Consider the following 67,132-nt stretch of genomic DNA (forward strand, 5'->3'; position numbering starts at 1 on the left):
TTTTCTGTGGGGAAATTTTGATGACGCATTTCACACCCTCCCCCTCCTTGTCAAATTTTCGCCAGGTGAGTGGGGAAAAACAGGCCATCTCTAGTTAGAGCAGCCCGGAGGCTGCTCTGTGATACATGGGGCCCAGAATACAGGCAGCGCAAAGAAGTCTGTAATTCAGCTTTGCCCTGCCAAAGGGTTGAAAAGCTCTGAGTGACGTCCCAGGTGACTGCTTGGAAAAGGGGGAGCTTGCGGCGCTCCCAGACGAACGGCCAAGTCTCCCCCTGGGAGCATAGCTCGGTTGGACTCGCTGGGCCGAGCTCATGACGGGAAGCAGTGGGGGCTGGAGCCCAGAGGCTCGGTCTCAACAGCGCGGAGGCCACGTGGCCACCCCCGAAGGGTGGGCGGGACCCCCCGAGGGGCTGGCATGGAAGGGGGATCCCCAAGGGACGGTTTCAGCGTTGGGGGCGCAGCAGCGCTCCTGTGGCCTCGCTGACGTTGGGCGCGATGGGGCTTTGCCCTGCTCAGCCCTTCAAGAAAACCCACCGAGGGGGCTGCGAGTGGGTGAAAGGGAGGTCACTTTATTGGGGCGCGAAGGTGGGGAGCAGCTGGGCTGGGGCTGGGAGGCAGGGCTCAGCGGGGAAGGAGGCAGAACTCGTAGGGCCGTGGGATGCTCCCCAAGCCGCTGGACTCGGGCGAGATGTCGATCTCCGCGGGCGCTGCCAGGGCCCGGAGGGTGAAGTTCTGCAGGATGGCGGTGAGGAAGATGAACAGCTCCATGAGGGCCAGGCTCTCGCCCAAGCAGAGCCGCTTCCCTGCGGGGGAGAGAGGCCGAGGCGCTCGTCAGACGGAGCCTGGCTCGCCCCAGCCCCAGCCGCCCACCTCCCCTTTCCTTGGCCACAGCCGCGAGCCCTGCCACGGGGGAGCGTCCACCGGGGGCGTATCATGGGGAAACGTTCGGGGGGGGGCCCCAGGACGGGGCCGCAGCGAGTCCCTGGGAGTTGCCGGGGGGGGCGAGATCCTGCGCGGTGACAGGTGGCTGCTCCTCAGGACTACGGGAAAGGGGCTGTTTTCTACAGGTGAACAGAGTCACGGGTGGAACTGGGGAGAGAACCCAGGAGTCCTGGCTCCCAGCACCAATCCACCAGATCCCACTCCCCTCCCAGAATGGGGGAAAGGACCCAGGCGTCCTGGCTCCCAGCCCCCCCCTTCTCTAACCACCAGCCCCCACTCCCCTCCCAGAGCTGGGGAGAGGACCCAGGCATCCCGGCTGGGGGGCGCACTCTGCCCACAGCAATGGGAGAGGCTCCTGCTCTGCAGCGTCCCGGCGGCGCCCCCAGCCCGGATGTGCCCCAGCGGCGCTACCTGCCGAGAAGGCCATGAAGGCGTCGTTTCTCCGGAAGCGCCCGTTCTCGTCCAGGAAGTGGGTGGGGTCGAAGCAGGTGGGGTTCTTGAACTGGGTGGGGTCGGCCTGGGCCGTGCACAGCAGCGGGATGATGTTCAAGTCCTGCGGAGCCAGCAGGCGGTGCAGCCATGAGACCCCGACATCCCGACATTACGGGGCCCGTCCCGGTATTAGGGACTTTGTCTGGGAGAGGCAACTGTCCCCCCCCCGCCCCCGGCCCAAACCGCCGCCAAACACAAGTGTCCAGACTTTTCACACTTGCTGGCTGATCGCTCTAGGCCGGGGCGGTGGCCTGGAGACGCCAGGTGCCCTGCAATCTGGCTGTGGGGCGGGAGCCATTGCCCCCGGTCAGCTCGCGCCAGCACCCGGCGCATCCTGCCTGCCACCAAGCCTACTGCAGGTGGGGCGGTGAGACGGGGGGTGTGGCTAGAAATGGGTGTGTCTGGAAAAGGGGGGGTGTGGTTTCAGAAGGAAAGAGGGCGTGGCTGTGGGAAAAGGAGGTGTGGCCAGTCAGGAGGCCAGTGATGGGGAGAAAGAGGTTGTGGCTGGAAAAGCTCACATGAGGGGTGAGGGAAGGGGTGTGATTAGAGAAGGGGGGGGCATGGTTAGTGAAAATGGGTGTGGTTTGAGAAGGGGCGTGGCTAGTGAAAGGGGTGTGGTCAGATAAGGGGCGTGGATATTGAAAGGGGCGTGGTCGGATAAGGGGCATGGCTAGTGAAGAGGGGTGTGGTTGGGGGAAGGGGTGGGCCTGGGATGCCCTCCCAGTCTGTGATTTCAGCCCGTGCAGCCATCCTGCCCCAGTGTAAGTCAGAGCAGCCCCCAGGCTCCCCTGGGCTCGGGGCGGAGCACCCTCCCGCGCTGGGCCCACCGACCTTGGGCAGCGTGTAGCCGCGGAACTGAATGTCCCGGGTGACGGTGTGGGGCACGCCCATGGGGACGATGTCCGTGAAGCGCTGGATCTCATGGATCACGGCGTCTGTGTAGGGCATCTGGCTCCGGTCCTCCATGCAGGGGCTGCGGTGGGGGCCGATCACCCGGTCAATCTCCTCGTGCAGCTTCTCTGGAGGGAAGGGGACAAGGTGAGGCTGGCGCAAGGGCGGCACCAGCCATAAAGCCCCCAGGGCCAGGAGCCTCACTGGTGTTGATCCACATCCCTTCATTGCAGTCTGCAGAGATGCCAGCGGGGGAGCCAGCCTCCCCTGGACGCCAGCTCACATCCGGCCCCATTGACTGCCATGGAGCTATGGCTGGGGAAATTTGACAAGCAGCTCTCTTTGGGTGAGTTACAAACGTGAGCCCCTCCTGCCCCCCTTCTCGCCCCCCACCCCCGCCTACGTTGGGATAATCCCGGCATGTGGGAATTCTTCATCCCCCTGCCCCGGGGCTACCTTCGATCTCAGGGTGTCGGAGCAAGATGCGGAGCCCGTATCTCAAGGTGGAACTGACGGTCTCCGTCCCAGCAAAGAACAGGTTCACGGTGGTTTTAGACATCGTCTCGTCGTTGAAGTGTGTGTTGGGGTTGTTCTTTTCCTGCGAAGGAAGGGTGCAAGAATGCTGTGTGTGTGTGTGTGTGTGTGTGTGTGTGCGTGCGCGAGACACCACCACGTAATAGAATTCTCTCTGGGGGGGTGTGACCCCCGGAGAGTCGGACCGTTGTGGGAGATTTCCTACGGCTAGGTGAAACTTTTCAGCTGAAACTTTTATCTGGCAAACAAGCCACACGGAAACACCCGGCCACTTTGCGTCGATTTCGCCACGTTGGGCGTTCAAAGAACTTTGGAGGGGGAAAAGTCACAGCGTGTCATTCGTTTTGGCTTGAAACGACTAGGTTTCAAAATGTCCTTTAATTTTATGAAGGAAAAAAATTAAACCTGTTTGAGGACGGTTGAAATCCAACTGAAAGGAAAATGTTCCCGACTTTTCTGGCATGCGGTTGGCTTAGCGGGAGGCGCTCTCCCTCGGCGTCACAGCTGACCGGCTCAGTGGCGCTGTTGACTGGATCAGTCGTAAAAACTTGACTAGAGATGGACAAGTCCCCTCCCCCCAGGCAAATAGTCGACTTTTCAGGGCACCAGAACTGTTTGCAAATTTAGGTTGAATCCAGCAAATGGTTTCAGCCAGAAACAATACGTTTTCTCCCCCCAGAAACGGTTCCTTCCAGCCCATCTCCCTTCGATTTTTCATTTCAAAATGGACTTTCATTTAAAAAAAAAAAAAAGGCAAAAGATGTCCTGAAACTACACGAATAATAATAATAGGGACGGTGGGGGGTTGAAGGAACAATTTAAAAAATATCAGTTTTGGTTTGACCCAAACCACGTTTTTTCCCTGGGTGTTTTTGTGGTTCGGGCCTGGAACCAGCCATCAGCTCTGCTCTTCATGGCTTGTGCAAGTGAGAGAGCAGCTGGTGTTTTCCTTGCAAGTAGTTTGCGACCACAGCGGCTTGTCAGATTCCAACTCGGGCGATTCCGTTCAGCCTGCCGCCAATCCCCAGGGGCATGGACATTGTCTCTTTCCTCCCACCCCCCCAGATCCCCTTCTAAATCTGCCAGTTCTTTCAAATTAAGGGGAAAAGGGCCAGCCAATCCCAAAGTGCTTTTAATCCCCCACCCAGCCCACCCAAAAAACGTGTGAGCTTCATAACTCATCTCCCACTGCGACTCCACTAAATGAGGACAAGAAGGAACAATTAGGGACATGAGTCCCCTGCTGTCAAATTCACCCGCCTCTACTTAAATCCAACACACGGGAAATGCATCCGGGCACCCTCTTTTGGCTGACCCAGCGAGCGGGTAACGGCTTACGACTGCTGCCAAAGAACGGGATTGCCCCTGGAGCTCAGGTGGTGGAATTCTGGGCTTTGGGGCCGGGCTCAAGGTGTGTGTCTCGTTCTCCGGGAGCAGCCCCCTTTTTGCTATTGTTCGGGGGGTGGCCAGCTTGGGGGGCTCTCCTGCTGGCCAGGACGGGCTACCTGCTGGATTTTGATGAGGAAGCAGTCGATGAAATCCATCGGGTTGTTGGGATCCAGGATCTCTTTATGCATCTTCAGCTGCTCGCCGACGAAAGCGGCCAGCTTCAGGTAGTTCTTGGTGATTTGCCTGTGAGGCCCGGGGACGTGTCTCATGATCTTGGGGAACGTGAACAGCAACTGGAAAGAAACGTTGGGGAGGGGGTGATAGAACTGTTAGTGGCTCTGTTCTCCAGATACACAGCCGGGGACCGTGTTCCCCTCTGGGGACAGCAGCGGTGTCTAGATCTAAGACCGGCCGTCGGCTTCAGGACGCATGATCATGGCTGTTCTGGCCAAATCTTGATCAAGGGCTTCTGGGCAGAATGGGATGGGGTCCCTGGCTGGAGACACAGAGGAATGTCGAGTAGGGGGAGGGTGTAGTGCGACCGTGCTATGGGGCAGGAATGAGACCGGAATCCTGTATCCAGTCTGGAGACAAGACGTCGAGAAATTGGAGAGGGGTTCAGGGGAAGACGACTCGCGGTCTGGAAAACCTGCCTCGCAGCAAGAGGAAGAGCCATCTCTGTTTAGCTTCTCCAAGAGAAGGTTAGGAGGCGACAGCTGCATGGTCCATACGTACCTCCAACGGGAGGAGATTTCGGACAGTGGAGGGGTCTCTAATCTAGCAGACAAAGACTGAGTGAGATCAAAAGGCTGGAGGCTGAAGGTAGAAAAATTCAGACAGAAAATAACGAGCAAACATTTAATTGTGAGGGCGGTTAGCCACTGCAACACCTGACCTGGGGAGGGGCTGGTGTTTCTTTCATGTGGAGTCTAAAAGACATGGGCTAGCTCGCCCACCAGATATGGGCTGGAGGCAGGAATTGTCCAATGAGGTTCTCAAGGCTGTATGGTGGTCTAGGAGAGGCGGGCCCCCCCATCCCGAATCCTCTCTCACCTGCCCCCAGGTGGAACTCATGAGTTTCCAGTTGCTGTTGATCAAGTTGAGCAGGGTGAGGAATTTCTTGTCGGTGTATTCGAAACGCTTCCCGAAGACCAGGGTGCAGATGATGTTGGAGCCGGCGCAGCTCAGGAAGAAGGTGGGGTCAAAGGGTTTGCCTAGAGGGGAGAGTCAGGGGCTGCTGTTACCCCCAGGCCTTGTGCCCTCAGCCTTCCCCAGGGATCTCAAAGCACCGTACAGTAATTTAGCCACACTTTTCCCTGGCAAGCAGGGGTTCTCACTGTCTGTCAGATGGGGAAACTGAGGCACAGAGTGGGGCACTGACCCAGCCCAGGTCACAGAATCAGTGGAATGGAATCCGGCATTCCTGACTCCCAGCTCAACCCACTAGACAACATGCTGTACCCAGACGCAGAACCCAGGAGTCCTAGGCCCCTCCCCCTGCTCTAACCACTAGACCCCATGCCCTTCCCAGAGCCAGGATAGAACCCAGGCATCCTGGCTCCCACCTCTGCTCACCCACCAGAGAACCTAATTGGGTTTGTGCAGACTGGGGGCAGAGCCCCAGTGTTTGGATCAGGACACAATGTTTGGATCCCAGATCTCTGGGTTTCCGGGTCACTGCCCCTCTCCTGCCCCTGCCCCCGGCTCATCCGTGAATGGAACGGAACCTTCGGTTTTCCGGAACTCAGACACCAGGAACTGGGCCTCCTCCTTGATGCGCTCCTCCATGCTCCTCTTCCCCATGCCAAAGTTCTTGAAGGTGGTGATGGCAAATCGGCGCAGCTGACGCCACCGCTCCCCGGTGCCGTAGACGATCCCTGGGCAAAGGAAATTCAATGCTGATCAATGCAAAAGTAACGCACAGTGGACAACATAATCCCAGCTCTCCATACACAACCATCGGGTCTCAACGAGCTGTTACCACTCAAGACAGAGATCTTGGCGTCATTGTGGATAGTTCTCTGCAAACAGCCACTCCATGGCAGTGGCCGTCAAACAGTGAACAAACTGTTGGGAACCATTAAGAAAGGGACAGATAATAGGACAGAAAATATCACGTTGCCTCTGTATCCATCCATGGGACACCCACAGCTTGAATCCTGCGTGCGGATGTGGTCGCCCCATCTCAAAAAAGATAGATTGGAACTGGAAAAGGTTCAGAGAAGGGCAAGAGAAATGCTTAGGGGGCTGGAACAGCTTCCGTATGGGGAGAGATGAATAAAACGGACTTTTCAGCTTGGAAAAGCGACGGCTAAGGGGAGATATGATAGAGGTCTGTAAAATCATGACTGGTGTGGAGAAAGTGAGTAGGGGAGTGTTGTTTACCCCTTCGCTTAACAAGAAACTGGGGTGAAATAATTAATAATCATCAGGTTTAAAACAAACAAAAGGAAGGACTTCTGCACCCAACATATCAACCTGTGGATCTCCTTGCCAGGGGATGCTGTGAAGTATTACTGGGCTCAAAAAAAGAACTAGATCAGTTCCTGGAGGATGGGTCCATCAATGGCTGTTAGCCAAGATGGGCAGGGACATAACCCCACGCTCTGGGTGTCCCTAAACCTCTGACGGCCAGAAGCTGGGAGTGGACGACAGGGAACAGATCACTTGATAACTGCCCTGTTCTGTTCATTACCTCTGAAGCAGCTGGCTGTCAAGGACAGGATACTATGCTAGATGGACCATTGGTCTGATCTAGCCTGTTTGTATGCCCCACACACTAGATACCACTCCTCCCTGTGACCTGGGGATAGAACCCAGGAGTCCTGATTCCCGACTCCAACACACTGGACGCCACTCCCCTTCCTGACCTGTGTAGAGAACCCAGGCGTCCTGACTCCCAGCCTCCCCAGCTTTAACCACTAACCACTCTCCCAGGAAGGGGAAATGGTTGGGAATCGACCGTGATCCCTGCCCCGGGGTTTCACACCAGTCTGTGCTATGATTCCAGACCCTGCAATACAGCCAGGGGGTCAGGAGACTGAGCTGTGTGTCCGTCCGTCTGTGCCTCACCATTTCCATTACTCCACATCTGCACTGCCGGGAAGTCCCCCCTGCCGCTGAACTCCTCGGCCTTATCAATCAGGGCTTCCTTCAGCACCTTGTACCCAGAGAGCACCACGCAGGGCCGGGAGCCCAGGTAAAAGGTGTAGATCGGGCCGTAAGTTTCGCTGAGCTGGAAGGAATAAAGGAAGGCGGCTGTTAACCCCGGGCTGCAAGGGTCAGTGGTCAGGGCGCGCAGCGGGGAGTCAGGACACCTGGGTTCTTGCCTTAACTCTGCCACTTCCCTGCGGTCTGACCTTCGATTAGTCACTTCCCCCTTGTGTTTCTCCTCCTACCCTTTGTCTGAGCAGGTTGTGAACTCGCTGGGAGCCGGGCCTGTCTCTGATGCTGTATCTGTGCAGTACCTGGTATAGCTGGGGGGCTGGGAGCCAGGACTCCTGGGTTCTATCCCCAGCTCTGGGAGAGGTGGGGGCTAAAGCAGCGGGGGCTGGGAGCAGGACTCCTGGGTTCTATTCTGGTTCTGGGAGGGGAGCGGGGTCTAGTGGTTAGAACGGGGGGGCTGGGAGCCAGGACTCCTGGGTTCTCTCCCTGGCTCTGGGAGAAGAGTGGGGTCTAGTGGGTGGAGCAGTGTGGGGCATTCTCAGAGTCTAGGCTCCGGGGTTCTCCTGTGATGCTAATAATAATTCGAGCTGCGTGACAAAGACCATTCTGTTTTGGAGCCCAGGTGACAAACGGTTTGTGTTTCGCAGAGCTCCACCAGGGTTCGGCCCCCAGATGCCTGTGAGGTTCTGGGCCTAGGTGCCCCCCGAGGTCGCGTCCGGCTGCCCATTTCTAAGACTCTATGAAAAGCCACGTTTCTGACGCAAAACTTTCCTGCCACTCAAACCACAATAACGAGCAAACTGAGGCACGACTCACCTTCCGCAGAGACTTTATCAGCTCCTTCACCTCCACCTGCAGCATGTTCCCCAGGAACGGGATGGGGGTGGGCCCGGGCGGCAGGTTGTGCCAGTTTTTCTTCTTCCGGGTCAAGAGGAGGAAGATGCACATGACGCATATCGCCAGGAGGATGCTGAGGGTCCCACTGAAATCCATCCTGGAGCCGGCCTCTCTCCTCCGCTGCACTTTGCGTTAGACCCTGGGTGACGCTGGCACAACCCTGTCTATATAGCCCCCCCAGGGGGCCTTGCTGATAACGCCCCTCTTTGCATCACAGCTCTGGGTAAATAATTGCAAACTCTGCTGGATGGTGAAATTTGGAATTTACCCACTTGTGCCATCCATGGTGACCACCTGGGACAACTCCTCAGCGGGGGCTTGAACCCACCACCTCGCTCGCAAGCCGCCACTGGAGCTGAAGGAGCATGACCCGCTGTGTCTTCTCCATGGTGGACTCGTTTGCCTCGTCTCCGGGCTAGGGAAGGACTCAGAGTGGGCTGACGGGTGTTTATGTGGTGGGTGTCCGTGGGCTGGGGCATTATTCACCAATAAGGAATTCCGCCACGCGAGCAGTTTAGTCACTATGGGAGGACCAAGGACCACCAACTCCTTCGGAGCGTCACTGGCTTGGCCTGTGCCTCAGTTTCCCCACCTGTAAAATGGCAAGCAACGGGAAGCCAATGGGGAGTCAACAGGAAGTGAAGCAGGAAGCCAATGGGAAGTCTGCCTGGAAGTCGGTGAGACCTGGGCTGGGTAAGGGCCACAATATACAGCGCAATGAGACCCTCAGTCTTAGCGGGGTCCTCCAGGCGCTACCGTAATACATATAATAGCAGTAATGCAATTAATACGGCTCTCATTCTTGAATGACGTTTCCCTACTGAACCGCTGTCAGGGAGCGAGCTGGCATCGCTGACACTGGCAGGAGACGCCTGCTGCAGCCGAGGCAGGAAGATAAAGGGATCCAGCGGGCGAAGCCGTAACCACGAGAGTCTGGGCGAGCGGCACAGCGGTTAATTATTACCTGTCCTGCCACTGTGCAGATCGGGCAGCTCAACCGGTCTGGGGAGAGCCAGTCCACCCCAGAACTTCATATGCACGAACGATAATCGTGTTTCGATAGAACAGTGACTTTCAGCCGGTCAGAGCCTTTCCCCTGATGCTGCACACCCCCTGCTTTATATGCAAATCGGTTAGATAGACATGCGGAATAATGGGGGTTACAGCATGCTCCCCCAAGGTACAGAATGTCACACCGGGGTTCAGAGGCCACGTGGGACCCAGCGCGGCTCGTTAGCTCCTCCTCATGGCTGGGCCTAGGATGGACCTTTCTGAGTCTGCTGCTGATTCTTTGCAGAGGTGGTTGTTTGGCTCAAGCAGTGGAAGTTCAGGCTTTCGGACCCCAAGGCTCCCCCTTCAGCCCCCCCAGGGGTGACCTGGGGGGGGGTGTTATCGCCTGATTGTGGACCTGACCCGCCCCTCCATGGCCATTCAAAGGGATTGTCTCTTACAACAACTCCATGGGGCCGGTGACCTCTGTGTTACTGTAATACACCTAATGGTGCGAATCCGTGCGAGGAACTGGCAGCTCTCCGTGCGACCCGTCCAATTCTCCCCACCAGGCCCCTGGAGGAAAGGAGCCGAGGCCTTTCCAGCCGGAAACGAAGGGGAAGAATGGGCGAGTGTGGCAAATGCAGCATGAGGTGGACCGAACCCCTCCAATAAGTGGCATGGGCCGGGCACTGGGACGGTCGCTGCTGGCAGGGGACTGCCTTGGGGCCAGTGAAGGCTGGAGGTTTGCTTTGCCTCCGGGACTTCACCCCCAGAGAGAGGCAGGCCCTGCTGCCAGGAGCTCACAGTCTGAACAGCCAGAGGAAGGAGTCGTAGATTCCAAGGGACCCCATCTTGTCCGGCCCCCGATAGCACAGGGCAGAGACCTGCCCCCCTTTCCCCCCCAAATTCCTAGGGCAGATCTTTTAGAAAAGCAGCCCATCTTGATGTAAAGCCATCAGGGCTGGAGAACACGCTGTGCCCCTTGGCAAAGGGTTCCCCTGGTGAATTGCTTTCATGCTTCAAAATTTACGCCTTATTTCCAGTCTGAATTTGTCCAGCTTCAGCATCCAGCCCGCGGGTTGTGTCAGCCCTTCCTCGGCTCGCTCGTTGTTAAATACTTGCTCCCCGTGTCGGTACCGATAGACCGGGATCTCCTGCTCTTCGCTGCGTTTTCGAATCCTTTGATCATTCTTTGCTGAGCCCCTCCAACTGATCAGCGTCTTTCTTGAATCGTGGGCACCAGAACCTGACACAAGATCCCGGCTGCCGTCGCACCGGGGCCAAACACAGAGGGGAAATCACCTCCCTGCATGTGGGTCCTGCTTCACCCTCCCTCCTCCCCCACCCCCCAGGGCTTATCTTCACCAACGGGGAGCGGTGGCGGCAGCTGCACCGGTTCTCCCTCGGCACGCGGTGGAACCTCGGCACGGGGCAGCGGAGCGTGGCGGGGCGGATCCGGGAGGAGGCCCAGCGCCTGGCAGAGGAGCTTGGGAACACAAAGGGTAGGTGCTTCCTGTCTCACCTGCTGTCGCCGGAGCCCCCGTTCCAAGTGCCTCAGCCTGTTTACTATCTGCTCAGCTCTCTGCTCAGATTTCTCCCCGTGAACTGGTGGAACTCACTGCCACAGGCTCAGAGGCTCGTGTGGAGAAGGAGACCAGCCACCGGTCCATCAGCCAGGATTAGAGACAGCCAAGTTTAGAGCAAGTCCAAGGGAGGACGGATGGGCTCTGGGCTGGGAGTCAGAATGCCGCGGTCGGTTCCTGCCTTGGCCACAGGTTCCTGGTCTCTGCATCTCTCTTGGCCTCGTATCCTCACTCTGTGCAATGCGGATAAGAACCCCGTCCTTTGTCTGTTCACACTAGGAGCTCTTTGGGGCAGGAACTATCTTTCACTGTGTGCCTGGGCAGTGCCTGAAGTGCCAAGGACCCCTGTTCTCCGTCATGTTCTGGGCAGCGCCTGGAACAATGGGGTCTGGGCAGCGCCTGGCACAACAGGGCCCTGATCTCAGCCGGGGTCCGGGTAGCGCCCGGTGCCACAGGGCCCTGATCTCAGCCGGGGTCTGGGTAGCACCTCGCACGATGGGGCCCTGTTCTCGGTTGGGGTCTGGGCAGCGCCCAGCACGACGGGGCCCTGATCTCGGTCGGGGTCTGGGCAGCGCCCAGCACGACGGGGCCCTGATCTCGATTTGGGTCTGGGCAGCGCCCAGCGCGACGGGGCCCTGATCTCGGTCGGGGTCTGGGCAGCGCCTGGAGCGACGGGGCCCTGATCTCGGTCGGGGTCTGGGCAGCGCCCGGCACGACGGGGCCCTGATCTCGGTTTGGGTCTGGGCAGCGCCCGGCGCGACGGGGCCCTGATCTCGGTTTGGGTCTGGGCAGCGCCCGGCACGACGGGGCCCTGATCTGGGTTGGGGTCTGGCCAGCGCCCAGCGCGACGGGGCCCTGATCTGGGTCGGGGTCTGGGCAGCGCCCGGCGTGATGGATCCCCAGTCTGTGATGGGGCCACTAGGTGCTACTGTAATACACCTAATAATAACGATTAATCTTTGGGCCATAGGCCAACTGGATAGTAACCATGGGGTGGAAGAAGAAACCTCTGCAAGTTATTCCTGAATTGCCCACCAGGGCACCTTCCACTCTTCCACCTTCCTCTAGCCCAGAGATGCTCTGACCTCCGCGGCTCAGGAGTCAAATTAGCGATCCACTTACCCAAGAGAGTCACAGCCGTGTGAATTAAGTGCACTATCGAATCAGATTTCAACAGCCTGACAGGCAAAAGGCTTTGTTTATAGCTCTGTGTATTATTCCTACAGAAAATGAGTTAAGAACTTCATGCAAGTTCATCACATAATTGGTGAGTAACACAGTAAAAGTCTCCTGGTTGGTCAGTAACGTAGATCGGTTACTAATTCACTCACACTGCGTGGTAACGTCCCGGGCTGCAAAGAGACCCATTACGGCGCCACTTGCGGCCTGCACGCCTGGGTCGGGGTCTCGCAGCCCTACAGCAGCTGGCGAAGGCTGCGGGGGGAGGAATTTCTGGGCTGGGTGGGCCCTGAGCCTCCCAGGCTAGTCCATTGCCCTGGCTCCTGGGGCTCCCCGCCCTCTCCATGGTGCTGAAAGTCCCAGCACCATTTGCACCATGAATCCGCTTTCCCTGGGACCTGCGGAGCTCTCTTCCCTTTCCCCCAGGCTCGCCCTTCGACCCACCTTCCTCCTGGGCTCCGCCGTCTCCAACATCGTCTGCTGCCTCGTCTTCGGCAGCCGCTTTGGCTACAAGGACCAGGAGTTCCTCACCCTGCTGAGCTGCATCAACCAGAACTTTCTCCTGCTGAGCTCCCGCTGGGGCCAGGTGGGGCAGGTGCCGGGGTGGGACCGAGTGAAAGTCACCCCCGTGATGGATGGACAGAGAGCTGGGGGTGTCAGGGCAGGGATAGATGGATGGACAGATAGAGGGGTGTGTAGGGGGGTGGATGGATGGATGGACAGAGGGGTATTCATGGGGAAGGTGGGATGGATGGATGGATAGAGAGGTATTCATGGGGAAGGCGGGAGGGGCGGATGGACGGAGGGGTGTGTGGGGGGAAGGGGGTGGGGCGGATGGACGGAGGGGTGTGTGGGGGGAAGGGGGTGGGGCGGATGGACAGAGGGGTATTCATGGGGAAGGCGGAAGGGGCGGATGGACGGAGGGGTGTGTGGGGGGAAGGGGGTGGGGCGGATGGACAGAGGGGTATTCATGGGGAAGGCAGGAGGGGCGGATGGACGGAGGGGTGTGTGGGGGGAAGGCGGGATGGGTGGATGGATAGAGGGGTGTGGGGGGAGGCGGGATGGATGAATAGACACACAGACAGATTCTCTTTGTTCTGGACTTGGACACGTGACCCCCCGTTTCGGTGTCCGGACCCACTGAGATCCCGGCTGCTCCTGGCTATTTTGCTGGCCACCCCCTGGGTGCTGGGCATGTGCCCTCGCCAGCTCCCCCATGCCCGTCTCTTGCAGCCCTACAGCGCGCTCCCGCCCCTCCTGGCCGCTCTGCCGGGCGGCCCCACGCCATGTTCCACAACGCGGACGCCCTCAAGCGCCTTGTCTCGGAGAGAGCGAAGCGGTCCCAGGACTCGCTGGGTCCCAGCTCTCCCGACAGCTACATCGACTGCTTCCTGCTCCAGACGGACCAGGTTTTGGAGCAGCCCCAGGGATGGCCCTGGGCGAGGGGGTGGGAGATCTGAGTTCAGTGCCCCCCTCTCACAGGCCCCCTGGGTAACCCTGGGGAAATCCCAGCACGCCGGGGCCCTAATCTCGGCCGGGGTCTGGGCAGCGCCTGGCATGACAGGGCCCTGCTCTTTGCCTTGGATGATGCTGTTTTGTATCGTCACCCCTGGTTCCTGTCGGTCCCTCTTGCTTCTGATGGAGCCTCTGTTCTTCCTTAAATCCACCGTCTTGTGTTTTATTGTAAGTGCTCCCCAGTGGCCTGTTTTCTGGGTGCTTTAAGGGAAAAGCGGTGAATGGTTGCTGCTTTGGGGGCAGAGCGGCTGCGATTTCCATGAGAAGCCGGCATCAGGGGCTGGCTAGCACAGGGGACTTGGGGCTTGGGGGCCACCTCTTGGGGCCCAGCCCGGAGGAGAGGCCTTGGATGGACCCCAGGCTGGTGCTGTTTGGGCACTCATGCCTAGCTGGCACCAGCAAGATCCCTGTCACTCAAGGCTGGGGGGTCACAGTCCTGGGTACCCCAAGAACCATCCCAGTCTCTGTTTAGCCCTGTGCTCCTTGCCCACCCCCCAGGAAAAGCAGAACCCCGACACCGAGTTCACCACCGAGAACTTGGTCATGACGACGCTGGAGTTGTTCTTTGCCGGGACGGAGACGGTCAGCACCACCCTGAGATGCAGGATCCTGCTTCTCATGAAGTATCCTGAGATAAAAGGTAGGGCGGGGGGAGGTGCTAAGGTGCTGGCCTGGGACTTGGGGGCCCTGGGTTCAAGTCTTGGCCTTGCTCGGTGCCTCTGTGACACAGAGATCACACTTCTCCCCTGTGCTGTGAAGGGGAAACCCATGGGTGTTTCTGACAGGGCTCAGGTCTGATAAGAATATGGGGCACGGGCCCCAGCTGGCGTGATTCGGTGCTGCAGTAAGTGATGCCAGCTGAATAGCAGGCTGTGATGGGGTGAGCTGCCCCTTTCAGGGTAGCGGTATCCAGGGTTAGCTCACCCCTGTTGTGTGCTGGGGCCCTTTAAGAGTTCAGGGCGCTGTGATAGGCAAAGGACGACAGGAGAAAGGCTCCCGTCGGGTCAGCGACAGGCTGCGTATCCCGAAACGGGACTGGAGGCAGAAGCTGCTGGGTTGGCAACACACAGCAGCCCCACGACAGGAGGAGCCAGAGCAGCCCTGGTGCCGCTGGGGAAGACCCTGGCGCAAGCTGTCCGGAGAGCAGGAGCTGCCCTGGGGGAGAGCAGAGACGTGCCCCTGGGAGCAGAGCGCTTGGTGCTGCTCCAGAGCCCAGGGCAAGGTGAAGAGCAAGAGACGCATGAGGACGCGGCAGCCCCAGCTGGAGGGAGCTGGAGAGGAGGCAGCCAGGCTACTGGGGCCGTGGCTCGGCGGGACACCCGAGGCACAGCGGCCGGCTGAGGCCAAGGGATGTTGTGACGGTGGTCGCAGAAACACCAGGTCCCCGAGAATCAGCGGGTGGAAAAGTGAGAGGAACGGGACCGCTGTCGCTGAGCGGAGAGCCAGCCGGGACACAATGGAGAGGACGGGGTCTCCCGCCATGAAGAAGAGAAACGAGACTCTCCCATTCAGAGAGCAGGAGCAGCACAAAGAGGGCAAACCTGGGGGTCAGGGTGAGCTAGGGTGACCAGACAGCAAGTGTGAGAAATCGGGACGGGGGTGGAGGGTATGTGTACGTACTGGGGTGGGGCGTGGTGGGCTCCTGAGCAGGAGGCAGCCCTAACGAAGCTTAAACAGGGTCCCAGGCCTGTTTCAATAGGGTGAAAGGGCCAGACTGTCTAGTGGCCCCACAGATTTCTGGCCCCATGGAGGCCAGTGGAGCAATGCCAGATTACACCCCCTGGGAACTTGGCCCAACGGTACCAATCCGAACCTGCAATGTTGCCTGCAGAAATACAGGTTGGGTTCCCTCTCCCTCACACCAGTTTGAATCTGGAGTCACTCCATTTGCTGGTAGCAATAGTAGGCTGTTATCTTCTACGTCACTGGGGTTTTGTCGGTGTGGGAGCTAGTGCGAGTGGAGGATTCAGGCCGTCATTCCCGCCACCCCAGCCTTTGGGCTCAGTCTTGTTTCTCTCGGTGCAGAGAAAGTTCACAAGGAGATTGACCGGGTGATTGGGCGGTCCCGCCTGCCGGCGACTGAGGACCGGAGCTGCATGCCCTACACCGACGCCGTGATCCACGAGGTACACAGATTCGCTGACGTCATCCCCATGAGCCTCCCGCACGTCACGACCCAGGACGTCCAGTTCAGAGCATACGTGATCCCCAAGGTCGGGCTCCCGGTGCCAGGGTGAGGGCAGGGCCAAGGTGCTGGGGAACGCTGAGATCTCTTGCTGTCTCAGGACCAACTCTGTCCCCTCCAGCTCCTGGTCCATTGAAGTCCATGGAAAGACCCTCCGTGGGCTTTGGATGACTCTGCCAGACCATTTCACCCAGGCTTTCTCGGTCACCCACCGTGCGATGCACTGGATTGGCAGCCTTGGTCCCTTCAAGCCATGTGCTGAGTCCAGCCAGCTGCCCACTCCCCCCGAACCTCTGACATGGGAGGCGGGCACGTCAGGCGTGAGGTAGGGAAGGTTCTGGCCAGAGGTAAAGCAGAGCTAATTGAAATGGGGATGGGGGGACTGGGTTTTTTTGTGTGTGGAAAATTTTGATGAAAACTGGGGAACATTTCAATTTTGGGGCAAAAATTTGAAACCTGAAAATTTTGGGCTGAGAAGTGAAACATTTCAATCCCAAAAGGCTGCTGCAAAGCTTCATGGGAGATGTAGTTTGCGTGCCGCATGTCCCATTCTCCTCTACAGGCCAGGCTTCCTGATCAGACTACACCTCCCATGGTGCACCACAGCATCCCCTCTTGGACAAGGGGAGGCACTGCCTCATGGGAGTCCTTGGCCATGGTGCACCATGGGAGATGTAGTTTGGGTTCCTTATGCTCCCTTTCTCCTTTATAAGCCAGGTTTGCTGGTCAGACTACATCTCCCATGTTGCACCGCAGTGTCCCCGCTTGGACGAGGAGAGCTGGTGCATCCTGGGTGTCCCTAGCCATGGTGCATCATGGGAGATGTAGTCCATCTGGAAAGCCTGGCCCATAGGGGAGAATGGGGACACGAAACAACCAAACTACAATTACCATGGCTGGCGACCCACACGATGCTCTGGCTGTCCCCAGCTGGCGTCCATCCTCTGCACAGGCGGGCGCTTGCTCTGCTTCACCGGATGTGTGCCGGGTGAAGGCCAACCACTTAGCAAAAGGGGATGGGCCGTGGGATGGAAATGATGGGAAGACGACCCTGGGCTCGGCTGGTGCCCCCCCCGCCCACGTCAAGGGGTAGGATGTGTTGGCCCTGTCTGCGTCCCGTCATCTCCCAGGTGGTTTTCTCTGTTACCAGGGCACCACCGTCATCCCCTTGCTGAGCTCAGTCCTCCGGGATACAAGTTGGTTCAAAAACACGGATGTCTTTGACCCCGGGCATTTCCTGGATGGGAGCGGGCACTTCCAGAAGAGCAATGCCTTCATGCCGTTCTCTGCAGGTAAGAGGTGTGTATTCATATTCAAGAGTGGGTGAGGCCTAGTGGTTAGAGCAGGGAGGCTGGGAGCCAGGACTCCTGGGTTCTCTCCTGGCTCTGGGAGGAGAGTGGGGTTCAGTGGTTAGAGCAGGGGGGCCGGAGCCCAGACATCCTGTTTCCCTGCTCTGACTGTGTCCTGGTCTCGCTCAGAGCTGGGGCTGGAACCTGCCGCTCTGGCCCAGCTACGCCACGTCCATCAGTACTTACTCCTCAGTACTTTCCCTCTAACCCTGCTTGCCATCCTGTCTCCTCTCCCAGGCAAGCATGTGTGCGTGGGTGAGAGCCTGGCACACATGGAAGTCTTCCTCTTCCTCACCGCCATCCTGCAGTGCTACACCTTGGAGCCGCTCGGTGACCTGGGCACCCTCAACACCAGCCCTGTGGAGAGCGGGCTAGGGAACATCCCCCACCCCTACGAACTCAGGCTGCTCCCGCGCTAGAGTGCGCCCCGCGTCAAAAGCCCCCCATAAAGCCGAGGACCATGTGTGGTGCAGTCACCCCTACTTCAGAGAGGCTAGACCCCTGCCCCCCCTTCCAGCCGAGGCCCCACCCCTTCTGCCTAAGGTCCCACCCCTCACTGCCCCTTCTGCCTCCCCACTCTCGCTGGCCAGCCTGCCAGTGCAGCCCCGAACCCCAGCCAGCCCGTCGCAGTCCAGAGGAGTCTCAAGTCCCCGCCAGCCGGCCAGGGTTGAGCTCTGAGCCCGGACCATCCAGAGGAGCTCTGAGCCCTGCCGATGAGCCCCTGGAAGAAACACAGGGTAGAAAACAAGCCCTCGTTAAGCAAACTGCTGACTTGTGTCACGTTCCTTCCTTGGGGTTCTCTGGGCGGGAAAGGACGAGGAAGTTGAATTTGATGTTTGCAGAGTTCTAGGAACCAACCTCAACAACCCCGACTAGCAGCATAAGCGAGACGAAGGGGCAGCATGGTGAGATTTTTATTGGCACGTGTCATTAAACGTCCATTTCACCGCCCATGCAAACCGATGTAAAAACCTGCACATCCAAATTCCCAGCTAGGCAAAGTCAGCAAGAGGCTGCGTGAGAACGTCTCGGAGCGTGAGCTGGGCCCAGGTATCCGCCGGGCTCTAGTTATAAAACCTTAGAGCTTTGAATCTCATCATCTATTGTCATTAAGTAATCGTTGTCTGCTTCCCCCCACTCTCTGACCTCCCCACCCCCTTATTTCCCACAACTGTGAAAATTTAAATTGATACAACTAGGGGACAATGCTTAAAGCCCCGCATTTTGAGCAACTGGGAACATTTACATTAAAAAAATGCTTAAAAAGAAACACCAATATAATCCATTAGAAGTCTAAGAAAAATTCTGCTAAGCCTAGATCTAAGAAGGCAAAGATAGCTTTGGAGGTTGGAGGGTTGGGGGTTTGGCGAACATAAACGGGCGAATTGGTCAGTACAACGACCAGCTGGGTTTTCGGAAGCCAGTAACATGAGCGCAAGAGGAAATGACACGTCTCCTCGCCCACTAGCCTGGGAAAGTGACTTCGTTTCGGGTTTTGACTGAGTCCCTAACAACCAGGCCTCATGTGGGCTAATTGGTTCTTGGCTCTGGCTTTTGCTAACGTCACAGAGGAAAAACCACCCGAAGCTAAAGCGTTAAGACAATTTTGTCACTGGCTTACCCTAGGGCTCCTTCTCCAGGCAGCTACGGTGATCAGCCTTTTAACCTACCTCTCCATCAGCCCAGGAGCCAGGAGGTTGGTACCTGGGTCAGTGGTTAGACACTGAATAAACTGGACTTTAGATTGATCTATTACCCGGTGCAGTGACATATTAACCCAGGGCTTTCTAGCCCGGCCAGCTGGATCATAACACCCCTTGGAAGCTGGAGGGAGTAGGGCAAAGATCTGGGAGCTGGATGGAAGGGGGAGACTGAGGCAAACCCAGGGGGGTGTGGTGTGAGAGGAGGGTCTGCAGAACTGCAGGAGACATGGGAACAGGCCAGCAGGGTGTGTAGCAGGAGAGATGGTGGGAGGGATGAATGGATGGAGGGAGGGATGGATGGCCAGCAGGATGTGTAGTAGGAGGGATGGATGGATGGAGGGATGGTGAGAAGGATGGATGGCCAGCAGGGTGTGTAGCAGGAAAGATAGGTGGGAGGGATGGATGGATGGAGGGAGGGAGGGAAGGAGGGATGGATGGCCAGCTGGGTGCGTAGCAGGTGAGATGGGTGGGAGGGAGGGATGGATGGATGGAGGGATGGATGGCCAGCAGGACACGTAGCAGGAGAGATGGGTGGGTGGTCCCATGTATCTCTAGCATATGGAGGTTTAGCCATAGTTCCATGCTCCGGTCCAGCAGGGAAGGCGATGGAGCCAAGGCCACCATGGCCAAGCCCCCCTCCGCTGACGGATGCTCAGAAACTCACCCTCTTGCCCCCATCCCCATCTGTGCAGATGCGGGATAAGTACGGCCCGGTGTTCATGGTGCACCTGGGCTCCCGGCGGGTGGTGGTGCTGTGGGGCTACAAGGGGGTGAAGGAGGCCCTGGTGGACCAGGCCGAGGAGTTCAGAGGGCGCGGGGAGATGCCGGTGTTCTCTAAGGATTTCAACGGGCATGGTGAGCTGTCACGGAGTGTGGGGGAGTCCAGGCCCTGCACCCCTCTTCCTGGGATTCACTGAGACTCTCAGCCAGCCAGTAAAACAGAAGGTTTATTGGACAACAGGAACACAGTCCAAAACAGAGCTTGTGGGGACACCCAGGACCCCTCAGTGAACTCCTTCTGGGGGAGCAGGGAGCTTAGACCCCAGCCCTGGGGTTCCCTGTGTTCCTCCACCCAGCCCCAAACTGAAACTAAACCCACCCAGCAGGTTCCCTGCTGCAGCCTCCCTCCACATTCCTGGGCAGAGGTGTCACCTCCCCCTCCCCCTCCTGGCTCAGGTGACAGGCTCTCAGGTCTCCCGTCCCCAGGGCACATTCCCAGGTCAACACTCCCCCCTCCCTGCTGCGTCACATCGTCACATCTCTCCCCCCTTCGAGACTGAACTGAGCGGGGTCACTGTGACCAGTGACCTGGGGAAGTTCGGGGCCCCCTCTCCGGGACAGCGCATCCGCTATCAGGTTGGCACTTCCCTTCACGTGGACCACGTCCATGTCGTAATCCTGCAGGAGCAGGCTCCACCTCAGGAGCTTGGCGTTGGCTCCTTTCATCTGGTGCAGCCAGGTCAGGGGAGAGTGGTCGGTGTAGACGGTGAAGTGTCGCCCGAAGAGATAGGGCTCTAGTTTCTTGAGGGCCCACACCATGGCCAGGCACTCCTTCTCGATGGCCGCGTAGTGTTGCTCCCGGGGTAGCAACTTCTTGCTCAGGTACACGATGGGGTGTCTCTCCCCCTTTTCATCCTCCTGCATTAACACCGCCCCCAGTCCCGTGTCGGAGGCGTCGGTGAACACCACAAAGGGCTTGTCAAAGTCTGGGTTTGCTAGAACTGGGCCACTGACCAGAGCCTCCTTCAGCGCCCGGAAAGCCTCCTGGCACTGCTCGGTCCAGACCACCTTGTCTGGCTTCCCCTTCTTGCATAGCTCAGTGATGGGGGTGGCTATGGCGCTAAAGTGGGGCACAAATCTTTGGTAGTATCCTGCCATCCCAATAAAGGCTTGGACCTGCTTTTTGGTGTGGGGAGCGGGCCAGTCTCTGATCACCTCCACCTTGGCCGGGTCCGGCTTTAGGCGGCCGCTCCCCACCCGATGGCCCAGGTAAGATACTTCAGCCATCCCCACCTTGCACTTCTCCGCTTTGACAGTCAGCCCAGCCCCCTGGAGTCGGTCCAGCACTTGTCTAACCTGGGACACGTGGTCCTCCCAGGTCTGGCTAAAGACACAGATGTCGTCAATATACGCCACGGCAAAACTCTCCATCCCCCTCAGGAGCTGGTCCACCAGGCGCTGGAAGGTGGCCGGCGCTCCCTTGAGGCCGAAAGGCAGGGTCAGAAACTCATAGAGCCCCAGAGGGGTGATAAAGGCCGATTTCAGCCGGGCATCTGCATCCAGCAGCACTTGCCAGTAGCCCTTTGTAAGGTCCATGGTGGTAAGGTACCGAGCTCCTCCCAGCTTGTCTAGGAGCTCGTCCGGCCTGGGCATGGGGTAGGCATCAGATACAGTGATGGCATTGAGCTTCCGATAGTCCACACAGAACCGGACTGACCCATCCTTTTTGGGGACCAGCACCACCGGCGAGGCCCAAGGGCTGGCCGATGGCTGGATCACCCCCAAAGCCAGCATGTCCCGGACCTCTCTTTCCAGGTCCTGAGCAGTTTTCCCTGTGACTCGGAAGGGGGAGCATCTTATCGGCGGGTGCGACCCTGTCTGCACCCGGTGGACAGTCAGATTAGTGCGTCCAGGCTGGTTGGAAAACAGCTGTCGGTACGGATGCAGCACCCCCCTGACCTCGGCTTGCTGGGCAGGGGTGAGCTGATCCGAGAGGGGGATTGTTTCCAGGGGGGAACCAGCTCTGGTCCCAGGGAATAGATCTACTAAAGGGTCATCTCCCTGCTCCTCCCACTGACCACACACAGCTAACACCACATTCCCCCTGGCATAATATGGCTTCATCATATTCACATGGTACACCCGGCGGTGGTGGGCCCGGTTCGACAGCTCCACCACATAGTTTACCTCATTGAGCTGCTTGACGACCTTGAACGGGCCCTCCCAGGCGGCCTGTAGTTTGTTCTTTCTCACGGGGATGAGAACCATCACCTGATCCCCGGTGGCGTAGGCACGGGCCCGCGCCGTGCGGTCATACCAGACCTTCTGCTTCCTCTGGGCTCTGGCCAGATTCTCCCTGGCCAGGCCCATGAGTTCAGCCAGTCTCTCTCGGAAGGTCAGGACATACTCCACCACTGACTCTCCATCGGGAGTGGCCTTCCCCTCCCACTCGTCTCTCATCAGGTCCAGGGGGCCCCTCACCCTCCTTCCATATAACAGTTCGAAAGGCGAAAATCCGGTAGACTCCTGGGGCACCTCCCTGTACGCGAACAGCAGGTGAGGTAAGTACTTGTCCCAATCCTGCGGGTGCTGGTTCATAAAGGTTTTCAGCATCATCTTTAGCGTCCCGTTAAACCTCTCCACCAGCCCATTGGACTGGGGGTGATACGCTGAGGCCCAGTCATGCCGGACCCCACATTTCTCCCACAAGCACCGGAGCAGGGCCGACATGAAGTTGGAGCCTTGGTCTGTCAAGACTTCCCTGGGGAACCCCACTCGGCTGAAAATGGTCAGGAGCGCATCTGCCACGGTGTCTGCTTCAATGGAAGCTAAGGGCACTGCCTCGGGGTAGCGGGTGGCGAAATCTACCACCACCAGAATGTATTTCTTCCCCGACCGGGTCGTCTTGCTGAGAGGCCCCACGATGTCCATGGCCACCTTCTGGAAAGGCTCCTCTATGATGGGCAAAGGTCTCAACGCCGCTTTCCCCTTGTCCCGGGCCTTCCCCACCCTCTGACAGGGGTCACAGGATCGGCAATACTGCCGGACGGTGGTAAAGACCCCGGGCCAGTAAAAGTTCTGTAGCAACCTCTGCCGGGTGCGCCGGATTCCCTGGTGCCCTGCGAGGGGGATGTCATGGGCCAGGGACAGGAGCTTGCGGCGGTACTTCTGGGGGACCACCAGCTGCCTCCTGATCCCACAGGACTCCCCTTCCCCTGGGGGAGCCCATTCTCGGTACAGGAACCCCTTCTCCCACAGGAACCTCTCCTGGCAGCCTCTCCTCATGGTCCGTCCCTCACTGAGGTCGGCCAGGTCCCTGAGCTTCTGCAAGGAGGGATCTTTCCTCAACTCGGCCTGGAACTCAGCGGCTGGGGAAGGGATGGGGCCCGGTTCCCCCTCCGTGGCCAGGTCTGAGGCCGCAGCCTCTCTGAGCCGTGCCCCTCGGCGCTCCCTCCCCACCCGAGTAGGGTCTCGCGCCTCCAGTGTGGTACCCTCCCCAGGGTCAGGTCGCAGTGCCCCTCGCTGGCTCTGGCTACGGGTCACAACCAGGGCGGTCTGGGGGTCGCTTGGCCAGTCCTCTAGGTCTCCCCCCATCAAAACTTCAGTGGGCAAATGGTGGTGTACCCCCACATCCTTGGGGCCCTCCTTGGTCCCCCATTTCAGGTGTACCCTTGCCACGGGCACCTTAAATGGGGTCCCGCCCACCCCCGTCAGGGTCAGGTAGGTGTTGGGCACCACCCGATCTGGGGCCACCACCTCGGGCCGGGCCAGCGTCACCTCCGCGCCCGTATCCCAGTATCCATTGACCTTCCTCCCATCCACCTCCAGGGGAACAAGGCACTCTCTCCGGAGGGACAGCCCCGCACCCACCCTGTAAACCGAGCACCCTGAGTCCAGAGCCTCCAGCCCTCTGGCGGGGCTGGCTGGGGGTACTCTTCCCTCCTGAGCAGGTGGCAAACTGGTAGCCCCCCTTTCCTGGGTCGCCTGCCCCTCGTCCAGCTGAGTCCCTACCCAGTTAACCCTGGGTAGGTTGGGTCTGCTCAGTTTGTCCCTGAGCCCGGGGCACTGGGCCCGTACGTGGCCTCTCTGGCCACAGTGATAGCAGCTCAGGTCACGTTGGTCCCCTCGAACGGGTCGGAGGGGCCCGACACCAGGCGTTCCCCTTTGGAGGGGGTTCTCCCTATTTCCCCGCTGGGAGGCCCCCTGGTGACTCTCTCTCTGCATCGGGGGGGGCCTGTTCTTTTGGGACTCCTCCCGGCTACCCCCTGACCGACTGTTCACAAACTCGTCGGCCAGCTGCCCTGCATGCTGGGGGTTCGCGAGCTTTTTGTCCACCAGCCACAGCCTCAGGTCCGAAGGGCACTGTTCATACAGGTGCTCCAGTACAAACAGGTCAAGCAGGTCCTCTTTAGTTTGGGCCCCCACTGTCCACTTGCGGGCATATCCCTGCATCCTGTTGACCAGTTGTAGGTAGGTGACCTCAGGCGTTTTACGCTGACTCCGGAACCTTCTCCGGTACATCTCGGGGGTCAGCCCAAACTCACGGAGCAGGGCCTGTTTGAACAGTTCATAGTCCCCTGCCTCTGCCCCTGTCATCCGGCTGTAGACCTCCACGGCTTTGGGGTCCAGTAAGGGGGTGAGGAACTGGAGCCTGTCTGCAGGGTCAACCCTGTGCAGCTCGCAGGCATTCTCAAAGGCCGTCAGGAAGCTATCTATGTCCTCCCCCTCCTTCCGCTGGGCCAGGAAGCACTTATCAAAGCTCCTTGCAGTCTTGGGTCCCCCCTCACTCACCGCAGCCGGGGCCCCACTGCTCCTCAGCCTGGCCAGCTCCAGTTCATGCTGTCTTTGTTTCTCCTTCTCCTGCTGCTCATGTTGACGCTCCCTCTCCTTCTCCTGACGCTCCCTCTCCTTCTCCTCCTGCTCATGTTGACGTTGTTTCTCCTTCTCCTCCTGCTCATGTTGACGTTGTTTCTCCTCATGTTGACGTTGTTTTTCATGATCCTCCAGCTCCCTCATTTTCCTCTCCCTCTCCCATTCCAGCCGCATCCGCTCCAGGGATGGGGAGCTCCGCTGGCAGGATCCCCTGCTGGCTGCTGGGGTCAGGGGGCCCTCGGTATTCGCTGGGCTTCCCACAACCCCTCCCCCAGGCATAGGTAGGAAGGGTCTCGGGGTGTCCTGGGCAGCAGTCTGACCCCTCCCAGCCTGGGCAGGCCCCAGGGCCCACGCTGCGTCCGCCGGGCGGCTTCCCTCAGGGACAGGGATCGGGTCATCCAAGCGATCCCTCTCCTCCAGCTGGGCAATCAGCTGTTCCTTGGTGGACCTCCCGACGCGCAGCCCCCTCTGCCTGCACAGCTCCACCAGGTCGCTCTTAAGGCGTTTAGCGTACATCTCCCGGCTGGCCACTCGCAGGCCGGGCAGCTGTCCACGGTTTCCAGGAAAAGCCCCTAGTGTGCCAGTCCTTCTTGAGGTCACCACCTCTTTGCCAGGGTCGAGCTGCAGACTCCTCCGCCCCTGGGACCGCTCGCTGCAATCCCCCGGGGGACCCTGTTACTGCAAGAGTCCTTCTCTCTGGTCACACACTCCCAGGGGTTAACCGCCCCCTGAAACCGTCTCTCTCTGAATCTTCAGCACGCCTGGTCCCCGTCAATCCCCCTTCGTTTTACTGTTCCCCAGTCACTTACTGCAGGAAGCGCCGTTCACGGGGTGCAGTAGATCCCACCGCTGCCACCAGTTGTCACGGAGTGTGGGGGAGTCCAGGCCCTGCACCCCTCTTCCTGGGATTCACTGAGACTCTCAGCCAGCCAGTAAAACAGAAGGTTTATTGGACAACTGGAACACAGCCCAAAACAGAGCTTGTGGGTTCACCCAGGACCCCTCAGTGAAGTCCTTCTGGGGGAGCAGGGAGCTTAGACCCCAGCCTGGGGTTCCCTGTGTTCCTCCACCCAGCCCCAAACTGAAACTAAACCCACCCAGCAGGTTCCCTGCTGCAGCCTCCATCCACATTCCTGGGCAGAGGTGTTACCTCCCCCTCCCCCTCCTGGCTCAGGTGACAGGCTCTCAGGTCTCCCGTCCCCAGGGCACATTCCCAGGTCAACACTCCCCCCTCCCTGCTGCGTCACATCGTCACACTCCACCCCTAACCCCTGGGGGCCACTCTCTGGGCTGAGCGGTGTCCTGTCTCTGCTCTCAGGCTGCTCCTGAGTTGTCATAATTGTGTGCACTCCTGGCTGCTGGCGATCACTGCAGCGTGCCGATCGGGTATTCCTGCCCCAGCATGAGCAGAAGGGAGCTGGCTAACGCCGAATGGGGTGCAAATAATGCTTTAGTAAGCTAACAGCAGTGCCAAAAGACACCAAGCTGAGATCAGGCCCCCTTTGCGCCGGGCGCTGTATGTACACCTAGGACGAGACTGTCTCTACCTCAGCGTGCTTAGTCTAATGAGACAAAGATGGGCCAAAGGAAGCGTCACTATCTCTTTTACTGCGGCCTGGGAAATGAGGTGACGTGCCAAAGTCACACGGGGAGTTTGACGCCGGGGAGCACTGCACGTAATGTTTCTCGGTGCACGTTTCTAAAGACTGGTCGAGAAGATGCTCTGCTTTTTGTAAACCTCCCCAGCCCCCTTCCTCATGCGCGAGGGTCACAATCGTGCTTATTTTGTTCTTCAGATTTCCTCTTCAAGTTCCTTGTGATAGGAAGTGCCGGTACTGGGAAGTCCTGTCTCCTGCATCAGTTTATAGAGAATAAATGTAAGTAGCCCTGTTCCTGTTGCCAATGTCGTTGTTTAGATGAACTGATTTCTCTTTTGCTCCGGTGTGTTTCCTAAGATCCGAGACCCTCTGGAGCTGGTCCAAAAGGGAAGATTCCGCTGTACAATTGTTGCCAGAAAGACAATTGAACTTGCATTGTGGTCTGTCCTTCAGCTCCCAAAACTTGCCTTTTACCAAAGAAACTCTGATGAAAGAGTGGGAGTTTCCACATCCAAACGTGTGAAACTTCAAAGCTGTGATGGAGTTTTTTTTTATTATGACATTTTTAAACTTCAGCCTTCTTGAAAACCCGCTTCCTATTTTAACATTTTTTTCTGAATGGGAAAGTGGAAATGGCTCGACTAGCCTAACGAAATCGAAGGTGAAACCCCTCCTGCTTTGTGGTTTTCATCGCAGATGTCTTTGCACAGCCCTGGCTTCCTCCGTGTGTTCAGCAAATTACAAAATTGTATTCCAAAGGGGCTTCCTGTGTTGGTAAAGAATCCGTCTGGTGCTTGATTTTCACACACTGTTGTGTACTAGCTTAACCGTGCCAAGGAAACGAAAAGGGCGCGTCATGGCGCGCGCAGACACACCCCAACGCCAGCCAGCTAGTTGTTGACACATCATCTCTGCTGCTTCGTTAGCCCCGTGTGAGCAGGTTTGGGCTGGGTTACGCCAGCTGCCTGCGTTAGATTTGAAGCTCCCGCGGTGGGGTGCTGTGGTGTCCGTGTTTCGTTAGGGATGCTTTCTGCTGCGGTGACATGACTTGCGCGGGGCTTGGCACAGGCTGGGAGATTGCGTGGCAGCTCTGGATCAGAACTCTTTGTGCCGCCGCGCCTAAAGCCCTGTTTTCACGGGCTGTACCAAAACCGCAAAATTGGCTCAATCCGGCACATTTTCCAGCAGCGGGGAGGCAAAAGCAGGCCTCTCTGCGTGCCGGCCTCCTCTCGGGACAGCAGGGTATTGGACCAGCAGGTTTGGGGGGGCGGCTGGTTTTATGGCAGGCGCAGTAGCCAGCACCGCTGCTGCATGGAGTGCGCTGCAAGCCCCTCTGAGCAGGAGACCGACGTGGGGCTGCCTGCTTCCACCGGCTGCTGGAGAAGTCGCAGCAGGTTGGGGGAGGCTCGGGGGCCGGGGATGCTCCACTAAATCCTCTCCGTTGCCTCTGGCGCTGCCTTGAACAACAACAGAAAAGATGCAGTTTTCTTTGTGCCTTAGGCTGCTGTGTGCGCTTAAGGGCAGGATCCCAGGGCTGGGCTGCGGGTCGGGAGCGAGGGGCACCGGCAGAGCTGGGGGGAGCCCAGGGCTGGGCCCGCAGGGGGCTGCGGGTCGGGAGTGAGGGGCACCGGCAGAGCTGTGGGGGGCGGGAAGCCCAGGGCCGGGCTAGCAGGGGGCTGCGGGTGGGGACTGAGGGGCACCGGCAGAGTTGGGGGGAGCCCAGGGCTGGGCCCGCAGGGGGCTGCAGGTCAGGAGTGAGGGGCACCGGCAGAGCTGTGGGGGGGGGGAGCCCAGGGCCGGGGTACCAGGGGCTGCGGGTGGGGAGTGAGGTGCACCGGCATGTCGCTCTGCAACACCTGGAGTCTCCAGTCTGCGCAGGAATCAGAGTGAAGCAATTGCAGGTCGCTTGGGGCTCTCGGGTATCAGCACTTGGACTGGAAGCTCCTGGTTCCGGAGCGGCTACGCGTTGTAGCTGATCCCTAACTGACCAGGGGCCTTCTCAGTAAGTCACTGATTTGGGATCTCTCCCTTCTCCAGTCAAGCAGGATTCCAACCACACGATCGGAGTGGAGTTTGGGTCGAAGGTGGTTAATGTCGGTGGGAAAACGGTGAAACTGCAGATCTGGGATACGGCAGGACAAGAACGGTTTAGGTAAAAAACCATCCATCCAGCGAATGACCATCTGAAAGGTCTGTGGGGTAACATCCACGGAAGGTGTGCCGTAGCAGCCAGCTTTCCAGGCTACATCTGGAGACTGGGTAAAATATTGCTTGATGTCCCAGAAGCCTGCAAAAGGGGTGTCTTGCGTGTGTAAAAGCAGCTGCGGGAATTAAGCGGAATCAGAGATTTACAAGGATCGCTTTTCCCACACCCATGGAGGTGCAGCCACCTCTGGGGTGGGACATGGCAGATGGTTACCAGCACAGCACAACGCTCCACACCAGTGTAACACAGGACATGGAGAGGCCTGTGTGCGGACAGAGGGAAGCTGTACTTAGCTTTAGTCCTGGAGCCGTGACCATATTTCAGCTCTGGCATTACTGGAGCCCTCAAAGGACCCCGACCTAGATTGGGGACCTCCGTTGTGCCCGGTGTTGCACAGCGAGAGATGGTCCCTGCCCTGCAGAGGTTACGGGACAAACAGGCAAGACCCAGACAGGGTGGGGGGACACTGAGGCACAGAGGAGTGGGGACTTGTCCAAGGTTACATGGCAGGTCAATGGCAGAGCTGGGACTGAACCAAGGTGTCCTGACTCCCAGCCCAGTGTCCTGCCCAATAGGCCGTGCTGCCACCCCGCCACCTAACTCTTGGCTGCTTGTACCTTTCCATGAGTGATTTTAAAAGCTCTGAGTCCCGGAATCAGCTTGATCTTGGGGCAGCGGCTCGAGCCCAGGGGTGCGGCAGCAGGGTTTCTGCTCCTCTGGAGTCTCCCCAGGGCATGAGGGGTTCAGACGATGGCATCTCTGATAGGGGACCCCCCCTTCCCAAGTGCAGCTGGAGACAGCTTTCCATTGGTCTTGGGGTGTGGGGCCTTTCCCGGTCGGATGCTGGGTCCCGGAATGCAGGACCTTCCCCTCTGGGGGCACCGGCTCTGACCTGTCCTTGGGGTGAGGGGCTGGGGGGCCCAAGGAGCCTTTCCCCTCTAGGCGGCACTGGCAAGTTCAGGGAATGGGACCCCCTCAGCCGGGGGTGATGGACGGCTGCTCCAGTCTGAGATGGATCCGTTGGGCAGGTTGGCCAGCCTCTAAGAGGAGCCAGCCACGCTGGCCCTGTCCGTGCTGGGGTGGCTGCCAGACTCCCGCCTCGTGCCGTGCTTGTCCCTTCGGCTCCTCCATTACCCAGCCGCCCGACACCTTCCCCCGCCCCCCGTCCCACAGGCCTGTTCTCCCAGCATGTCCCAGGCTGGCCTCATGCAGAGCTGACCCGAAATAGCCCCGCGGTTCCCAGTGGGCTCCTGGCCCTGCTGATCGCTCGGTCTCTCTCCTCGCCCTCTAGGTCGGTGACTCGGAGCTACTACCGTGGTGCTGCCGGGGCCCTGCTGGTGTACGACATCACCAGGTGGGTGTCCTTGGCGGCTCCTCGCTGCTGGGGGAGACTCTCCCGGCTGGCGTTCGGAGCGATGCCCTGGGGACCCCTCCTCACCTGGGGCTCCCAGGAACGGGGCGAGCTCCCTGGGCAGGTTTCCAGACAGAACTAGACTAAAGCCTGCGAAATGGAAACAGAACAAGCCCCCCTTGTTCCGGCCTGAGCATCCGCCCCAGGGAGCTGGTCCGGTCCCATCATAGCGGCTGAGCTGAATCGGTTCTGTTCTGCCCCTCGACTTCGCCACGTAGGAACGCCCTCCGGGTCTGTTCAGCCCACGGCCGAGGTCCGTGCCAGCAGCGGGCACCGCACAGGGAGTGCCCTGCTCGGCCAACCCCTCTGGCAGGCGTCAAGCAACCCCCTGTGGTGGGGAGATGGACACGAGTCTTATAAACGGGTTGAGAAGAGCAGGGCCTAGGCCTGGAGGGCAGCCCCTAATCTGGGATTTGCGAGAAGTGCCCGGTTGCCGGATGCCCCCTGCTGCCCCCTCTGTCCTGTGTTGCAGCCGGGAGACCTACAACGCGCTGACCAACTGGCTGACGGACGCCCGGACGCTCGCCAGCCCCAGCATCGTCATCATCCTCTGCGGGAACAAGAAGGACCTGGATGCAGATCGGGAAGTGACCTTCCTGGAAGCCTCCCGCTTCGCACAAGAGAACGGTACCAAGCCGGGGCCCGGGGAGGGGCTGCTCTGGGGGCTCATTAGTTTTGACTATCACATGGTCCTGCCTTGCCCTTTCCATGTGGGGTGGGGGGGGGTGTTCCTTGGGGATGCTCCTGTCCCCTACCTGCTTTGCCATGGCACCAGGGCTTAGTGATGTGAAAGCGTCCCGCAGCCAGGCCGGGTCCAGCAGGGTAAGGAACTATGGAAGTGGTGTGGGGGCAGGCAGGGCTGGCCCCAGGGCAGTGCTAGGGGGCGGGGGGCTTGGCAGGGGGCGCTCTCCCCTGGCAGTCTGGGCTGGCCCCAGAGTGGGTGCTGGTGGGTACGGTGTTGCTACCAGGAGCTGTCTTTCCCATGAGCGGTAGCACCGCAGTCCTTGCCATGCCAGCATTAAAATCCCATGGCCCCCAAAAGGGGTCATCAGCCCTGGGGTACTGCCCCAATCCCGTCCTGCCTCCTTAAACATCCCTTGGAGGCAGGGCGCTCCTTTGTTGCTGAGCGCTGCGGGGCGAGGGCGGCAGCTGTGTTTGGACCCCCGGGGCGGGCGACTGAGCTCCGCAGAGCCCCGGGGCCAAGGGCGCTAGATGAAAACCGCGGAAGAGCTGCTGGAATGGCTCCCCGGCACTGGTGCTGTTTGGCCAGGAGGGGGCGCTCGGACTCCGTGGTTAGAGCACGGTGTCAGACTGGAAGCACCAGATTTCGTGTGTTCAGTGGTGGTGCTGGATCGGGCCCCACTCCACCCAGGCTGCCCAGGGTATGAGAGGCGAGGATGGACCGTGCCCTGCAGGTCCCGCTGCAGAGCGAACTGCTCTCTTCTGTGTGTTGGCGGGCTGGATCCCGAGCGAGGAGTTGCGTTGTCTCGGGATACCCAGCTGGGGATGTCCCGTGCTTAGCGTGTGGGCCAAGGCGAATCATGCTGTGAGCCGCACCCCGGTTACCTTCCTGCTGTTTCTCTCTTCGCCTCGGCAGAACTCATGTTCTTGGAGACCAGCGCGCTGACCGGGGAGAACGTAGAAGAAGCTTTCTTAAAATGTGCCAGGACCATACTAAACAAAATTGAATCAGGTACGAAGGCTGCAGATGGCAGGGGGCACCGAGGGGCGTGACACAGCCCCATGCTTCCCCGCTGAGCATTTCCAGCCTGAACATCTCGACCAGGAAAGGAAACCAGTTTCCAATAATAATTAATAATGAGTGATAGAGACAGATTATGGCCCGGGCTCTGGCTGAGACCAGGGGCCCCCAGTCATGTCCTGAAGTAGGGCAGGAGATGTGGGTATGGCCCAGTTCTCCAGGGGTGCTCAGCTGCCCCATGCCCTCTGCAGTCCGGGGCAGGGTTTCTCTGGTGCCTGCAGGGATGCATGGATCCAGCCCACCATGGATCGATCTCCTTGATGGTAGTTAGTCTGGAGTCTGTTAAGTGACTACACCCAGGAGTTGCCCGGCTGGGCGTACCCACGGCTGGCCTAGAAGGGTCCCGGTAAAGATTCCTCCCTCCCAGCCCCACGCAATCTGGGGGAGCGAGGGGACGTGGCGGAGGGGACGGTTGTGTCCCCCCGCGCTGAGTGCTGCTCTGTCTGGCTAGGCGAGCTGGATCCCGAGAGGATGGGCTCAGGAATCCAGTACGGAGACGCCTCCTTGCGCCACCTGAGACAGCCCCGCGGGGCCCAAACCCAGAGCAAGCAGCCGTGCAGCTGCTAAGGGCGAAGGCTCCCAGGAATCTGTCTGCAAGTAAGCTGGTGCGGGGGAGCTGAGAAGCCACCATGCGTGCTGGCTCAGCCGTGGTGTCCTGGGGGGGACGCGTTGTCCAGACCCGAAGGGCTGGCGGTCTGTGGAGCGAACCCCCTCCACAGCCCCCTGGCAGTGGGGCAGGCCTGCAGCACACGGTGCTGGGGGGGTGGAGAGGCTGGGGCGTGTCTCTCTCTGCCCTACTCCAGGGGTCAGCCCCTGCCCCACCTTCCAGGCAGCTGTCAAATCCCCTAAGCCCCCCGGGACCTGGCCATGCACCTCGGCCGCCGAGACTGACTTCTCTCCTCCTGTCTCCCCAGCGCTGGACCGTGGCCAGTCGGACCCTCCGGGGCTCAAGCACTTTCTCTTCTCTTCCCAGGACCACGTGCCTCGCTCGCTGAGCCCCCTGCTTCCCGAGCCATGCGCCCTCTCCGAGCAGTGCGCTGCCCGCCCCTTCGGCCCACGAGCCCTGGGACTCTGTGGCAAACTGCCCGGTTAACTGTATGCAGCCACAGTGTCGTCTGTCGGACGCTCCCTGCCCGCTGTGCGTCCCCCCGAACCTGAGGCTGTCACGGGCCCGTCTCAGTAACGACTTTCAAAGGATGAAGTAACGGGGCCCCGGCCAGCCTCCCATAGCTAATTGCTGCTCTGGGTAGGAGAGTCCCTCTGCGTTAACACCAGGACGAGGGGGGAGCGGGTTCTCCTTGTGAAACGGTTCATTTGGGGTTGACTCCTGCTACCCCGTTGCTGGGAGCGAGGCTGGGGCTTTGCCCTGGGTAGGTGGGGGGTGTCTCTTAGCCTGGGGGACAGCGTGGAGATGGGGTTTGCCTGTCACAAACCAAAGGGCTCTTGTCACGCAGGGGAGCTCGTGAGCGGTTCCCCGCAGCGAGCGGCTTGCCGGGCGGTCGAGGCTGGGCTTGGATTTCTGTTACACTGGTTTTGCTTTTGAAGCTGAGGTCTGTCTCCGCCATGTCCCGGGCTCCACCTTGTCTCGCTGCTTTTCCGCCAGCCAGCCGTTGCGCTCCCGAGCACTGTGCTTGCGAACTCTCCCCTGCTCCGGGCGGGGTGACGTTCTGGTGTAACAGACAGTTGGGGCTGGGCGGACGGCGCGTCCCCTTTGAAATACTGTAAGCTTAATACTGGACCATTGAAGTGTCCGTGGCAGGAGCCGGCTCTGCCACTGGGTTTAGTCCCAGCTCCTGCGGGAGGTTCCCTCGGGCTCCGTGGCTCGTGCGCTGAATCTCTTGGGTGGGCGTGGGCATCTGGGGTTTAAAACCCCACGGCAGCCATAATGGCAGATCCGCATCTCAAACCAAGCACATACCGGGCAGGAAAGTCCAGGCTGGCTGAGCCACAACCAGAGCTGGGATAACGTGCCAACAGCAGCTTCCCCTCGAGGGGGCCGGTTCGAATCCGGCCCTGCTGGGTCCAGACCAAGGGTCAAATTTTCAAGAGTGCCGAAGCAACAAGCTCCAAAGGCCTGTTGAAAGCAAATAGGATCTGGGCTCCTAAATCACCTAGTGCTCTGAATGTTAACCGCCTCTGGTTCTTGTCTGGCCCCTTTGGGGCTCCTGTCCACTGCTGGCACTAATGGCCCTCAGCAGGCTGAGAGGGGCTCGCCCTGGACAGAATCTGTCTAGCTGGAGCAATTGGCAGCCATCGCTGACTCCGGCCCACGGCTGCAGGGTTGGATTTGAAGGTGGTGACAGTGGCATAAAGACTCCTTGAGCAGCCAGAGCCCGTCTGCTTTGTCCTCGTGCCGCCCCCGGCCTGCACCCCTTCCCCATCCCTCTCGCCTCCTCTGGCAGCAGTGATCCCTGGCCCCCGCGTACAGCCGCTGGGCTGCGGCCCCGGTCTCTCTCTCCTAATCTTGGCCCAAAACATTGCACGACCCACGCGGCCCTCCTGCTGTAACTGCCAAACCAGTGATACTCAATAGGCGGCCCGCAGGCCAAATGTGGCCCTCCAGCTCACCTTACAAAAAGTGTGTAATTAAATTCACAATCCGTGATGCGCTGCCTTAGCAAGCGACTTACCGGCCTGACGTTCTGGCGAGAGCGTCCGCTAAACAGCGCACAGCCGCCGCCCGGTTTCTCGTTAGCGATGGAAACGGAGCCACAAATGAATGCGGCTGGGTGTAAACGTCACCAAGTCGGCAGGGGAAACCGAGCTTTGAACCCCAACTGAATGGGGGGTTTTTCTCTTTATTACGCCGGCTCGTCTAAAGCCCAAACCTGTGTGTTTAACATGCCGAACTGCTGTATCTGTCCGGAAGGTCGCCACATTGAATCAGGGTAATGTGGACGTGGCCTGTCCTTCCGGCCGTGTTGTAAGATGTGAGAAAATGGAAAATCTGCAGGCTTTGGATTGCACTTCAAATGTCCTTCTCGCCCCATCAGCAACTGCAGGGAAAAGCAGCAGCTGCTTCTCTTCAGAGAATGTGGGAACTCGCACAAAAGAAAAGGCCTTTCCTGGCTGCCGAGCTTGGGCAGTGCACGCTGGACATGCGGGGGAGCCTTGTGCCGGAGGTGAAAACACAGGTGACCTTGTGAACCGTATGAAGCAGGTTCCCCTGTCTGAGGCCACAGCAGTGCGAAGACGGGGGGTAATTTGAGGATTGTTTGTCAGCACTGCTTTCCGATTTACAAAATGCCAAACACCAGTCTCTGGCTGTGGACGAACTGAGCGATTGAAGTGACGCTGCCCGGCTATCGCTGTTTGCTGGAATTTGCGATGGGGAAATTTTCAAGGAAGAAGTTTTGTGCTGAAACCTACCCCACAGGAGAGAGCATTTTTGAAAAGGTAAAAGACTTTTTTGGGAGGGAAAAAACCCAACTTTCTGCAGAGCTAAACCAAACTGTCTTGTACAGACAGAGGGCCCTCCGTGACGGAGAGAGAGACGGGCGTTGCCCCATGTTTCACAGCGATACGCCTTTCTTTAAATACACTTCACTGCATCGTTCACCAGACTGTCCTATGCGGTGAGTTGTGTGGGGACTTGGAAAAACCAAGTTACAGCAGAACCTCAGAGTTACTAACTGACCAGTCAGCCGCACACCTCAGGGGAACCGGAACTACGCAATCAGGCAGCGCACACCCCCACACCCCCCGCAAATACAGGACAGTGCTGGGTTAAAAGTAAACCCCTAAAACAATCCAGGGAAGCAGCGTTTTTCTCCTGCACAGTGACGTTTCAAAGCTCTCTTAAGTCGATGTCCAGCTGTAAATTTTTGAAAGAACCGTAACGATTTGTTCAGCGTCGGGGTTCGAAACGAGAGTCTACTGTACCGTGATGAGCTCAGCGACCTCCATATGCTCAGCTTCTGGCTTGCAGCATTGTCTTTCCCAAGCTGTCTTACCAGTCCTTTCAGCCGGATATGGGGACCTTTTGCAGCCCGGCGGCATTCGCTCGCGAATAGAAGGCGCATGGGAGAGAGGTTTTGTGCCCTTTAGGAAGAAATAATGGACTTTCTTTCCAACCACAAGCCCAAGCTTGTGAGGCCCTGGAATTTACGAATGCTGTCCCAGGTAGCGTCTCTGTATGATGTGACTGGTCACTCGAATTCCCTCAGCGGGCTGCCCCGAGGTCGTGCAAGCCAGGCCGGGGAGCTCTTTGAAGAAGCGTGTGCCTTTCTGAGCGACTTAAAAGGATGTTTCACTTCCCCACATTGCGCGTTGTTGCGACCGGTGACAGTCAGATGAAGACGAGGCAAGAATTCCTACATCACCTGAACGAGAATTAAAATCCCAGAGCATTTGCTTTTATTCACCATCCGTTTGGCTGTGCCCGAGGGACCTCGCCCTTCTCAAGCAAAGAACATTCTTGAGTCAGTTGACGATTGTAAGACTCCAGCGCTCAGATGTCTTGGCAAAATTCAGAGCAGTGGGTCTTGGTGATAGCAGAAGAACGGCCAGACCGGGTCAGACCAAAGGTCCGTCTAGCCCAGTGTCCTGTCCTCCGGCAGTGGCCACTGCCGGAGGGTGCCCCAGAGGGAGCGAACAGAACAGGGAATCACCAAGTGATCCATCCCCTGTCTTCCATTCCCAGCTTTCTGAGCTTAATATGCTGACCAGGTTCGGGATGGACGGCTAGATTCAGGCAATCTTTTAACTATGTTCAGACCAACGTCCCTCTGCCAACCTGGGTTTTCCACCAGGAACATTGCGAAAAACACAACATCCCAATTGCCTGCCGGATGAGCATCTTCACCAGGGCGTCCGCCTTGCCCTGACGCTCACAAAGCTTGCCCAAGATCACTGCTGTCCCCTCTCCTGTTCGAGAGTGACACACCTGGGGGCTAATGTCCATTTACAAACTTCGTCCGACAATAGAAATGCTCCTCCTTCCCTTGTCAACCAAGGCCTGTATTTACATTTTTCTTTCTTTTTATGTGGTCAGCCATGCGTGCCTACGGCCCGTCTCTGGTCCTGAAATTCTCAGATCAGCCCGTGGGTAGAGAGAGTTGGGTATCACTGGTGAGGCCCCTCCAGTGTCCTGTGTGGGCTGGGGCTAGTGCTGTGCGTGGTGGGGGGACGGGGAGCCCAGCACATCCATCTTGAGCCAGTCACCTTCACCCCCCTTCGTGTGGCTCCAGAGAGCCCTGGGCTATCTCTGTCCCTTTGAAAGGCTCCTGTCTGAGCGGGGAGGGGAGCACAGATCGGGCCGCTGTTCGGAGGGGTGGGGCGACCCCCGGCTGGGTGGCTGCGTGAGCCCCGGCCCAACCAGGCGAGGGGGCGGGCTGAGTTCGTCTGTTGTGTTCTTACGCTTAAGCTGCTGTTATTTATTAGGTGGGGGAGGACAGGAGGCTGCTGCCTTTGTGGCTTGCCTCGCACTCGGCTCTTGCCTGGCCCGTCCCGGGGCACGGGCGGGAGGATGCAAGCGCGGCTCCGTCCGATTCCTCCTGAAGCTGGGGCAGGGTGGGGAGAAATGGTTGGATCCAAACCGGTTTATAATTCACACCCTGTGAAATTTCTTCTCTTTAAAAGAAAAATCCCTCCGACTTCAGGCTGTGACAATGTGACTCGTACATAAAGTATTAATGTTTTCCACCTCTGGCCTCCTGGCGTCTGATTGCGGCTAACCAGGATCCTGGCCATGGTCCGCGTCTCCTTGGCGCCAGGCGCTGTACGTAGCCCTCACGGCAACGAGCTGACGGGCCAGGTCGCAGTGTGGCAGAGCTGGGTAGGGGGAGGCACAGAGACAGCCAGGGCTTGGCCCGTGATCCCACAGCCCGTGAGAGAGAGAGAGCTGGAAATTGCACCCAGGTCTCCTCAGGCTCAGCCCGGCATCTTTTAAGGTTTGCCAAGCTGTGGTGTGCCCAGAGCTGGCCAGCCCGGCCCAGGCAGCCGCCCGTCCATCTCCCAAGCAGAGGGGCTGGCCCCCACCTCCTGTGGCTGGCTGGGGGAAGAGGGGCTGCGACCTATCCCTGTGGGGCTGGGACCCGGAGGGGAGGTTCCCTGGGAGAAATGTCTGGCCTTCGGTTGGGGGGCGGGGGGGTCTTCTTACCTCTTGTGGCACCAAGTTCCAACGTCCCCCTCCGTTTCAAATCCCGACTTCCCCCCAGCGTTCGAATCAGGCCCTGGTTCACCCCAGCCTGTGTTTTAAGCCAGCGGATTTCCAGGGGTGTTGAGCATGGGGGGGGAACCCCGGGAGCTGTAATCTCGCTGCAGCCAGTCCTCGCCTGGGCACCGCACTGCAGGGGGACACAGCTTCTCTTTCCAAGCGTCTCGTAAAGCCAAGGCCGTGGTGGCGGGTGACTGGGGGAGGCCGACCTGGCCAGGGATTGCTCAGACAGCTACACTAGCCCTGGGCCCTGCTCTTGGGGGAGCAGATTTCTTCCCCCCCCCTCCCCCAGGTGCCCCCATGCTCCCCTCCCCATGCTAGAGCAGCTGGGCTCGAAAACCTCCCTCTTGTCACGCGAGGGAGTCCTTCAGCGGGCTGGAGGGGCTAGTGGCTCCCTGAGCTGGGCTCACAGGGGTCTCACGCCCCTTGTCCCGCACCCTTCCCACTGGCCGTCGGGCCGAGGCTCTTTCCCTGGCTCCCACTTGCCGGTTTGAGCTCCGCTGCGGAGGCTGCTGGCTCCCCCCACGCCTCGGCTTCCCTGGGCCACCTCGGGCCTGAAGCTGGCTGCGTGGGCCACTCAGCAGGAAGGGACAGCGGGAATCCTTCCCCCAGGCCAGGAAAAGGGGGGCTGCCCCACTGTGGAGCAGGCTGCCGGTCCCATGGCAGGGACCCTGTCACCCACCCCGTGGGAGAGGCCCAGGGAGGGAGCCCAGGGCTGCTTGGCTCATGGCGTAGGGGATACAGGAGGCCCGGCAAGGTGCCGTTAGAGTGGAAACTACCCCCTTGTGGGCGCCGGGGGTCAGGCCTGCCCTGAGGGCAGAGCGCAAGGAATGGGGGGCTGGTGCCTGGTCTGATCTCAGGCTCTTCACAGGTACAGCTGAACTGCAAGTGCAGACGAGCGGGCCAGGGACCTGTTCCGGGGGAGGCAGCGTGGCCTGGGGGCTAGTGCTGGTTGGGGACGCGGGAGCCCCATGTTCTGTTCCTGGCTCTGCCAGGGGCTGGCTGGCTGACCTCATGCAAGTCCTGTCTATCTGTGCCTCAGTTTCCCCATGTGCAAAGGGGTAACGCTCCGGCCCCACTGTGACGTGCTCTGAGATAAGGCGTATCGGCACTAGTCACCCTCGCATGCAAAGCGAGGGCCCAGGAGCTGTGAGGGGAAAGGAAACGTTTAAACTGGATTCAAGGGAAGGGCGTGTCTGGGGAACTCACTGCCACAGGATCTCACCTGCCTCAGAGCTCAGCAGGATTCCCAGGGGGTGGAGAGGAATGTCCCAGGTATAAGCCCTGCCTCGGTGGGGCTGCACCTGCAGAGGGCTGGGGAGGGGAGGGCCTGGGGCATGTTATCCACTCACTGCACCTTGGTCCTTGTGGGGGCCTGTGCCCTGCAGCTGGGCCATGTTCTTACAGGGTCAGCCCCCTCCCCCCCAGTCCATTTCCCATAAGAGCAGAGGGTTTCCCTGGCTCCATCTGCCCCCCCCCCAGCTCTGTGGCTGGGGGTTGCAGGTCAGGACTGAGCGGCCCCGTTCTGCTCTGCATGGCTGCCCCCTCCCCAGCAATGGCTGCAGTTTGCTGGCGCTCCGGGCAGGGGCTAGCAGGGGGGCTCCTATCTGGAAAGCTCCCTCCCCCCCCCCAGAGGAGGCAGCTGGGGCAGGCGAAGGGTGAGTAGCCCGAGGGGCTGCGGCCACCCCAGCTGCCCCCCACCCGCTGCGTGTTTTCCGGGAAGAGGGAGCTGCTGCCGACATCCCAGCTACTTATAACCCCGGGGGGAGCCGGCCCCGGGATTTTCCTCCCGTCCGAACCCGGCTTCTGCTCAGACGACTGGTGATTTCTCAGCACCCCCGGGCTGGGACCCCCAGGGGCTGGCTTCCTCCAGCTGCCTTTGCCTGCCACGCCCGGCCCGGCCCCTGTTTAGCGATGGGCCGAGGCTTTGGCTCACTTGACAGTCTGAGGGGGCTGCGGGTCGGGAGTGAGGGGCACGGGCAGGGTTGGGGGGCAGTTTACCAGCTCAGCTGAAGGCGACCAGCTCCTGCCGTGCCTGGGAGTGGCTGGGTGCCATCTCTGTGCTCTGCTGGTGCCCCTCACTCCTGACCCGCAGCCCCTGCTGGCCCAGCCCTGGGCCCCCCCAGACCTGCCGGTGCCCCTCACTCCTGACCCGCAGCCCCCTGCTGGCCCAGCCCTGGGCCCCCCCAGACCTGCCGGTGCCCCTCACTCCTGACCCGCAGCCCCCTGCTGGCCCAGCCCTGGGCCCCCCCAGACCTGCCGGTGCCCCTCACTCCTGACCTGCAGCCCCCTGCTAGCCCAGCCCTGGGCCCCCCCAGACCTGCCGGTGCCCCTCACTCCTGACCCGCAGCCCCCTGCTAGCCCAGCCCTGGGCTCCCCCCAGCTCTGCCGGTGCCCCTCACTCCCGACCCACAGCCCCTGCCATACTGGTTGCTGAGGGGTAGATAGTTCTGTGTGTTGGGGGGTTGCTGCTTGGGGGAGCTCCAGAGCCGGCTGCTGCTTTTGCACAAAACCAGCTCCCCCCCCCCCCGCCCCGGGCCTGGAGCAGAGGCCTCGAGGGCCGCCCCTCGGCTCGCAGCCTGTCGCCCCCTCATGGAGGCAGCGTCCTGCACTTCCTGGCTCAAATCCTTCTGCCGGGAGGCTCTGTAACCAGCCCCCGCATCCCAGCGCCGGGCGAGGGGTCCCTGTGGGTGTGGGGCCCCTGGCGGCCCCGGTGAGTGCTTGGGGGAGAGGCCCGAGCTCTGTCCCACCCTCCCCCCGCAGAGAAAGGGCCCCCCTGAGCCCCTCTCTCCTCCCTCCCCACTGGGCGCAACGAAGGGGGGGCGGGCGCAGCGCACAACCAGCCCAGCGGGGCACACAGGAGCTGCGCAAGGTGATGGGCCGGGGGGGGGATCTGGGGGGCTGGGGAGACACCCCCCGTTTAAGAGGGCTCCCTCTGCCATGTGGTTGGGTTGTTTCCCTGCCCCCCCCGGCTGTTCGCTGCCCTTGGGGTGTTTGTCTGGGGGGGTTGCGAGGTGTTGGGGGTCGGGTGGGGCTGATACTTTAAAGGGGGTGCCTGGGTCCCCGAGCGGGACCTGGGGGGGTCTGTCTCTTGTTGGAAGGGGCTGGAAACTCCTGCGGGTTGGGATCTGGGGCTCAGTGTCCCCCCGCATCCCCCGCCCGCCTTGGGGGGGGTAGGAGGGGGGAGGGTTGGAGACTGGGCAGCCAGAATGCAGTTTGGATACTGTAGCCCCCCCCACCTTTCCCTGCCTCGACTCCCCCCAGCTCCCTCTTCCCAGCCTTACCCCTGCTGTCTTTGCAGATTTCCCCCCTTCCCCCCCTGCAGGGACCCCGGTGACCCCCCCCCACCCCAATCCCCGGCCTGAACCCTGCTGTCTTTGCAGAAGATCCCCCCCCCGCCCTGGTGGGGACCCGGCGACCCCCCGATCCCCGGCCTGGGGGCAGCCACCGCTTGGCACCATGGACGTGACCCAACTGCCATGCAGAAGCCGCATCGCCCACCACCCCTAGAGCCTCGGTGCCCAGGGCCGAGCCGGCCTGCCATGGGGGGCTTCCCGGAGAGCTCGTTGGGCCCCGGCCTCCCCCACGACTTGGCCCCCGCTAGCCTGGTCCGGCGCGGCCCACCCAGGGAGCTGTGCCCGCTGCAGAGCGAGGGGGCCGCCGTCCTGCTGGCCAAGCGGCTGCCGGAGGGGGACGCCGGGGGCCGGCTGCTCGGGGCGCCCAAGTGGAGGTGGCTGGAGAACAGGGACTCGGCGGCTGGCGAGCCGGCCCGGTGGCACCGGGGGGCTGGGGCGGGCGGCTGGCGCTGGGTGACATGGTGCCCTGCCTGAGCGACTACGGGATCTGCGTGAGGGACGGGTTCCTGGGCGAGGCGCCGGGCGCCCAGGCACTGGCCGAGGTGCAGGGGCTGGGCCGCAGGGGGAAGTTCCAGGACGGGCAGCTGGCGAGCCAGTGTCCGCGGGGCCCAGGTGGCCTGGGTGCAGGGGTGCGAGCCCGGCTGCCAGGCCGTCCGGGCCCCCATGGGCAGCATCGACCAACTGATCCTGCCCAGGTGCCCGGCACACTGCAGGAACCTCGTCAACGGCAGGACTAAGGTGAGCCCCGCGCCAGCCACTTGGACTCCTGGGTTCTCTTCCCGGCTCTGGGAGGGGAGTGGGGGCCGGTGGTTAGAGGAGCGGGGGAGCCAGGACTCCTGGGTTCTCTCCCCAGCTTTCTCACAGACCCATTGCAAGTCTCTGCTGGGTGCTGCCTCAGTTTCCCTATCTCAACCGGATGCTGGCAGTGGGCTGTGTGGGCGGCAGGGCTGTGAGCGGGGAGCAGCCGGGGCACAGATTGACCCCCTGATCAGCGATTCCCCCTGCCCTCTGGCTGGCAGAACACCGCCCCCTCTGCACAGGGCGGGCTAAGAATGGGGCAGCCCCGGGCAGGGGGTGGGGACGTGGCTCAGGACGGGGGTCTGGGGTCTGGCTGTCGCTAGCCCCTCCGTGTCTGTGGCTCACACGCTGTCTTCAGTACTTTCTCCGGGCGGGCGGGGGCAGCATAATGCCACCCTTGCGGGGCTTCAGGAGCCAGCGGGCTGGGCAAACTCGGGTCTGAACTCGGGTCTCCTCTGGCCCAGACCCTTGGGCCCAGCTCCTGAAAGGTGTTCGGGCACCTAACACCAAGTGGGAGTTAACTGGCTCCCAGCCCCCCTTTGCTCTAGTCACTAGCCCCCCTCCCCTGCCAGAGCCAGGGGGAGAACCCAGGAGTCCTGGTCCTTCTCTGGCCTCACCCCAGAAGTGGCTGCATTGGCAGGGCTGCCGGGCGCTGGTCTAGGAGCAGGGAGGCGGGGGGGGGGGGGGCTGCCAGAGTCAGCTTAACCCCCGTCCGCACGGTAGGGTTTGCCCCGGCGGGAGCCGAGCATGGCCCGGGGGGCACTGTGGCTCCTGGGGCTACCCCTGGCCAAGCTGCCCTCTGACGTCTCTCCCGGGGCATGTGGGAGAGCCGGTCAGCCCGGGCGGGGAGGTGTGGGAAGGCGGCCCCCTGTGCTGAGCCGGCCGGCTCCCTGGGGCGTCTAAACAGTCAGGAAAGTTCATCCCAATGGATTCGGAAAGTGGAGTAGTGAAACCGCTTTAACCCCCCCCCCCCCCCGTGTGGACGCTCCTGTGCCACATTTAAACAGCCTGAGCTGGACTGTGGATTCGGAGTAAGAGCGTCCCCACGGGGGTTTCATGCGGTTGAAATTTGCACCGTTTCTTCCTTCGGCTTCGCTCCTGCGTGTGCCCAGCGGGAGCCCCCCGCCCCGTGACCGGTGTTTGAATGTGGGGGGGACTCGAGCTGGGGGCAGAGCCAGCCCTGCACAGGGCTCCATCCTGCCCCGCGCTCGTGAATGAACCTTTCTAAAGGCGACGGCCACCCCCACCCCCTGCCCCCCGGCTCTAGGAGGAGCCGGCCAACTCAGGCCTTTCGCTGCCCGAGGAGACGTCTGCGTGGGTGCTGGAGACCCTGGGGGGCCGCGCTGGGCTGCATTGTTCCCCCCAAAACCTTGCCATTGCTGTGACCCACCCCAGAGGTGGCTGCATTTCGGCCTGACAGCAGGTGGCTCTGGGGCATGGGAGGGACCCCTGGGCTGGGTGTGTTGGTGGGTGAGTCAGGTCCCCGGAGAAGGAATCTTCCAATGGGGTCCCTGGTGCGAATTAAGGCCCTGGCCTGGGGGCCGCACTTCCCAGCATGGGGACGGAGGCACGGGACAGGGAGAAGATGTGGCCAAGGTCACAGCTTGAGTCGGTAGCAGAGGTAGGAATGGGGGGTGGGGCTGGGGTTCAGGACGCCTGGGTTGTCTCCCAGCTCTGGGAGGGGAGGGGAGGGGAGGGGGAGCTAGTGGTTAGAGCAGGGTGGCTGGGAGCCAGGACTCCTGGGTTCTCTCCCCAGCTCTGGGAGGGGAGGGGGAGCTAGTGGTTAAAGCAGGGGGGCTGGGAGCCAGGACTCCTGGGTTCTCTCCCCAGCTCTGGGAGGGGAGGGGAGGGGAGGGGGAGCTAGTGGTTAGAGCAGGGGGGCTGGGAGCCAGGACTCCTGGGTTCTCTCCCCAGCTCTGGGAGGGGAGGGGAGGGGAGGGGGAGCTAGTGGTTAGAGCAGGGGGGCTGGGAGCCAGGGGGCTAAGCTAGCTGCTCAGGACGCCTGGGTTTGCCAGAGGCCTGCGCTCCCGCCCGCCCCAGCGCTGCCTTGGCTTTGGCCTTAGGTTACCCCTGGGCTGGCTGCGAGCCCTGGGGTGGGGGGGACCCCTCCCCTGCGGGACATGCTGTGCTGGCCAAGGCCAAGCCTGCCCCACTGAGACAGCAACTCTCCAGCCCTGCGGGGGGGGGTCTTTAAAAGGGCAATGGCCATGGGGGGGGCCCTTAGCTGGCTCTGAGATGCAGCCGCCTCTGGGGTGGAGCACGGGGGCTCCAGGTGCAGGGCAGGAAGGGAAGAAGGATCCTGCCTGTGGCCGAAGCCCCAGAGCGGGTCTCTTGCAGGCAGCACAAGATCACCCTGCGTGCGGGTTTGGCCCAGACCTGGAAGGCGAGTCCCCCCCACTTGTGGGGAAGGGGTCCTGGGGTCTGGGAAGACTGTTTGCACCGCTGCACTGGGGCATGGGGCTATCAGCACCCCCCACTGAGCCCCCCACCCTGCCCCCTGCCGCCTGGTGTCCCCCCACTGATCCCCTCACCCTTCCTGCTTCAGCCTGGCACCCCCCACCCCAGCCCTGTACCCCCCACTGAGCCCCCCACCCTGCCCCCTGCAGCCTGGCGCCCCCTAGCGCCTCACTGGGGGGTGGGTGCTGAATTCTCATGGGGAAATCCCATCTCCCATGGGGCTGTTTCCGGATGGCCCTGTGTGGGGAGGGGCTGTGTGTGTGTTGGGGGGGTGGGGGGTGGGAAGGCAGCTGCGGGGGTGTGTGTGTGTGTGTGTGTGAAGCTGTTGCGGTCCCGGCTGTGGGGCTGTTTACCCCAGTCTCTGGCCTGTTGGCCTTCCAGGAAAATCCCCTTGGGGGCGGGGAATCGGAGCCCCCTGCAGTGGGCAAGGGACTCCCTGCCCCGTGACTGCCCCCCAGCCCAGAGCCAGGGGGATGGGGGCTGGCTCCCAGCCGGGCCTGCCATCCGATCCCTGTTTACCAGGAAACCTATTTCTCCCCCCCCCCGCGCCTTCCTGGAACTCCTGGGGCAGGGGGAGGCGGGGAGTGGGAGCGACTCCATGGGGCAGGCACCGGGGCGGGAAGGAGGCACCCGCACTGTGCCTGGGGGCCTTTCTCCCATGCCTAGGTGATCTCAGGGCCCCGCATCGCTGCTGAGATGCAGCCACTTCTGGGGTGGGGCGCGGGGCAGCTGGTTCTATGGGGACCCCTCGCCCGGTGCTGAGATGCAGCTGCCTCTGGGGTGGGGTCAAGTGCATAGTAACTGAGTCATGTTCCTGGGTCTACTGTTTTAGAGTAGGGGAATTGGGAGCCAGGACTCCTGGGTTGTCTGGGAGGGGAGTGGGATTTAGTGGGTTAATGCAGCTGGGGGCTGGGAGCCAGGACACCTGGGTTCTGTCCCTGGCTCTATGGCTGACTCACTGTGTGACTTTAAGGACAGCCTGTCCCCTCCCAGTGCCTCAGTTTCCCCCTGGGCCCAGCGGGATGTGGTTCTCCCCAGTCCTGGCCCCACTGCCCTAGGCTGCCCTGGCCCTTTTAATCCTTTGCTCTGGGCTGCCAGTTCTAACCCCAGTGACCTAATGGGTGGGGGGGGGCAGTGCTGGGGGGGCAGGCAGGGCTCACTGCAGCTGGGAGGGGAGGTGTTAACCCTTTCCTACAGCTGGAGGTAGTGGGGTGAGGTGGGGGGGGGCTGCACTGGTCCCATGGGACCCTGGAGACCGGAGCCCCCTCACACACCCCTGCCCCTCCCCTGCCTGAGGGACCTCCCTGGGGCGGGGGCTGAGACCTGACAAACTCATCTCGGCCCAGCCAGCCAATGGGACTAGGCAGGGCTCCCAAGGAGGGGAAGGTCCCCGGGCCAGCCAGTCCCCAGCCCCGGGGCTGGATTGGGGCCAGTGCCCCATCCCCCCTGCCCCACTGGAGAAAGGTCCTCTGGGGTCACTGAACCCTTCTCAGCCCCCCGCAGCGCTGCCCCCTTCCCGGGCCCCATCCCTCCCTCCCAGTGCCTGGCGGAGGCGAGAGGCCCTGGGCAGCCCTGCCTGGCATGGTTCCCCGTGGTGTTGCCAGGCTGGGGGCTGGGCGGCACGGGGTGATGTGGGGCAGGCCCGCAGGGCAGGGACCCTTGGCTGGGGGGAAGGGGGGCAGGCAGAGGAGGGGGTGGCTGAGCAGCCGCTGAGGCTGAATCCTGTGTGTGCGGGGGGGGGAGGGAGCAGAAAGAAGCCCCCCCCGACCTTCCTCCTCTGCTCTCCAGGGCCCCCAGCCCCGCGGCTTCAAAGCCTCAAACCACCCCACAGTCCGGCAGGTCAGGGCTGGGCCAGCAGGGGCTGCGGGTCGGGAGTGAGGGGCACCATGTGAACCAGCTCGTGGGGCAGGCGTGGCGGGGGGGGGGGGAGCTCGTGGCTGTTTCTGCTGATGGGGGGACAGTTTACCCCCCTCCAGAATCCTCACTGGCGCTGGCTCCACGCAGCCCCCAGCCGCCCCATGGAGCTGCAGCCACCCATGGCTCAGACCCCCCCCCCCGGCTGCCCCCCCTCCCCAGCTGTCCCCCCCCCCGCCCCGTGCCAGGGCGTCCTGTTCCCGGAGCAAGGACACCGTGTCTCTGACGCCCGGCTGCGGGGGGGCAGGGGTTGGTTCAGAACATTCCCCCCCCCGGCTGGGGTCACTCAAGGCTACGACGGTGGCTGGCCCGGGGGGGCTGGAGGCTGGTTGGGGTCCCCCCCCCACTGTCCCCAGTTCTGTCTCACGTCCCCTGGGTAGGGGGAAGGTGCAGCTAGCGTGGAGTTGGGGACCCTGGGCTGCTGTGGGGGGGTGAATTACGGACCCCCCCAGGGGTGTAGTTGACAGAAGCCCCCCCCCACTTCCCACTATGCCGGGGTGGCCTCTGGGCTCTGTCAGGCGCTGGAGCAGCCTGGAGTCCCTGGTGAGGGGTGTCTACTGCTGCCCCCCCCCCGCGGCCAGCGACAGGGAAGGGGGGGCAAAGGGGGGCTACCCCCAGCGACCCCCTGCCTGCTTGGGGGGGGTGATTCCTTTGTGCCCCTCAACTCTGCCGCAGGCTGGGGGGGTCTCTCCCATGGGGCAGATGCAGCTGGTGGCTGCCCCGGGGGCTGGGGTCCAGTGCTTGGGGGGGTGGGGGAGGGGCTGGGAGCCAGGACTCCTGGGTTCTTTTCCTGACTCTGGGAGGGGAGTAGGTCTGGTGGTTAAAGGGTGGGGAGCTGGTTCTTTTCCTGGCTCTGGGCCAACCGTGGCTTTGGGGTTCAGGCTGTGGGGGTGATGGGGGGCCATTTGCTGCCCCAGGTAGAACAGCCCCACCCCCGGGGGTCTCTGTCGCAGCCCCTAACAGGCCGCCCCCATCTGTGTGTCTCTGGATCCGTCCGCCCAGGTACGCCATCACCGTCTGGAGCCAGGAGCGCTCGGAAGCCAAAGGCAAATACCAGCCGGGTAAGTGGCTTACAGCGTAGCTAGACCCTTGCCCCCCTCCCTGAGCCCCTCAAGCCAGGCCCTTGCTCTGGGGCAGATCAGGGCTGGTGCCCCCTAGAGGAGACAGACCCCGCCCCCATACCTGCCCCCCTGAGCCAGCCTGTCCCCGCCCTGGGGCGGATGGGAGCTGGCGCCCCCTAGAGGGGACAGGCCCCACCCCCACATCTGACCCCGTGAGCCAGCCTGTCCCCCACTGTGGGGCTGGATCAGGGCTGGCGCCCCCTAGAGGGGGCAGGCCCCGTGCCCCATCCCCGCCCCCTGAGCCTGGGGCTGGCCTGTGCCCTGTTCCCCGAGCCCATCTCTCTCTTTCAGCCTCGGGGCAGAAGGGGGTGCAGGTGCCCGGGCCTCAGGCGAGGGGCGCCAGCCGGATGCGGAGCCGGCCGGGGGGCCTGGCCCGGAGCTACTCTGTGTTTGTGTTTGGTTTGCCCATTTCACGCCCGCTGCTGCTGCCCGCGGACTGGGGAGCTGCTCGGGGAGCCCCCCAACACCCTGCCCCCCAGGCTGGGCACCGGAGGGGGGACATTGCACTGGGGGGATGCCAGGGCCCCCGGGTGGGGCTGGGGGGTTGAGTTGGGAGGGCCGGCAGACTGGGGGTGTCTGGGGTTCCAGGCGTGTGTGTGTGGGGGGGGTGGCTGGCAGAGGGGACCCCGTGTTTTTTTGGGGGGGTTGCCTCCTGCCCTGTGCTGAGAGGGGCTTGGTGAGGGGCCAGTGTGGGCAAGGGGGGACCCCAATCTTAGACCCCCAGCCCCTCGCCTGTGCGCTGCCCGGGGGCAGCCAGGGAACCTCCCTGGCTTCGGATCGGTGTGGGGGGCCTTGGACTCTGCCAAGGATGGGGGGAGGGACTGGCCCCTGAGGGCGGATGGGGGGGGCAGACCCCCAGCTTCCTGCTCATTCCATCCTGCGCCAGAGACAGAGACTGGGGCGGGAGGAGAGTGACTCCCCCGAACTGAAATAAAGTTACCTCATGGCAGCCGCTCCCCTGCCTCCTCCATTCCCCCCCCGGCACTTGGGGGGGGGTGGAACCTGGGCACTGCTCAGCTGGCCAGCGCCCCCCCCGGCAGGCACTGCACTCAGGGCAGGGGGGTCTGATGCCAGCATTGAAATGGTGGGGTCTAGTGGTTAGAGTGGGGGGGCGGGGGAGGCTGGGAGCCATGACTCCTGGGTTCTCTCCCCGGCTCTGGGAGGGGAGTGGGGTCTAGTGGTTAGAGCAGGGGGCTGGAAGCCAGGACTCCTGGGTTCTGTCCCTAGGGGCTGGGTTGCCCGGGGGCCTGGCTGCTCCTGGCTGCTGGCGGGCAGCACATGACGGGGGCGCTGGCCCCCGGCTGCAGCTGCACGGAAGGGCCGGGGCGCCGGGCGAGCTCCTTCCGCCCGCAGCGATTCGCAAGGCGCCACCATCTGCTGACGGGGACGGGGCGAGACGCTGCAAGTGACCCTGGGGTGGCACCGTTGCTCGGAGAACAGGCACGGGCAGAGGCCGTGGCTCATCCCTGGGCAGTGCCAGCTTCCCCGCTCGGCCCTGCCCTGGGGCCCTGGTGTTGGGCAAACCAGCCCAGAGACTCCCCTTACCCCCCTGGGTCAAGGCACGGAGGGAAAGCGCCCCACGGCTCCGGAGCCGGATTTCTGCTCTCAGTTACAGCGGCGTCAATCCGGATCAGCCTGGCTGACTGAGTGGAGTCACTCCAGATCTACCCGTGGTGCAGGATGGAGGCCGGAGCACCCTGCTGCCTGGCAGATGGGAATAAAATGGGAATAAAACCACCCTGAGAGCAAAACCCGTCTGCTTCGGGGCAGGAGCCGTCTTCCCTGGGAGCAGGTTATCCCCTCGCTTCAAACTTGCTCGCACCTGGGATGCAGCAGGTGCCGGTCTCTGGGGCGATTAATGTGCTAATGACTGGGAGGTGCTCAGGTGCTGGGGGCCAGCCGAGGGCCCTGGGGGAGTCTGGTCTCGGGGGCAGGGGGTGCTCGTTGGAAGGGGGGCAGGGAATTTGCACCCCTGAGCACCTGGATTTCGCAGGCGGTAGTGGAATGGGGGCCCAGCTGAGATTAGCAGCCTGCGGTGTTGTGTGTGTGTGTGTGTGTGTGTGTGTGTGTTGGGGGGGGCGGACTTAACCCCTCGGTAGCTGGAGCTCCCCTGGAAAATATAGCATGGGAGTGACTCTCCATCACCTGCCACTGCCCCTTAGGACCAGGCCTGAGAACTGCAGGTTGATCCAGGGCAGATTAGCAGCTGTGGTTGGGGCGTTGGGCCCCTGACTGCACCTAATGGCCATGGGCTGGGTAATGAAAGTGACAGATGCCTGCAGGTGGGGTGGCGGTGGAGGGTGAGTTGGATGCAAATTCCTGGGTTCTTTGGCTTCAGGATCCTGAGGAACAGATAAGGCTGGGGCATGTGTCCCAGGCCCGCTGTTTGAGGTAGTGGGGAATCTCCCTTTTTATTAGCACTAGAGGGGCTATGAAACATACCACTGAATTTTTAAAAAATCAACCTCAGCATTGCTATGATGCCTCAGTTTCAGCAGCGACTAGTTACTAGGGTACGATCGAGCGCTATAAACTCACGAGTGGTGTGGAGAAAGTGAATAAGGAAAAGTTATTTACTTGTTCCCATAAGATAAGAACTGGTGGCCACCAAATGAAATTAGTGGGCAGCAGGTTTAAAACAAATACAAGGAAGTTCTTCTTCACACAGTGCACAGTTAACCCATGGAACTCCTTGCCTGAGGAGGTTGTGAAGGCTAGGATTATAACAGGGTTTAAAAGAGAACTGGATAAACTCATGGAGGTTAAGTCCATTAATGGCTATTAGCCAGGATGGGTAAGGAAGGGTGTCCCTCGCCTCTGTCTGTTGGAGGGTGGAGGTGGATGGCAGGAGAGAGATCACTGATCACTCCCTGTTCTGTTCACTCCCTCTGGGGCACCTGGCATTGGCTACTGGGCTGGATGGACCTTTGGTCTGACCCGGTCTGGTCTTTCTTATGTTCTTAACAGTTGCCAATCCAGAGCATTTCTGTGGCTCAAGCAATGGTTAATTATTAGCTACTTATGGCTTCACCACCTGGCCGATTAAGCCACTGTTATCTCTGCAGTGCAGGTGCGGTCAGGGGCTGTTCTCAAGCCGGTAAAAGGCTGGGACGAGGAGGAGGGAGGTAAATTGTTCTCGTTAACCGCTGAGGACAGGCCAAGAGGCAACGGGCTTAAACTGCAGCCCGGGCGGCGTAGCTTGGACATTAGGAAAAGCTTCCTGCCTGTCAGGCTGGGTAAGACCTGGAATAACTTGCCCAGAGATTGTGGAATCGGCGTCACTGGCAGGTCAGACAAAGGCCTGTCAGGGATGGTCTAGGTCCCCGGCTCTCAACCTTTCCAGGCTCCTGTCCCCCTCTCCGGAGTCCGATGTGTCTTGCGCACCCCCCAGGTTCACCTCTCCTGAAAACTACTTGCTTATAAAACCAGCCGCGACCATGGCCATAGTGTCCCAGCGCACTGTTACTGACACGGGGCCGATGTTCTCACTGTTCCCATGTCCTTATAACAAAGGGGGGGGCGATTTTGGTTGGAGGAGGGGATTCTGGGTGCCACAGGGGTTTGTGGTCTTGTGTCCTGACAGCGCCTGGCCCGGGGCTGGGGTGGTGCTGCCGTAATGCACCTGAGAGCTATAACGATGAACAGCACACGGCGCAGTGTGGGGCAAGCCCCTGGCTGGGGTTCCTCGGTGTTCCCGTTGTTTGGGGGTTGGCTGAAACGTTGTTGCTATGGGCCGGGTGTATCCTGTCCCCCCTCAGCCTTCCTGGCTCCTTCGCCTTTAAAGTGGCTTAGAAAAGCCTCAAGCACCTCGCCCAAAACCTCGCCCCCGCCTCTGACCTTGGCTGGCACTTTGCCTGCAGGAGCCGACTGGCTTTGTTTGGGGTTGATCTTCGAAGGGACGAGCTCCTGGCCCGGCCCCACGGAGCTGCACGCCACGCAGGCCAGTGGCCCACGAGCAGCCCCGAGTCACTCCCCGCACTTGTAGGGAGGGGAGTTTGTCTGGAGACCCTCCCTGCTCCATCAGCAGCTGTACAGGTTCCTGCCTGCTTGGAGATAATCTCCGGGGCCTCGTCTGAATCTGTCGCGGGAGGCCGAGCTGTAACCCAAGCTCCGGTGAATCACATTCTCACAGCCCTGCCCTCCATGTGGGGAGCGTTGCTGGAGAATCGCGGTTTGAGGAGCGCTCTGCAAACATGAACGGCTTAATTCTCGTGGCGCTCCACCCTGGGAGGCAGGACAGTTTAGAGTGGGGGAAACTGAGGCAGGGGAGGGACAGGGAAGTGACTTGCCCAAAGTCACTCGGCAGGTCAGGAATGGAACCCAGGAGTCCTGACTCTGTCCCCCTCCAGCACCCTAACCACTAGACCCCCTCCCAGGGCTGCAGATAGAACCCAAGAGTCCTGAAGGCCAGCTTTGTGCTCTAGCCACTAGGCCCCAGTCCTTTCCCCCAGCAAATGAGAAGTGCTTCTGCCAAATATTTCAGGTGTCCTGAAAGTCCAGCATTGCGGGGCCCCCTGGCTGTTCAGAGAGGCTGTCACCAGCTGGGGGCTTTGAACCGGGGAGATGCAGGGCTAACAGCATCTGGCTCCGCTCCTTGAGCTAAGGGATTAGTCCCCTCGGCTGGCAGCAACAGTAGACCCAGAAACTGAATCAGTGGAGCAGCCACGAAGGGGAGACGGTGGGAGATACCCGAGCGCTGTGGGTTCGAATTCTGGGCAGCCCCCAGTGAGGAGGTGTGGATGCCTCCCCCTGCAGAAAAACCAGGACCCACTGAGCTGCTTCCACGGGGAGACCCTGGTGATGACCACACACAACCTGTTCTTCGGGGGGACAGAGACCATCAGCACCATCCTGCGCTACGGATTCCTCCTCCTCATGAAATACCCGGAGATACAGGGTGAGCGGCGGGGGCAGGGGGGACTCAAGTTATTCCTAATGCGGGGCCCCCTCTGGGCCGGGCACTCAGGCGACTGGAGGATGGTTAGCCCCCCGTGCAGAGGGGGAACTGAGATGGGGGGGGTGTCGAGTGACTGTCCAAAGGTCACACAGGGAGTCTGTGTCTGAGTTGGGAACTGAAGCCAGGTTTCACCTCGATTCCACTGCAGTCAGGAGTGACTCTGGATTGGCCCCAGGGGAGCTGAGATCAGAATCTGGCCCCAACCCCACTGGAGTCAGGGATGACGCTGGATTGACCCCGGGAGGCTGAGATCAGGATCCGGCCCTGCCCCCATTGCAGTCAGGGGTGATCCAAGCCACTGTCTATATTTTAAAAGGGCGGGTGTAGAAATCGCCAGCCAGGTCTCAGCTCCAGACCGAGCGTGTCCTTGCTGCCCCACCCAACCAGAAACCGCTTCCCATCCCGCTTGTTTCTCCGCAGAAAAGTCCACGCTGAGATCGACCAGGTGATTGGGTGGCACCGCAGCCCGTCGGTAGACGACCAGGCGCGCATGCCCCACACCAACGCCGTGATCCACGAGGTGCAGCGCTTCGGCGACGTGATCCCCATGGGGCTCCAGCATGCAGTGACCCGGGACACCCGGTTCAGGGGTTTCCTGCTGCCAGAGGTAACGGGATTTCCCTCCTCCTCACGTTCGAGCAAGAAAACATGGCTCTGCCCCCCAGGGCTGGAGTCTCCCCTCTTGTCAGCTTCCAAAGGGTGTGCGGAGAGGAAACGGCTGGAACCGTGGCTGGATAGACTGGCGGATGGGTGAGTGGGTGGATGGATGGACGGATGGCCAGAGAGAGGGGTGTGCGTTGGGATGGATAGATAGGATGGGTGGATATACGGGTGGGTAGATAGACAAGTAGACTGATAGATAGCATGGCTGGATAGGTGGAGGGATGGAAAGATAGATGGTTGGAGAGGCTGAGGGACACGTGAGTAGGTGGGTAGACAGACAAGAGACGGACAGACGGATGGATGGACAATCCAGCTGGATGGACGGGGTGGAAGGACAGAAAATGATCCAGGTGGCTAGAGGGTGGATCGTTGGATAAATGGACAGACAGACTGAGAGGACGGATGGACAGACAAGACGGATGAATGGCTGCACCAGTGCCAGACAGAAGAATGAGTCAATGGATGGGCAGACAGACAGATGTGTGGACAGCTCGGTGAGTGGGTGGAGAAGCCAGATGGATGTAGAATCACAGAACCAGAGGGTTGAGAGGGACCACAAGGGACAATTTGTCTAACCCCCTGCCGAGGTGCAGGGTTTGGTGGGTCTAAACCACCCAAGACAGACTCTATCCAGCCGTGCCTGGGCAGAGATGGACGGACTGTCAAGATGGATAGGATGGGTGGATAGACAGAAAGACAGATGGATGGATTAAAAGATAGATGGACATCAAGATGGCTGGATAAGCAGGGGATGGATGGACGGAGGGATGGGCGGAGAGATCCTCTGGATGCATGCGCTGGAGCTGTGCGTTTCCCCTGCCCAGGGCACCAACATCATCCCCTTGCTGTTCTCCGTTCACAACAACCCCGGCCAGTTCAAAGACCCAGCCACGTTTGGCCCGGCCCATTTCCTGGACCCGAGAGGAGGTTTCCGAAAGCATGACGCCTTCATGGCCTTCTCCACGGGTATGTGTGGCCTGCCCGGTCCGGGGCTGAGGAGCGGGAGTGGGACAGGTTGAGTCTCCACTAACACGTCTACTCCAGCCCTGGCCTTGGATGGAGTAACAGCCTAGCTCCACGGCCTTGGGGTCACTGCGAGGAGAGATCAGGCCCCTCTGAGCTGCTGTGGGGCTGAAATGACCCCCTGAGAGTCCAGGGGCCACCCCAGTGGTAGGCTGGCCAGCTCCAGCCCGAGCCAGCCTGAGCCAAGGCAGAGCACCGGGAAGTGCAGCAGGGGCCCTCCTGGGGGCGGAGCATGGGTGGGGCCATGCTAGGCTGTTTGGGGAAACACAGCCTCCCCCAGCCTGTGATACCCACCACCCATGCTGCGGTGGCTATTCTCTGCCCCCAGGACCCATAGGGAGAGAACTGGGGTTGTGGCCGGAGTGCACTGCGCTGTGGCTATTCTCTGCCCCCCCAGGGCCCATAAAGGGGATGGAGCATGAGTTAGAGCAGCCCCAAGGCTGCTGTAACTGACACTGGGGGCCGGTCCCCAGAATACAGGGAACATGAAAGGGGTCTTAAAGGTGCCTGAGCCACAAGTGCAGGGAGAGGGTAACCGAGACTTGGGGTATGATGGATCCTGAAATGCCTCTCACCCCCGTGCACGGCCCGGACGTCACCGTGTTTCTTTCCCCTCAGGGAAGAGGATCTGCCTGGGTGAGGGCCTGGCCCGCATGGAGCTCTTCCTCTTCTTCACCGCCATCCTGCAGAGCTTCGCCCTCACGTCCCTCGCCCGCCCAGAGGAAATCGTCATCTTGCCCTTGATGAGTGGCCTGGGGAACGTGCCAGGTCCCTACGAGTTCCGGGCTGTCCCTCGCTGAGCGAGCCACTGCCCCATCCCGCCTGGCTCCCCCTTTCACAGCCTCGTGTCCCGCAGCCTTTGAACGCGTGAGACGAGCTCGCCGGCCTCGTCGCTTGCAGTGTCTATTCAGGACAGTGGTCTTCTCTCTTCTCAAAGTCCTGAGCTCCGGATTTGTGAGTTTGGTTCAAGTTTTCATTAAACTCAAATACGAATAAAAATTGTCCAGCTCTGGGGGTGATAGAGAAAAGTTTACAAACTTGACTCGAGTAAAGAAACCAGAAGCAAATAAACCCAAATCTCGGCCAATCCCGTGATTTTTTCTTGAGTCCTGATCTGCTGAACGCTGGGGGCTGGCCGGGCTGCTGTCATTAAAGGGACTAGCCAGCGGGTGTGGGTGGGGCAGAGCTGGGAGAGCTACCTCCTGATCTGTTTCTGCATTTTGAGAGCAGAGAAAAGCTGGAACAACAGTCGGAGGGTTGGAAAGCTGCCGTGCTGGGAGAGGCTCACGCATCTCGCTCTATCTAGTTCATCAAAACGATTGATCAGTGTCTTGCCCGTGGCTTATGAATACGTTCATGGGGCCTAACAGACCTGTTACGCTAGAGGAGAAAGGCAGAACCAACTCCTGGAAGCTAAAGCCAGACACATTCCAATTAGAAATAAGGCACAAATTTAGGGCACAAACTCCCTGGGGGAAGTGGTGGATTCTCCACTGTTGACAACTTTTAAATCAAGACGGGATGTTTTTCTGAAAGATCTGCTCTAGGAATTATTTTGGGGCCGTTCTCTGACTGGATCATTTCATTAGACACAAATTAGTGGGCTCCGTAAAGGTCAAATGAACTGATCGTAATAGTCATTATTGGCCTTAAAATCTATGAAGCCAAGTTTTCCTGAGACAATCCTGTTTTCCATAGGATGTCCCGGGAATTTCTTTCAGGCCACCTGAAAAGTCCAAGTTTTCCAATTCGTCCATCCACAATGTTTTTAATAACTACAGAAAACTCCTCTTGCTGCATGGGGGAGAATTTGCGAATAGTTTTACCGGAAAGGAAGGTGCATTCAGGGTAACGACCAGTGTTTGGAGCGAAGAGTGTTTGGAGAGTGCATCTCTTAGAGGCTCATTTGGTGGTTGTTTCTGGCTAGGTCTGAAATTCTAGGGGCTTTCCCAAGCTTCATAGCGCATGGCCCAGAAGGGCAGCAAACCTCTCCAGTGTCTTTCACCACGAGACACGGCAGCCAGAAGGACGGTGGCGAAAACAAACATTTCTCCTGCTCTGATTGCTCTCAAAAGGGCAGAATTTGGCCCAATTTAGTACTGCAAAGCCAGGCTTTTTATATTTCCTCTGTGTCTTTATTTCTGCTTGAAAGGCCACCTGAACAAACTCGTCAGGGCTCCATGGAAGGAGAAGGTTTAAATTCCTCCCACCCTGCCAACATGCCCACGGTTAAGCTGATGAAAGGGGTTGTGTCCTTAACACCTTCCCTCTTGTGGTGAACTAATCTCAGGAGCACTTAGATTGTTGAAAGACTGTTTTTGGGATGATGGACGTTTTCATCTCCCACTGAGCTACACAGCTACACAGCTGCCATGGAGAGCTGGTGCCGTTGCAGCTCCGGCCGGATTTTCATAGGGTGGACTTGCCGCACTTTCCAAAAAGTCCCTTTTCTTGGGCGCTGGCGCTTCGTTACTTACTCTGAAAAATGTAGACTTCAGAGGTTAAGGGTCCCTTCTTTGGGACTCTGGTTCGCACCTGCTCAGTGTCGGCAATTCTGGGGGGTTTCATGGGGAGGCGTGTGCCGTCTTAAATCCCCAGCTGCCTGAGTCATGGGATTCTGTGAGCTCAGCTTTTGTTTTGGTTTGGGTTTTTTTAAGCACGTTTCTAGTCTTCACGGTGGCAGAGAAAAATGTGACCTACAAAACCAGAAGCCAAAATATATTCTATACACAAAGCTCATAATTTCTGTTAAGCCAACCTTGCCGTGTGTTTGTTTGTTTGTGTGGTACCAGCGTCACGCTGTTTGGACCCTTTGAGTTCAGCATGACTGGAAAAAAAGTGAGTGACAGGTGGGGCATTGCTCCCAGGAGCTAACTGAGCCTGACCTCAACTAAACCTCTTTCCTAGGTTCGAGTTTTTTTAAGCTTCTTTGGGACTCGTACGACATTTCTGCTCATGCAGCACCTAGCGCAGCGGAGTCCAACTGGGTTGGCTTGTCGGTGTTCGCACACTATAGATGTTCAACAATAATCAACAGACCTAGCGTTTATATAGTGCATGTGATCAATAGATCTCAACACACTTTACAATGGAGCTCAATAGCATTATCCCTGTTTAATAGATGGGGAAATGGAGGCAAAGAAGGGGGGGAGAGAAGCGACTGCCCACAGTCACCCAGGAAGCCAGAGGATAAAACCCAGGTCTCTTAAATCCCCCATCAATGCTTTATCCACTAGGCAACGCTGCCGCCCAGAACAAAACATGTGTGCCATGCGTAGGATAGAAATAATCAGCTCCGCTAGTGCAAAGAGACAATTATATAAGTGATCTTGTAATTACACACCGATGCTTCGTTCAGCTGTTGCGTGACCCCTCTGACACAGCCAAAATGCCGAGGTACACCTGGCCCTTTTCAAATATTACTCAACGTCTTGGCTGGCTCCCTGCTAAAACCGCTTAGTCTGTTTGCCTCTTTCGCTCCTTTGTCCTGCTGGCTGGTTAGCCTGGGCTGCGGGTGAGCGTTATGTGAGCTGTGTCTTGTGTTCCTAGTTAAATAAAACTGATTTTATAATGCCAGGTAGTTTATTTTCTCCTTCACCTGTGTGGCAGAATTGCAGGCTCATGGATTTAAGGGGGGTGGGGTGGGGGGAGACAGGACAGGTCACCATGGGGGCAAATATAACCAGTCGGCTTCTGCAAGGTGGTAGATTGAATCGTGCACCTCCTAGTGATGCTGGTAGAGTGGTCCCATGTTTTAAACACCAGGGTTCATTCCCTGTAGAGTTACCCTGGTTGATTCATGAAGACGTGCTATGGGAGGAGAAGCCAGAGGACGTTACTGAGTCAGATAGGCTAATATTTGTGAATCACAATAGCAGACGAATGACATCTTTTTTTATACTCATTGTAAAGTTAACCTGTGGAACTCATGGCCACAGGATACTGTTGAGGTAAACGGACATTACTGGATGCTGTGCTCTTCTAGACCATTGCTGGAATAATAGTAATAACCTAGTTCTTTTCATCCATAGCTCTCAATGTCTTTTACAAAGGAGGCTGGAATCAGTAGCGCCATTATCCATATGGGGGAACTGAGTCACAGAACAGTGAAATGATTTGTCCCAGGCAGCAGAGCCAGGACTAGAATCCATGTCTGTAGAATAACATGGTACTTTTTAAGAAGAAAGGCTAATGACAGATGTTCTTATTGACAGGACAGTCCAGCTCCTCTATTAAAAACAAATCTGGCTGATCTCCTGGCCTCATTAATACCCGGTGGGGCTGAAGCTGGGATTGATGTGCCCAGACTATGTGGGGAGAATTGGGCAGGATGTAATTTTCTCCTCCATGAATATTTTTGAGCGTTTGAAATCCCCCCCACCCTCAAATCGGGATGAAAAGTCGAAATCACCAACTAATCTTTGCAAATTGAAAAAACAAAAAACAAACAACCCCCCCAAACCCGCTGAATTGTGTGTTTTGCTTTGGGCTGATCAAAGCAGCTTAATAATTTCAAAGCACTTTGATTTTCTGGGGTCTAATCTGCTTCAATTTGGCAAGGAAAATAGGAACCCCCGGGCTGGTTCCCATAGAAAATGTCGAAACTTTTAGCCGAGCTCAAAATCCCCCCGCTCCCAACCTTGACACTTTTATCTGAGTCGGGAAACCCGTCAGCCCCGAACCTGCTTTACCAGCTCTTTGGACCAAACGGCATTTTTCAAGGGGCGGGGGGGAACCAATTTGTTGAAAAAGTCCCACCCAGCTCTGCTCACTGGCGCCTCGGCTGGAAGCCCAAAGCCCTTGAGAGATCAGCGTCCCACCACACAGCCAAGGTGTGCCAGGGTGGGCAGAGATGGCCCCATAGGACTCCCTTCTTGGGTGGGCCTGGTCCATGTGCCTTCTCCCATCCCCTGGTGTAGGGGGCTGCACACAGCCTTACATCTATTCACCGCTTCCCTGAGGGCTGGCAGGCGGCAGAACGAGTTAGAAACTGGGCTGGCTGAAACTTTTCCTTCTCAGCAGAGGGGGACACCAGAGTGCATCATGGGAAATGTAGTCCTCCAGGGGAGACAGGCCTATGGAGGAGATGGGGCCCATGAGCCACCTGACCTACAATTCCCATGAGGCACCCCGACTCAACATATTTCTGGTTTTGATCCCCTCCTCCCCAAAATCACACTTTTCTGTGGGGAAATTTTGATGACGCATTTCACACCCTCCCCCTCCTTGTCAAATTTTCGCCAGGTGAGTGGGGAAAAACAGGCCATCTCTAGTTAGAGCAGCCCGGAGGCTGCTCTGTGATACATGGGGCCCAGAATACAGGCAGCGCAAAGAAGTCTGTAATTCAGCTTTGCCCTGCCAAAGGGTTGAAAAGCTCTGAGTGACGTCCCAGGTGACTGCTTGGAAAAGGGGGAGCTTGCGGCGCTCCCAGACGAACGGCCAAGTCTCCCCCTGGGAGCCTAGCTCGGTTGGACTCGCTGGGCCGAGCTCATGACGGGAAGCAGTGGGGGCTGGAGCCCGGAGGCTCGGTCTCAGCAGCGCGGAGGCCACGTGGCCGCCCCCGAAGGGTGGGCGGGACCCCCCGAGGGGCTGGCATGGAAGGGGGATCCCCAAGGGACGGTTTCAGCGTTGGGGGCGCAGCAGCGCTCCTGTGGCCTCGCTGACGTTGGGCGCGATGGGGCTTTGCCCTGCTCAGCCCTTCAAGAAAACCCACCGAGGGGGCTGCGAGTGGGTGAAAGGGAGGTCACTTTATTGGGGCGCGAAGGTGGGGAGCAGCTGGGCTGGGGCTGGGAGGCAGGGCTCAGCGGGGAAGGAGGCAGAACTCGTAGGGCCGTGGGATGCTCCCCAAGCCGCTGGACTCGGGCGAGATGTCGATCTCCGCGGGCGCTGCCAGGGCCCGGAGGGTGAAGTTCTGCAGGATGGCGGTGAAGAAGATGAACAGCTCCATGAGGGCCAGGCTCTCGCCCAAGCAGAGCCGCTTCCCTGCGGGGGAGAGAGGCCGAGGCGCTCGTCAGACGGAGCCTGGCTCGCCCCAGCCCCAGCCGCCCACCTCCCCTTTCCTTGGCCACAGCCGCGAGCCCTGCCACGGGGGAGCGTCCACCGGGGGCGTATCATGGGGAAACGTTCGGGGGGGGGCCCCAGGACGGGGCCGCAGCGAGTCCCTGGGAGTTGCCGGGGGGGGCGAGATCCTGCGCGGTGACAGGTGGCTGCTCCTCAGGACTACGGGAAAGGGGCTGTTTTCTACAGGTGAACAGAGTCACGGGTGGAACTGGGGAGAGAACCCAGGAGTCCTGGCTCCCAGCACCAATCCACCAGATCCCACTCCCCTCCCAGAATGGGGGAAAGGACCCAGGCGTCCTGGCTCCCAGCCCCCCCCTTCTCTAACCACCAGCCCCCACTCCCCTCCCAGAGCTGGGGAGAGGACCCAGGCATCCCGGCTGGGGGGCGCACTCTGCCCACAGCAATGGGAGAGGCTCCTGCTCTGCAGCGTCCCGGCGGCGCCCCCAGCCCGGATGTGCCCCAGCGGCGCTACCTGCCGAGAAGGCCATGAAGGCGTCGTTTCTCCGGAAGCGCCCGTTCTCGTCCAGGAAGTGGGTGGGGTCGAAGCAGGTGGGGTTCTTGAACTGGGTGGGGTCGGCCTGGGCCGTGCACAGCAGCGGGATGATGTTCAAGTCCTGCGGAGCCAGCAGGCGGTGCAGCCATGAGACCCCGACATCCCGACATTACGGGGCCCGTCCCGGTATTAGGGACTTTGTCTGGGAGAGGCAACTGTCCCCCCCCCGCCCCCGGCCCAAACCGCCGCCAAACACAAGTGTCCAGACTTTTCACACTTGCTGGCTGATCGCTCTAGGCCGGGGCGGTGGCCTGGAGACGCCAGGTGCCCTGCAATCTGGCTGTGGGGCGGGAGCCATTGCCCCCGGTCAGCTCGCGCCAGCACCCGGCGCATCCTGCCTGCCACCAAGCCTACTGCAGGTGGGGCGGTGAGACGGGGGGTGTGGCTAGAAATGGGTGTGTCTGGAAAAGGGGGGGTGTGGTTTCAGAAGGAAAGAGGGCGTGGCTGTGGGAAAAGGAGGTGTGGCCAGTCAGGAGGCCAGTGATGGGGAGAAAGGGGTTGTGGCTGGAAAAGCTCACATGAGGGGTGAGGGAAGGGGTGTGATTAGAGAAGGGGGGGGCATGGTTAGTGAAAATGGGTGTGGTTTGAGAAGGGGCGTGGCTAGTGAAAGGGGTGTGGTCAGATAAGGGGCGTGGATATTGAAAGGGGCGTGGTCGGATAAGGGGCATGGCTAGTGAAGAGGGGTGTGGTTGGGGGAAGGGGTGGGCCTGGGATGCCCTCCCAGTCTGTGATTTCAGCCCGTGCAGCCATCCTGCCCCAGTGTAAGTCAGAGCAGCCCCCAGGCTCCCCTGGGCTCGGGGCGGAGCACCCTCCCGCGCTGGGCCCACCGACCTTGGGCAGCGTGTAGCCGCGGAACTGAATGTCCCGGGTGACGGTGTGGGGCACGCCCATGGGGACGATGTCCGTGAAGCGCTGGATCTCATGGATCACGGCGTCTGTGTAGGGCATCTGGCTCCGGTCCTCCATGCAGGGGCTGCGGTGGGGGCCGATCACCCGGTCAATCTCCTCGTGCAGCTTCTCTGGAGGGAAGGGGACAAGGTGAGGCTGGCGCAAGGGCGGCACCAGCCATAAAGCCCCCAGGGCCAGGAGCCTCACTGGTGTTGATCCACATCCCTTCATTGCAGTCTGCAGAGATGCCAGCGGGGGAGCCAGCCTCCCCTGGACGCCAGCTCACATCCGGCCCCATTGACTGCCATGGAGCTATGGCTGGGGAAATTTGACAAGCAGCTCTCTTTGGGTGAGTTACAAACGTGAGCCCCTCCTGCCCCCCTTCTCGCCCCCCACCCCCGCCTACGTTGGGATAATCCCGGCATGTGGGAATTCTTCATCCCCCTGCCCCGGGGCTACCTTCGATCTCAGGGTGTCGGAGCAAGATGCGGAGCCCGTATCTCAAGGTGGAACTGACGGTCTCCGTCCCAGCAAAGAACAGGTTCACGGTGGTTTTAGACATCGTCTCGTCGTTGAAGTGTGTGTTGGGGTTGTTCTTTTCCTGCGAAGGAAGGGTGCAAGAATGCTGTGTGTGTGTGTGTGTGTGTGTGTGTGTGTGTGTGCGTGCGCGAGACACCACCACGTAATAGAATTCTCTCTGGGGGGGTGTGACCCCCGGAGAGTCGGACCGTTGTGGGAGATTTCCTACGGCTAGGTGAAACTTTTCAGCTGAAACTTTTATCTGGCAAACAAGCCACACGGAAACACCCGGCCACTTTGCGTCGATTTCGCCACGTTGGGCGTTCAAAGAACTTTGGAGGGGGAAAAGTCACAGCGTGTCATTCGTTTTGGCTTGAAACGACTAGGTTTCAAAATGTCCTTTAATTTTATGAAGGAAAAAAATTAAACCTGTTTGAGGACGGTTGAAATCCAACTGAAAGGAAAATGTTCCCGACTTTTCTGGCATGCGGTTGGCTTAGCGGGAGGCGCTCTCCCTCGGCGTCACAGCTGACCGGCTCAGTGGCGCTGTTGACTGGATCAGTCGTAAAAACTTGACTAGAGATGGACAAGTCCCCTCCCCCCAGGCAAATAGTCGACTTTTCAGGGCACCAGAACTGTTTGCAAATTTAGGTTGAATCCAGCAAATGGTTTCAGCCAGAAACAATACGTTTTCTCCCCCCAGAAACGGTTCCTTCCAGCCCATCTCCCTTCGATTTTTCATTTCAAAATGGACTTTCATTTAAAAAAAAAAAAAGGCAAAAGATGTCCTGAAACTACACGAATAATAATAATAGGGACGGTGGGGGGTTGAAGGAACAATTTAAAAAATATCAGTTTTGGTTTGACCCAAACCATGTTTTTTCCCTGGGTGTTTTTGTGGTTCGGGCCTGGAACCAGCCATCAGCTCTGCTCTTCATGGCTTGTGCAAGTGAGAGAGCAGCTGGTGTTTTCCTTGCAAGTAGTTTGCGACCACAGCGGCTTGTCAGATTCCAACTCGGGCGATTCCGTTCAGCCTGCCGCCAATCCCCAGGGGCATGGACATTGTCTCTTTCTTCCAACCCCCCCAGATCCCCTTCTAAATCTGCCAGTTCTTTCAAATTAAGGGGAAAAGGGCCAGCCAATCCCAAAGTGCTTTTAATCCCCCACCCAGCCCACCCAAAAAACGTGTGAGCTTCATAACTCATCTCCCACTGCGACTCCACTAAATGAGGACAAGAAGGAACAATTAGGGACATGAGTCCCCTGCTGTCAAATTCACCCGCCTCTACTTAAATCCAACACACGGGAAATGCATCCGGGCACCCTCTTTTGGCTGACCCAGCGAGCGGGTAACGGCTTACGACTGCTGCCAAAGAACGGGATTGCCCCTGGAGCTCAGGTGGTGGAATTCTGGGCTTTGGGGCCAGGCTCAAGGTGTGTGTCTCGTTCTCCGGGAGCAGCCCCCTTTTTGCTATTGTTCGGGGGGTGGCCAGCTTGGGGGGCTCTCCTGCTGGCCAGGACGGGCTACCTGCTGGATTTTGATGAGGAAGCAGTCGATGAAATCCATCGGGTTGTTGGGATCCAGGATCTCTTTATGCATCTTCAGCTGCTCGCCGACGAAAGCGGCCAGCTTCAGGTAGTTCTTGGTGATTTGCCTGTGAGGCCCGGGGACGTGTCTCATGATCTTGGGGAACGTGAACAGCAACTGGAAAGAAACGTTGGGGAGGGGGTGATAGAACTGTTAGTGGCTCTGTTCTCCAGATACACAGCCGGGGACCGTGTTCCCCTCTGGGGACAGCAGCGGTGTCTAGATCTAAGACCGGCCGTCGGCTTCAGGACGCATGATCATGGCTGTTCTGGCCAAATCTTGATCAAGGGCTTCTGGGCAGAATGGGATGGGGTCCCTGGCTGGAGACACAGAGGAATGTCGAGTAGGGGGAGGGTGTAGTGCGACCGTGCTATGGGGCAGGAATGAGACCGGAATCCTGTATCCAGTCTGGAGACAAGACGTCGAGAAATTGGAGAGGGGTTCAGGGGAAGACGACTCGCGGTCTGGAAAACCTGCCTCGCAGCAAGAGGAAGAGCCATCTCTGTTTAGCTTCTCCAAGAGAAGGTTAGGAGGCGACAGCTGCATGGTCCATACGTACCTCCAACGGGAGGAGATTTCGGACAGTGGAGGGGTCTCTAATCTAGCAGACAAAGACTGAGTGAGATCAAAAGGCTGGAGGCTGAAGGTAGAAAAATTCAGACAGAAAATAACGAGCAAACATTTAATTGTGAGGGCGGTTAGCCACTGCAACACCTGACCTGGGGAGGGGCTGGTGTTTCTTTCATGTGGAGTCTAAAAGACATGGGCTAGCTCGCCCACCAGATATGGGCTGGAGGCAGGAATTGTCCAATGAGGTTCTCAAGGCTGTATGGTGGTCTAGGAGAGGCGGGCCCCCCCATCCCGAATCCTCTCTCACCTGCCCCCAGGTGGAACTCATGAGTTTCCAGTTGCTGTTGATCAAGTTGAGCAGGGTGAGGAATTTCTTGTCGGTGTATTCGAAACGCTTCCCGAAGACCAGGGTGCAGATGATGTTGGAGCCGGCGCAGCTCAGGAAGAAGGTGGGGTCAAAGGGTTTGCCTAGAGGGGAGAGTCAGGGGCTGCTGTTACCCCCAGGCCTTGTGCCCTCAGCCTTCCCCAGGGATCTCAAAGCACCGTACAGTAATTTAGCCACACTTTTCCCTGGCAAGCAGGGGTTCTCACTGTCTGTCAGATGGGGAAACTGAGGCACAGAGTGGGGCACTGACCCAGCCCAGGTCACAGAATCAGTGGAATGGAATCCGGCATTCCTGACTCCCAGCTCAACCCACTAGACAACATGCTGTACCCAGACGCAGAACCCAGGAGTCCTAGGCCCCTCCCCCTGCTCTAACCACTAGACCCCATGCCCTTCCCAGAGCCAGGATAGAACCCAGGCATCCTGGCTCCCACCTCTGCTCACCCACCAGAGAACCTAATTGGGTTTGTGCAGACTGGGGGCAGAGCCCCAGTGTTTGGATCAGGACACAATGTTTGGATCCCAGATCTCTGGGTTTCCGGGTCACTGCCCCTCTCCTGCCCCTGCCCCCGGCTCATCCGTGAATGGAACGGAACCTTCGGTTTTCCGGAACTCAGACACCAGGAACTGGGCCTCCTCCTTGATGCGCTCCTCCATGCTCCTCTTCCCCATGCCAAAGTTCTTGAAGGTGGTGATGGCAAATCGGCGCAGCTGACGCCACCGCTCCCCGGTGCCGTAGACGATCCCTGGGCAAAGGAAATTCAATGCTGATCAATGCAAAAGTAACGCACAGTGGACAACATAATCCCAGCTCTCCATACACAACCATCGGGTCTCAACGAGCTGTTACCACTCAAGACAGAGATCTTGGCGTCATTGTGGATAGTTCTCTGCAAACAGCCACTCCATGGCAGTGGCCGTCAAACAGTGAACAGACTGTTGGGAACCATTAAGAAAGGGACAGATAATAGGACAGAAAATATCACGTTGCCTCTGTATCCATCCATGGGACACCCACAGCTTGAATCCTGCGTGCGGATGTGGTCGCCCCATCTCAAAAAAGATAGATTGGAACTGGAAAAGGTTCAGAGAAGGGCAAGAGAAATGCTTAGGGGGCTGGAACAGCTTCCGTATGGGGAGAGATGAATAAAACGGACTTTTCAGCTTGGAAAAGCGACGGCTAAGGGGAGATATGATAGAGGTCTGTAAAATCATGACTGGTGTGGAGAAAGTGAGTAGGGGAGTGTTGTTTACCCCTTCGCTTAACAAGAAACTGGGGTGAAATAATTAATAATCATCAGGTTTAAAACAAACAAAAGGAAGGACTTCTGCACCCAACATATCAACCTGTGGATCTCCTTGCCAGGGGATGCTGTGAAGTATTACTGGGCTCAAAAAAAGAACTAGATCAGTTCCTGGAGGATGGGTCCATCAATGGCTGTTAGCCAAGATGGGCAGGGACATAACCCCACGCTCTGGGTGTCCCTAAACCTCTGACGGCCAGAAGCTGGGAGTGGACGACAGGGAACAGATCACTTGATAACTGCCCTGTTCTGTTCATTACCTCTGAAGCAGCTGGCTGTCAAGGACAGGATACTATGCTAGATGGACCATTGGTCTGATCTAGCCTGTTTGTATGCCCCACACACTAGATACCACTCCTCCCTGTGACCTGGGGATAGAACCCAGGAGTCCTGATTCCCGACTCCAACACACTGGACACCACTCCCCTTCCTGACCTGTGTAGAGAACCCAGGCGTCCTGACTCCCAGCCTCCCCAGCTTTAACCACTAACCACTCTCCCAGGAAGGGGAAATGGTTGGGAATCGACCGTGATCCCTGCCCCGGGGTTTCACACCAGTCTGTGCTATGATTCCAGACCCTGCAATACAGCCAGGGGGTCAGGAGACTGAGCTGTGTGTCCGTCCGTCTGTGCCTCACCATTTCCATTACTCCACATCTGCACTGCCGGGAAGTCCCCCCTGCCGCTGAACTCCTCGGCCTTATCAATCAGGGCTTCCTTCAGCACCTTGTACCCAGAGAGCACCACGCAGGGCCGGGAGCCCAGGTAAAAGGTGTAGATCGGGCCGTAAGTTTCGCTGAGCTGGAAGGAATAAAGGAAGGCGGCTGTTAACCCCGGGCTGCAAGGGTCAGTGGTCAGGGCGCGCGGCGGGGAGTCAGGACACCTGGGTTCTTGCCTTAACTCTGCCACTTCCCTGCGGTCTGACCTTCGATTAGTCACTTCCCCCTTGTGTTTCTCCTCCTACCCTTTGTCTGAGCAGGTTGTGAACTCGCTGGGAGCCGGGCCTGTCTCTGATGCTGTATCTGTGCAGTACCTGGTATAGCTGGGGGGCTGGGAGCCAGGACTCCTGGGTTCTATCCCCAGCTCTGGGAGAGGTGGGGGCTAAAGCAGCGGGGGCTGGGAGCAGGACTCCTGGGTTCTATTCTGGTTCTGGGAGGGGAGCGGGGTCTAGTGGTTAGAACGGGGGGGCTGGGAGCCAGGACTCCTGGGTTCTCTCCCTGGCTCTGGGAGAAGAGTGGGGTCTAGTGGGTGGAGCAGTGTGGGGCATTCTCAGAGTCTAGGCTCCGGGGTTCTCCTGTGATGCTAATAATAATTCGAGCTGCGTGACAAAGACCATTCTGTTTTGGAGCCCAGGTGACAAACGGTTTGTGTTTCGCAGAGCTCCACCAGGGTTCGGCCCCCAGATGCCTGTGAGGTTCTGGGCCTAGGTGCCCC

General features: G+C 59.5%; 4 protein-coding genes across 4 annotated transcripts; 2 read left to right on the forward strand and 2 right to left on the reverse strand.

The window, feature by feature from the left end:
- Positions 1 to 604: 604 nt before the first annotated feature.
- Positions 605 to 7,445, reverse strand: LOC141976661 (cytochrome P450 2F3-like). The gene is made up of 8 exons (XM_074937764.1): positions 7,321 to 7,445; positions 5,976 to 6,125; positions 5,302 to 5,462; positions 4,365 to 4,541; positions 2,782 to 2,923; positions 2,266 to 2,453; positions 1,354 to 1,495; positions 605 to 803 (listed from the first exon to the last, which is right to left on the reverse strand). Exons 1-8 carry the CDS (start codon positions 7,337 to 7,339, stop codon positions 622 to 624), a joined length of 1,161 nt encoding a protein of 386 aa, XP_074793865.1. The 5' UTR covers positions 7,340 to 7,445; the 3' UTR covers positions 605 to 621.
- A 4,909-nt stretch (positions 7,446 to 12,354) lies between these two features.
- Positions 12,355 to 32,501, forward strand: LOC141976659 (uncharacterized). The gene is made up of 11 exons (XM_074937762.1): positions 12,355 to 12,651; positions 14,079 to 14,220; positions 15,606 to 15,793; positions 16,916 to 17,057; positions 26,206 to 26,286; positions 28,045 to 28,159; positions 29,505 to 29,567; positions 30,097 to 30,251; positions 31,222 to 31,317; positions 31,838 to 31,983; positions 32,301 to 32,501. The coding sequence occupies exons 1-10, from the start codon at positions 12,442 to 12,444 to the stop codon at positions 31,951 to 31,953; spliced, it is 1,308 nt and encodes a 435-aa protein (XP_074793863.1). The 5' UTR covers positions 12,355 to 12,441; the 3' UTR covers positions 31,954 to 31,983; positions 32,301 to 32,501.
- Positions 32,502 to 45,727: 13,226 nt separating this feature from the next.
- On the forward strand, positions 45,728 to 55,555 carry LOC141976665 (cytochrome P450 2F1-like). The gene is made up of 6 exons (XM_074937772.1): positions 45,728 to 45,780; positions 47,071 to 47,129; positions 51,945 to 52,086; positions 52,567 to 52,753; positions 53,634 to 53,775; positions 54,451 to 55,555. Exons 4-6 carry the CDS (start codon positions 52,637 to 52,639, stop codon positions 54,630 to 54,632), a joined length of 441 nt encoding a protein of 146 aa, XP_074793873.1. The 5' UTR covers positions 45,728 to 45,780; positions 47,071 to 47,129; positions 51,945 to 52,086; positions 52,567 to 52,636; the 3' UTR covers positions 54,633 to 55,555.
- A 4,077-nt stretch (positions 55,556 to 59,632) lies between these two features.
- Positions 59,633 to 66,461, reverse strand: LOC141976660 (cytochrome P450 2G1-like). The gene is made up of 8 exons (XM_074937763.1): positions 66,337 to 66,461; positions 64,992 to 65,141; positions 64,318 to 64,478; positions 63,381 to 63,557; positions 61,793 to 61,934; positions 61,277 to 61,464; positions 60,365 to 60,506; positions 59,633 to 59,814 (listed from the first exon to the last, which is right to left on the reverse strand). Exons 1-8 carry the CDS (start codon positions 66,353 to 66,355, stop codon positions 59,633 to 59,635), a joined length of 1,161 nt encoding a protein of 386 aa, XP_074793864.1. The 5' UTR covers positions 66,356 to 66,461.
- Between the last annotated feature and the right edge of the window lie 671 nt (positions 66,462 to 67,132).

The sequence above is a fragment of the Natator depressus genome, chromosome 23 (genome assembly GCF_965152275.1).
Source record: "Natator depressus isolate rNatDep1 chromosome 23, rNatDep2.hap1, whole genome shotgun sequence".
NCBI classification, from domain to species: Eukaryota; Metazoa; Chordata; order Testudines; family Cheloniidae; genus Natator; species Natator depressus.

What these genes read in the sequence shown, in the direction of transcription:
- LOC141976661 (XM_074937764.1), bottom strand. An exon ending in TCCTCATCAAAATCCAGCAG is followed by an intron (nt 2,924 to 4,364) that starts GTAGCCCGTCCT and finishes CTTCCTTCGCAG; the next exon opens with GAAAAGAACAACCCCAACAC. An exon ending in CCGACACCCTGAGATCGAAG is followed by an intron (nt 2,454 to 2,781) that starts GTAGCCCCGGGG and finishes CCTTCCCTCCAG; the next exon opens with AGAAGCTGCACGAGGAGATT.
- LOC141976659 (XM_074937762.1), top strand. Translation starts at nt 12,442, where the DNA reads ATGAATCCGCTTTCCCTGGGACCTGCGGAGCTCTCTTCCCTTTCCCCC. An exon ending in TCAGTTTATAGAGAATAAAT is followed by an intron (nt 26,287 to 28,044) that starts GTAAGTAGCCCT and finishes TCCCTTCTCCAG; the next exon opens with TCAAGCAGGATTCCAACCAC. An exon ending in CTGGTGTACGACATCACCAG is followed by an intron (nt 29,568 to 30,096) that starts GTGGGTGTCCTT and finishes CCTGTGTTGCAG; the next exon opens with CCGGGAGACCTACAACGCGC.
- LOC141976665 (XM_074937772.1), top strand. Translation starts at nt 52,637, where the DNA reads ATGCCCCACACCAACGCCGTGATCCACGAGGTGCAGCGCTTCGGCGAC. An exon ending in GGGGTTTCCTGCTGCCAGAG is followed by an intron (nt 52,754 to 53,633) that starts GTAACGGGATTT and finishes TCCCCTGCCCAG; the next exon opens with GGCACCAACATCATCCCCTT. An exon ending in CTTCATGGCCTTCTCCACGG is followed by an intron (nt 53,776 to 54,450) that starts GTATGTGTGGCC and finishes CTTTCCCCTCAG; the next exon opens with GGAAGAGGATCTGCCTGGGT.
- LOC141976660 (XM_074937763.1), bottom strand. An exon ending in TGAGTTCCACCTGGGGGCAG is followed by an intron (nt 63,558 to 64,317) that starts GTGAGAGAGGAT and finishes GTTTCTTTCCAG; the next exon opens with TTGCTGTTCACGTTCCCCAA. An exon ending in GCGGCTACACGCTGCCCAAG is followed by an intron (nt 60,507 to 61,276) that starts GTCGGTGGGCCC and finishes CTGGCTCCGCAG; the next exon opens with GACTTGAACATCATCCCGCT.